Here is a 72,089-nt window from a genome sequence, read left to right as displayed (position 1 = left end):
TCAGTATAAGAGAAGTTGTGTCTTTGGGTGAAAACACTGCCATGGTGAAATGATTGAGAAAGCATTGCTTTGTTTGTAAAGAACTTAATTGCCCAGATCTCTGAGAACACAGTGATAATGAGTTTACAATATAAAAAATTAGGTATTTTTGCAGTTGCATGAATTTCCTACAGAATATGAGCTTTCCATTCATTCATTCAGTCAGTCAGTCATTTGTTACTTATTCAATTAATCAACCAGTATTTACTGAATGCCTATTTTATCGCTGGTATTGCACTATTAATGATATAAAAAATGAAACAACCTTGAAACAGAAACAAAACATATGGTCATGGAGCACACAGTTTATGGAATACAGACTAATACATAAATTTGGTACAAAAATATTAAAAATACATATTCATGGCTCTTCTCTCTCCCCTACCATCTAAGGGCCCTTAATTGGGCCAAGAAACATAAAGGTGTACTTGAAGTAATTTAGAAGCTTATCTTCATATGAAAGGGCTTGAACCATCTCTAAGAAAGAAATAAAAGAAGATAATGAGAAGGAGGAGATAGCGGAGTGAGGAGGAAATCAGATTTTGAAGATTGGAAGGAAAGATATTTAAATAGACATGGCAAAAATGGAATTAAAGAGAAAGAAAAAAATCACTAGAAAGAATTTTGGGAAAGCTCTGACGTTAGTTTTCTGTGGCCCTATCTCAGGGTGTCTTGATAATCACAGTAAAGATATACAATATGTTTTAAGAAATTTGATGACATATTCAGTTTCTTTTTCGGCACCACCATTATTATAACCCAGCCAGGCCCCTTGCCCATGGTCCAGCATGCTGAGACAGCAGATGTTGCAGCGAAAAAAGAGTTACTTCACAAGGTGCCAGGCAAGGAGAGGGGAGTAATTTCTCAAATCCATCTCCTTATGAATCTGGGGGTTAAGATTTTTAAAGGCAGTTTGGTGAGGGCTAGTGAATTGGGTCTGTTAATTGGCTGGGGATTAACTCATATGGTTGGGAAACAGAAATCATCTTATCAGTTGGGAGATTTCCTGGGAATAGGGGTTTGAGGCTTGTTGAATCCATTCCTATTCCTGGCCCCAGGTCTGGTTGAGTCTGCCAGTGCAGAGTCTGAAAAAATATCTCAAAAATCAATCTTAGGCTTATCATAGCAATGTTACCTATAGAAGAAGTTGAGGAAGTCACAAATCTTTCACCTGTCAGCAAGGATACAAGCCATTAAGAAGTAAGCAGGTACAGTAGTGAGGAAGTTGGAGAACAATGGGCTTATTAACTTCTGGCTTTATCTGTACTTTTATAGAAATAAGACTTTTATTACTATTTTTATCTAATAGCTTTACATTATTTTAATATAGGCAGTTCCCCCATGCTGAGACTGGTCATAAGATGAGAGTAACTTAGGTGGGTCACAGTGTTAAGTGGGTCACAATTACGATGAAGCATGTTAAGTGCTCTTACCTGCCACTCAAGAACTTAATATGAGAGGCAAGTATTAGTGAAGGAAAAGTGGTTAATTCCAGGGCCAATAGCCAGAGGAGATGGTGGGTTATTTACTGAAAGACCATTTCATTTCTTCTGCTGAGCAACTATAAATGGAAGGGGGAAAAGGGGAAAGAGGTTGGTGGCAGAAAGCAAACATTGTACAGGTCATCATGGCTTGCTTAATGGTTATCAGCAAACACTATGTTGTTTGGAGAATCTTGTTATCAGTGGTATGCACCTGGTCTCTTGACCTGTTTTTCCTCAAGGTCATTTGCTGATCTTGTGCCCAGCAGCTGTGTAAGCAAGCAGCCAGTTAATTATAAACTTTTAATACAGAACAAGCCAAAAACATAGTAGAGGCAAAATGGCTTCCCTTTAAATAGCCTAGCATTATAGTGTGAATGACCCTCCCTTACTGGTATTATGAGCAAGAATTCTCCAGACAGAAAACATCACGTGGCAAGATATGGAATACCATTAAAAGATTAGAAGAGTTGGAACTTAGGTTGTTTGTTCTTAGTTTAGTGTTGGAGGAGAAGATTGGAAAGGTAATTTGGAGCCTAATAATGGGAGTTTCAGATACTAAGAAGTCAGTGTCTCTATAGGTTGAGATTATCACACTCTGTTCCTTGGAGCCCAGGTGGGAAGATCAGGGCTACCACACACAAGAAGAAATTATAAGAAGATAATAATATGACTTATGATGCTCCTAATCTCTTATCTGGCTCTACTTTTGTCTGTTTTATGTGCCCTGAGATTCCATATAACACTTGGAAAAAAAGTATTCTATTGTTAGGAAAAGTCTTAAAACTGCTGCAGTGGACAATAGAATCCACTTAGACTTATAAGAAAAAGGCTAATGTTTTTGGATTGGTGCTTTAGAAAGCTCTCTTTGGTAAAAAGACAGTTGGTCTTGATAGTGAAATAGTAACTCATAGGGTTTTTGTTCATTTTTTTTTTTTTTTTTAAGTAACGGCTAAAAACCAGTCTTTCTCTCTTCTCTTTTTCCCTCTACCGGGCAGGCAGGTTGTGGAGTTCTGTTTTCACAGCAACTGAAAAAAGCAGACAGAAAGGAAATGTAAATCTTTCTCTTTACATCTACCAGATCATTGCTTTTCAGAATCTGTTTCTATAGCCTCGAAGAGTTTCTGAAAATCTTCTGGACAGACAGCAGGGGGAGACAAGCGTCAGGCCTCAGACCTTGCCCCAAATCATGTCTCAAGGGCAAAATCACCAAGTGGATCAAAAGCACCTGTGATAAGTTTGCCTCCAATGGCCAGACAGGTGCTTATCATCATGCTGCTAATAATTTGGCTTCAATCACTATAATTCTCCTTTCTCTTTGTTCACATGAACTCAACTAGCCACTTGGTCTCAATGCAGTCATGCTCCTCTCTTTCTCTGGGATGCAATGCTGTCACCTGCTGTCTTCTCCCTCTCTTTCTCCACTCTCTTTTATTCTCTCACTCCCTCTCTCCTTCTACGAAGATACAATAAATTTTATACTTTTATATCCTGATATTCATCTGGATAAATCTTTCTCCCCCATTCCATTAGGACCTACTGAGCTTTCACCTGAGCACTAGGGATAATAAGGTGACCAGCCTCTTGCTGATAAAGTCTCATGGCTGTTTCACATTTTTTGATCATCCATAGACGTAGAACTTACCTTGTCTTCTTTCTTGTGGGGTTAAGTGTGTGTCCTTATTCAATTCCTTGGAGTTTCTATACCCTTACTGAATGTGGAATAGATTTGAATTTCTTAAATAAAATTTCTAACTCTTTGCTTTAATACTTTTACTTTAATTAATTGCAGAAACAGAGAAGAAAAATAAAATAACATAAATGGGAAAATTATATAGGTTCAAGATCCACCCACGTTACTATCCTTATTAGAGGCAGGCTTTGTACAAGAGAAAAAAGAGTATCGTGGGCAGTATGAATGTGTTACTATAAAATCAGAATTCTTTTAAATTTCTCTGGATAGTTTTGATGTTTTCTTTTTTTTTATTAAATCATAGCTGTGTACATTAGTGCAATCATGGGGTACAGTGTGGGATTTTCATATACAATTTGAAATATTTTCATCAAACTGGTTAATTTAGCCTTCATGTCATTTTCTTAGTTATTATGTTAAGACATTTATATTCTACTTTCAGAAAGATTCACTTGTACCCTTGTGAGATAAACCGTAGAGGTGATCCCTTCAATCACCTTCCCTCCACCCATCCACTCCCCTCTCCTCCCCTTCCCCTCCCCACCCCCTATATTCTTAGGCTATAATTAGGTTATAGCTTTCATGGATGTTTTCATTTAGAAGCAATCAGTTTGGACCCAAACTGCAAACTTGATCTTTTTGTTCTCAGTACATATCTCAGTTCCTGATATCTATCTCTGTTTCTATCTCTATCATCTCTACAGTCAGCTGCATTTACATATTTGGTGAATAGTGCCATCACAAATATTTGGAAAAAATCTCAATAAAATAACAATATTACACAAGTAAAAATATAGCATAATAATCATTTACATAGCATTTACATTATACTAGGCATTATAAGTAATCTAGAGACAATTTAAAGTATGTAGAAGCATATGCATAGGTTATATGCAAATACTATGCCATTTCATATGACTTGAGCATCCCTGGATTTTGGTATCTGCAGGGGCCATGAAGTTAATCCTCCATAGATACCGAGGTATGACTGTGTGTAATATATAATAATCTTTAGGTAGGTTGTGCATACATGGTGCAGGTATCAGTAAGAGAAATGGGACAAGGTTTCACACAGAATTTAATGTTTTTTCTTCTGGCTTTCTGCTTTCTGGAATTCCCCCCTTACTCTACAGAGGCTGTTTTCCCAGAAAACAGGCTACTTTATGATCACAGTTTGCACTACCTGATGCTGTACCTAATTTAGCTGATAGTCACAAAAATGAGAAACTCACACTAAAATATTACTTGTGACATATTTACACAAAGTTTATAGTTGTCTTCCTAGAGATGCTTGAGTATAGTAGGAGCTTATTCAGCCATAGTGAAATTAGCAGAAGTCAGAAGTCCCTTCCCACCTTTATGTTTTATGACTAGAATATTTGTGTCTCTTCCTTTTTCTATAATGGCCTTACTCATGGATTCATATACCTGACCTATGTGATTTTCTAATATGCCTCAAAAAAAAAAAAAAGTAGGCCAGTACTTGGAATGGAGAATATGCTATGGTGAACAAGGCATTTTATTTTATTTTATTTTATTTGAGGTTAATGTGAAGGTACAAATAACCACACGTTGTAATATTTGCATATATTAGGTAGAGTCCCTCTTGTTGTTGTGTCCCACACACAAAAGGTGTGCCAATACTCTTACATTGTGTCCATTAAGTGAGAGCACATCAATCCCTTCTACCCTATCTCACTCTCCCTTCCTCCAGCTTGAATTGAATTTTTCTCTTATGTGGGCATATATTAGATTGTCTACTGGCTTCATTTTAATATTGAGTACATTGGATATTTGGTTTTCCATTGTTGTGATACTTAACTAGGAAGATTGCATTGAATCTGTAGATTACTTTGGATAGTATATGCATTTTAACAGTTTAAACTCCATCCAGGTTAATACAAAATGTATAAAGTCTTCGTCTTCCTTATGGCTACATAATATTCCATGGTATACATATACCACAGTTTGTTAATCCATTCCTGAGTTGATGGGCATTTAGGTTGTTTCCATATCTTGGCGATTATAAATTGACTACAGTAAACAATCTAGTGACAATGTCCTTATGATAAAATGATTTTCTTCCATCTGGGTAGATGCCTCGTAATGGGATTGCAAGGACAAATGGGAGGTCTAATTTGAGTTTTTTTGAAGGTTCTCCATACTCCTTTCCAAAGATGTTGTATTAGTTTGCAGTCCCACCAACAGTGTAAAAGTGTTCTTCTTTCTCCACATCCATGCTAGCATCTGCAACTTTGAGACTTTGTGATGTGGGCCATTCTCACAGGGGGGTTTTGATTTGTCTTTTTCTGATGATTAGGGGTGATAAGCAAATGTGTTTCCATGTGTTTGTTAGTCATTCATCTGTCCTCCTTAGAGAAGGTTCTGTTCATATCTCTTGCCCAGTGATAGATGGGATTGTTTCCTTTTTTATTGATTAATTAGAGGCCTCTATAGGTCCTAGTTATCAAGCCTTTGTCAGATTCATAACTGGCAATATCTTTTGCCATTCATAAAGTTGTATATTTATTTTAATTGTTGTGTTCTTAGCTGTGCAGAAGGCTTTTAGTTTAAGTCTCCCTTGTTTATTTTTGTTGTTGTTGCAATTGCCACTTAAGTCTTCTCATAAAATCTTTCCCCAAGCTAACATACTCAAGAGTTTTGTTTACCCTTTCTTCTAGGATTTTTATCATTTCATATCTTAGATTTAAATCTTTTATACCTTTTGAGTCAATTTTTTTTAAGTGGTAAAAGGTGCAGGTCCAGTTTCAATCTTTATATGTGGTTATTGAGTTCTCCTAGCACCTTTTATTAAACAGGTATTCTTTCCCTCAGTGTATAGTTCTGTTTGATTTATCAAAGATCAGATGGCAAGTACAGACTAGTTTCATCTCTTGGATTTCTATTTGGGTCCATGTGTCTATGTCTCTATTTTTTGCCAATACCATGCTGCACTGATTACTGTACACTGTAATAAAACCTAAAGTCTGATAGACTGAGGTCTTCATCTTTGTTTTTATTACTAAGTATTGCCGTAGCTATTTGGTTTTTTTTTTCTGGTTCCCTATGAAATGAAGAACTATGTTTTTCCAGTTCTTCAAAGTATGATGTTGGTATTGTAATGGGGATTGCATTGAATCTGTAGATTACTTTGGATAGTATAGACATTTTAGCAATGTTGATTCTTCCCAGCCAAGAGCATGGTATGTTCTTCCATTTGTTAATGTTTTCTGCTATTTCTTTTCTTAGAGTTTCATAATTCTCTTTGTAGAGGTCCTCACCTCATTTGTTAGTTATATTCCTAGGTATTTCATTTCTTTGGGGCTACTATGAAGGGAATCCTATCTTTGATTAGCTTCCTGACTTGGCTGTTTGGGGCATGTATAAAGGCTACTGATTGTAGATATTGATTTTATACCCTGAGACATTACTGTATTTCTTGATCACTTCCAGGAGCCTTTTGGTTAAAGCTGTGGGGTTCTCTAAGTATAACATCATATTATTGGCAAAGAGAGAGAGAGTTTGACGTCCTCTGCACCCATTTGGATCTTTACATTCTTGCCTTGCCTGATCACATTGGCTAGAACTTCCAGCATTATGTTGAATAGTAGTGACAATAGAGAACATTCTTGTCTGGCTCCAGTTCTGAGTGGAAAAGCTTTCAATTTTTCTCTATTCAGTATGATATTAGCTGTGGGTTTGTCATAGATGGCTTTAATTGGTTTAAGGAATGTGCTACCTACATCTATATTCTTGAGTGTTCTTGTTAGAAAAGAATGCTGAATTTTATCAAATGGTTTTTCTCCATCTATTGAGAGGATTATATGGTCTTTTTTTTGCTTTTATTGATATGGTGAATTATATTTATGGATTTGCATATGTTAAACCTTTGTCCTTGGGATGAATCCTACTTGATTGTGATGTATAATTTTTTTTTAATGTGTAGCTGTCATCTATTAGCTAAGAGTTTATTGAGTATTTTTGCATCTATATTTATTAGTGAAATTGGTCTGCTCTCCTTTTTAGTTGGGTCTTTTCCACATTTTGGTTTCAGGATGATTTTTGCTTCATAGAACATGTTGGGGAAGGTTCCTTCTTTCTCAGTGTTTTGGAATAGTTTCTGCAGTATGGTTGCAAGCTCTTCTTTGAAGGTTTGATAGAATTCTGGTGTGAAGCCATCTGGTCCAGGGCTTTTTTTTTGCTAGAAATTTTTTATTGTTTGTTCAATCTCGGTGCTTAATATTAGTCTGTTTAAGAGATCTATTTCTTCCTGATTAAGTCTAGGGAGATGGTATGATTCCAGGTTAAATTCCTGGGAGTAACATTTCTTATAGGATTCAGAGATAATCTTTTGTATCTCTGTGGTATCTGTTGTTATTTTCAGTTTTGTTTTTTTTTCTGATTGAGGTTATTGGAGATTTTACTTTTCTGTTTCTAGTTAATCTGGCCAAAGTTTTATCAATTTTATCTTTTTGAAGAACTAATGTTTTGTTTCATTAATTTTCTGAATGATTCTTTTATTTTCAGTTTCATCTATTTCTAATTTAATTTTGGTTATGTCTTTTCTTCTGCTGGGTTTGGATTGGGTTTTTACATTTCCTTAAGATTATCCGTTAGGTTGTTGATGTACTCTCTTTCTGATTTTCCAATGTAGGCATCTAATGCAATAAATTTTCCTCATAGGACTGCTTTTGCAATATCCCACAGGTTTTGGTAGCTTGTAGCTTCATTCTTGGTATGTTCCAGGAATTTAATAATTTCCTCCTTTATCTCTTTCTTGATTCAACTATCTTTCAACATAAGGTTGTCTAATTTCCATACCTTTTTATGGGATGGTAATTTTTTTGGAGTTGATTTCTACCTTTATTGCATTGTAGTCTGAGGAGCTATATGGTATAATTTTAATTCTTTTAATTTTGTTGAGGTTTGATTTGTATCCTAAGATATGATCTATTTTGGAGTATGTTCCATGAGCTGATGGGAAGTGCGTATATTCCTTAGCTTTTGGATAGTGTGTTCTGTATATGTCTATTAAGTCCATTTGAACAAGGAATTTTAAATTCCCCCAAGGCCACAGTTGTACATATGGTAAGGCTTAAATAGGATGAAATAACTCAATAGTCGATCTGAATGTCTTATTAGCCCATTCAGGGTTAAATGAGGCATTATACGAAAGCAGATGGCTCATGAGAGTGTCTAATTTCATTTTATTTTCATCTTTTTTTTTTCCATCTGGCTTTTTAATCTCTTTCCACACTTAGTTGCCTAGTGGTCCATTTCTTCCTTAAAAAAACAAAATGAAAACTGACCTTCAGAGTTTGTCTCCTTTAGGATCCTCTTTGGTCAATCCCTGCTAGTGCTTCCTCTTCTCTGTGCCTTATTCAAACTATCTAGAAATCCATGATTAACTACTTTATTTTCCAGATGTAAGAGAATAAATGAGAAAGATAAGAGAAGGGATCAGAAGTAGTATTTAAACAATGCAAAACAAACGAACAAAACAATGTATACTATGTACAACAAAATGTTCTAGGTGACTAGGTACTTTGCATATGGTATCTTTCAAGTTCCTTTTTATTAGTTAATGATAGTGGAAAGTGTAACCTATGAGTGTCTTTCATTGCTTAATTCAGATACAGAGAGCCAGAATCGTTGCTTACTGTCCTTATTTTCAAGAACAAGAGAACAAATGAGGAAACCAATAGATGGATATTATTTAATTAATGCATAGTATATTATGAAACATACTAGCTGTCATATACAGATAACCTTTTAGAATTGTTTTCATTAATTAATGAAATTAAGATGTTGATATATGTGTTGCCTTCATTTTTGTGAATTACTTCTCTCATTTTTACTGTGTATGTTCCTGGTAGGGGCTGGGGAATCGACATGTTCCCTCTCCTCTTGGATTAGCGCCAGATGGCTCTGTGAGGTAGATTAGAAAATTTAGCCTTACGTAAAGGTCACAGAGATCACAAATGGCAGCCAGAATTTAGGACTATTGTCTGTCTATATTTCCTACATTAGTTCTAGAGTAAGTTTGATAAATAAGTTAAATGCAAAGAAAGATTTCAGGAAGACAAGATGAACTGAGGGAAATTCTTAAAAAGTTTCCAAAGAGGTCATTTTTCCTATTAATGATGGTGACATTTCTCTGAAGGAGAATTACCATTTTGATTCTGATTTTTGACTTCAAATCAGAGTCTTTCCATATGTGCTCCAAACTGAGTTTCTTCTGTGCTTTTGTTCTTGCCTTTGATCATTTGATTATTATATCTTTTGGGATATTCTTATTTGTATTGAATCTTCTTGGCATTCTTTGATCTTCTCATACTTGGCTATTCATATATTTCTCTAGGTTTGGAACGTTCTTATTATTAGATCTTTGAATATAGTTTCTACCTTCAATCTGCTTCTCTACATTTATTTTAAGGCTAATAATGCTTAGATTTGTCCTTTTGAGGCCATTATTATTGATCTTGCAAGTGTACTTCATTATTTTTAATTTTTTTGTTATCTATGACTGTATTTTTAAATAGCCTGCCTTTGAACTTACCAATTTCTCCTTCTATTTGATTAATTCTGCTATTGAGGCATTCTAATGGATTCTTTAGTTTGTCATTTGAATTTTTTAGTTGTAGGATTTTTATTTGATTTTTGCTTTATAATTTCAATGTCTTTGTTAAATTTCTCTGTAAGAATTTTCAAGTATTTATCTGTGTTATTGTTATCTTAAAGTTTGTTGAGCTTCTTTAAGGTAGCTATTTTAAATTCCTTTTCTGAGAAGTTATCTTGTGACTACAAGACTCCACTGTTGTCTTATTTGGTGAGGTTTTCATGGATGTTTTTGATGCTTATGGATATTTGTTGATATCTGCCCATTGAAGAATTTGATATTAATTTCCATCTTTATAATCTGGCCTTCTTTGTGCTCATTCTTTTTGAGAGGGCTTTCCAAGCATTGGAAAGGGACTGAGTATTGCCTTACCTAAGCCCGTAGTCACTGCACCAGTTTCATCAATAAGGGGCACCTGAAGCCCAGGTATACTGCAACTCTTATAGACTCCTGGATATACAGCCTTGAGGGACTTGGGAAAGATAGAGAATTCTCTGAGTTCACAGGCAATGTCCCTTACTTTCGCCTCTCTGCTTCTTCCAAGAGGAAGTAGTCTTTTCTGTTCCGGCATGCCTAGAATTGGAAGAGGGTTATTGTGGGCCTTCCTATTGCTGCTGCAGCTGGCACAACCTTGTATTACTTGAAGCCTAAAGATTTCCAGACTAGCACAGTGTTATGACTCACCCAAAGCCTATTGTTGTTACTGCTTAGCTATCAATGCTGTTTATTTAAGGCCCAAGGCTGCTTTACTTTAGTCAGCAGGTGGTAAATCCTGCCCGTACTTGATTGTCTCACCAGGGCAGCAGATTCTCTTCTGAGAATCTAAAAGATCATCTGGGAACACAGGCCTAGAATCAGGGGCATCAGAATTCTCCCCATTACTGTGGCTGAGCTGGTACTTGGTTGCAATATAAAGTTCCTAGTCCTCTTTCCTTTCTTTCTCCCTAGTGGAAGTAGTCTGCACTGCCCAAGTTAGAGAAGTAGTGGTGCAGGCACTTTTATGGTCCTCACAGCTGGCATTGCACTGAATTGTATGTTACAGATTATCTTTCCTACATATACTGCCTGTATTTGAGGGAGTGGTGGTGTAGGCAAGGTGATGCTGTCCTTCATATATAAGTTTAGAAATTCTTTCTTCTGATTGATATTGGTATAGTCTGCAGTTGAAGCTCTCCATCATATTTTTGTTTTGTTCATTGAATTTTTCCATGTTTAGGCTTATGTTTGGTTGTTAAGATAATACTTATATCTGTGTTGAATGTATCACTTAGATTATAAATCATCTTCCCGATTTTATTGAATTGAGTATCTATTTTTTTGTACCTCATTGAGTTTCCTTAAAAGTTTTATTTTGAATTTCTTTCAGATGTCTCATAAATTTCCATTTCTTTGGCGTTCAGTCACTGTAGATATATTGTTTTCTTTGGCTATATCATGTTTCATTCCTTTTAAAAATGTTTCTTGTGCACTTGTGTTGATATCTGTGTATCTTTTAGAATACTTACCTCTTCCAATTTTGTAGAGTGGCTTTCCTAGGAAATTACTTTCTCTTGAAGAGAATTCTAGGGTATAGATTGGGTAGGATGTGTTGCTTCTGTTTCTGAGATGGGCAGAGAAGTATAGTTTCTATGCAACTTCTTCAGCTATAATCAACATCAGTGGTGAGTATAAGTGCTTCAAAGTCCTAGGCTTCAGGAGCCTGTGGCAGTTGTGTTTGCAAGGTAGTTTATTTTCTCACTGGCAAAGGCTTTAGACATCTTTCTGTTTTTATTTATCCTATAGGGGGGAAACCTATTGAGGGGATCCCACTTGATGATGTGTCTATGACTGGCCACCAAGCCACAAGGCTGAATTTCACTGTGAGGATATTTAGAGCTGGCTATGAATTGGGGTCCCGACTTGGTGTCTTGCTGAACTACTGTGGCACATGTGGTGCTGGGGCAGAGTTATTATCTTTGTCATGAGTGAACATACCTCTCTCATCAAACCAAAAATTATAACTCTGAGGCACTACCCAGTAGCTTGGCTCCAACCCTGGGCACTCCCCAGGGATGGACTTGTGACTGACCCTTGGGGTCAGAGCATAGCACTGGCATGGTTATAGGATAAAGGAGTATTCTAGAGGCTTTGGCCCTGGGAGTGCAGGACACCTACTTAATTTTACTTTTGGAGCCAACAAGGCATAGTGACAACTTGGCACCAGCAAAAGGGTAACACATAGTGAGAAATTTGGAGCCTGGAATGGTGGGATAAGCTGTATGAGGCCCCATGTTTTTGGTAGCAAGAAATGGTAGGAGGTGATTGTGATTTGGACTTCAGGCGTGGGGAACAGTCCAAAGTTGGCTTTATTTTATAAGGAGGTAGTGTATTTCAGCCCCTCAGACTCTGGATCTGGTCCTGATACAGTGAGTCAGGGAACTGTGGGTGTTTTGGACCTGAGGCAGGGTGATACAGATCAGCTATGGCTATGTTTCCCTATAGGGCCACCCCTGAGCACCAGTGTAGCAGCTTTTTCCCTGGGCCAAAGGTCCATTTTCCTGGGGCTGTGACACTGTGATGGTTCAAGTACTGAGGAAGCCTGACTTCTCTGCCAGCTTGAGTATTGGTTCTCTGCTGGGCTGGAGTGCCTAGTTCCTGAAGAGCAGGATGCCGCATGGATTCAGGCACTAGGGTCTCAGCTGCTCCTCTGGGCTAAAGCTCTAGTTCTGGGGCTGAGGCACTGTGCTGGTTTGGGCACCAAGGCTAAGTTGGTGCTCTAGTGGCTTGGGTGTATTTTCCCTGGGAATGGGATACTAGGCTGCTTTATGACTTGAGGGGATATGGCTATGTTACTTGGGTACTGCTTTCCTGGAGTGTGGGGTTCTGGGCCTAGGTTTTGAGTAGTCAGGGGTGATGTGCAACAGTGACTGGGATAGGAAAGATGGAAGCACATGCGAGGCAGCTTATTTTCAGGGTGTAAGACACCATTCCAAAGGTGTTCCACTGTGTGTGAGCATGGTACAGTGATGGCAGAGCTCTAGGATGGAGAGGTACAGTGGTTATTGGTGTAGAGAGCAGGATGCTCTTTAGCAATGACTTCCATTTCAAGATAACAAGTGCAATAGCATCTTGGGTCACAGGGGTGGGCTTGGGTGGGTACAAAATTGGCTCCGAGTCTAAAGTAATGAACTCCATGTAGCTCCCTATAATGGGTTCAAGGCCTGGGAAGACTGCAGTATTCTGTAGCAGCAAAGACTGTAGTGGTATTTTTGACCACTGGGGTCTCCTTATCCCAGCAGGGAAGACTTAGTTTTGAGCTAATCTTGTTTGGGGAGGTAGGCTGGCAGAGGCAGGGCTTTTGTCACTTACTTGATATAATCCAGCACTCTCTTTTAGTTACTCTTGTTGAAATCTAGTTGTTTATTCATTGTTTTGGTCCTCTTGGGGATGAGCACTGGGAATCTCTAGTTGGCCATCTTACTGACATCACCCCTCCCCATTCACTTTTATTACTTTGTGTTAAATATGTTTCTTGGACTTTTTATTATTCTTTTTATTTTTCTTTCATATGTTAATTTATTAACTTTCTATTTTTATTTTATTTGGCATTGGGTATACATCTCTGTCTCTATATCTATCTATCTAATCCGTCATCTACCTATCATCATCATCTATCTCTCTATAAAACATAGAACCATGTTTTCTACCATTGGAAAGCTTTCAGAAGGTTTCAAACAATTATCATGCAATAGGAAAAGTGCTGCAGCAGGGGAAAGTGTCAAGGACAGCATTGAGGAGGGCATGATTTACTCGGGGGCAGTTTTGGAAGATTCCCTAGAGAGTAAGACATTTTATCAGAGAAGAAGAAATGTGACAACTCAGAGAGTGTAACATATGCCATGGTTCTAAGGTGTGGAAGAACAGTAAATAACAGTTTGATTAGTGATTGTCAGCCTGGCTCTAATTAGAATCATCTGGGAAGCTCTTTAAAAACGTACTGGTTCTGAAGTCTTAATTTCTAGAGATTCTTATTTAACTGCTGTAATTGGGACTAGGCATTTCTTTTTCAGTATCATTTAAGAGAATGCATATCATAAAATGTACAAGGTTATGTATATATGTTATACATATGTTTATATGTTATGTTTATATTATATGTGTTATTTAAGCAATTTTTTATTAATTATGGTGGATAGTATGACAAATAACGGTCTTCATTTTTGTTGGTTAAATATTTGTCTTATTCATTCAACATTGGAGATGTGCCTGGTTGTTTGTTAATACTGGAAATTAAATTCTGGATGTGACACCGTCCCTGTCCTCAAGGATTGGTTTGAGAGAACTCCGTAATGAGTATTATTACTGCCATTTTACATATGAGCAGTTCTAGGCTCAGTGAAGTGACTTTGCTAAAGCCACACAGGTAATAAGGGGCTGCAGGATTTAAAACCATTTCTGTCTACACTAAATTTACTGCAAATTTAAGGAATAACAGTACTTCTTTCAAGAGATATTGCAGGAGGACAAGCAAGCAGGAAAGAAAAATGTTGTGAAGTTTAGGAACAATTGTTTTGCCTGCTATTTAAGCTGATATTTTTAAAAAAGAGAATTAGTATTTTGATTCTGATTTCAGGTTTTTACAATTGTTCTTAAAGCTAAATTTCCTCTGATATAAAGAAAAAAATTACTCCAAAGTGTTTTACCAATATCCTCTAAAAACCATCATCCAATATTTGGAGTCACTTTAAAATTTGTTCTTAAATTGAATATGAGTTTGTAGTACAGAATTGAGCAAACATACAGAACAAGAGTGATGCTATCTTTGACAACATTACTATGTAATCATCTTACTATCCTCAAGGGTGACATTTTTCTGAAAGGAAAATATTTAGAATAAAATTACTTATTGTTTCTGAAGCAGAGAGAAATGATGAGTGTTCTTTCAGGGAAGTTTAGTTATTTACCATATTTTCTTGTCAATAGATTATCACAGAATAATGGCCCTGATAGGCCTTTTCTTTTAACCAGGACAAATTGCTTCTTCACTATATTTTACTTGTCAGTATTTTCTGCCTTCCCTGAATTTCCCTATGTTAAAGATTATCTTTTATTTTACCGAAGTGTTTGAAATTGTGATTTGGGAGGTGAAATAATGTGTAAAGTTTATTTCTTTTATTTCAAATACTTGGACTTGTATTTTCACTATTCCTTTTCAATTTTAATTAATTAGTTTATTCAACACTTAATTGCCACCTACTATTTTAAATTAATGTGACAGACATTGGACCTCATACAGAGAATAGTGAGTCATAGTTCTGCCATTGAGAAGACTTGGAATTGTTTTACCATGAAAGGAAAACCACTGTAAGTAGAGATAAAGTTCAGGGTAGAACTCAAGGCAAGTATTGGAAGGCTTTGCAGAGGATGTGACAGCCTTCCTATCTCTTCTAATATTGCTAAGGTTTCATCAGAGAAAAAGGAGAAATGTGACAATGTACAGGAAATATCAGTTTCTCATTATTTCCTCCCACACTAGTCCCTACTTAACAATTTTCTTTCTGTAGCCACAAGCACCTTAATATTCCTCAGGCTGTAGATAATAAGACTGAGCCTGGGAGTACATAGAACAGGTCAATCAGTTCATCTGAAGTAGTGTCTTTGGATGTTGGTTTTATGTATTTGAAGTACATGTAGATAGTTTTCCCATAAATAACAATTACTACTATCATGTGGGCTGAGCAGGTAGAAAAGATCTTTTTTCTTCCTTTTGAGGAGTTAATTTCAGCATAACATAGTTGAAGAAAATATAAGAAACAGAAATTAGCAGTAATGGAGGAAATGAAAATTTCCCAACATTGCCCAACATTATACTCTGATTCAGGAAAATATCTACATAGGCCACCTTCATTAAGGATAATATTTCACAAAAAATGATCACTGACATGTCTTCCACAAAGGGGCATTCACAATGTGAATACATTTTGTGCCTATCTGCTGAGAAAGCCTAATCCATAAGAAACAGCTGCCACCCAAACACAAATCACCATATTTCTGAGGATCGGGTATTTCAGATATTTGCTGATGGCTACCTAATGGTAATTCTGTGACTGCCAGAAGCCAAACTCTGTGGATCCCATGGAATAGAAGAGACACATTTGTACAATACAACCTAAGAAAGAGAGAGTTTTTTCTTCTGATAGATTTATCCATATTGGGGGGCTGTGTGGAAGATGATGTAAGTCAATATTCAGTCAGGAGGGGTTACAAAGCAGTGAATGCATGGGCATGTGGAGGCAGGAAGTCATCTATTCTGTTCCCCAGGAGGATAACAGACATATCATTCAACACAGAACAAAAAGGCATCTTTGTCAACTCATGGGTTCTCAGAAAGACCTCTCAGAATGATCATCTCAGGTGTTTAATTGGTCCTTTCCCTTTACTTTTTCATACATAGAGTAACCCAGAAAAGGAAACAGCATGTGAATTAAGTGAATGGCCCCATATTAAGTGAAGTAAAGGTAATTGAAGTTGGAGGTTCAGTAACTATGGTAACATTAGCTGGCAGTGGTAACAGCAGTGAGATTAGTTTATGTGATTCCTCTTTAAGCTCAAAAAGCAATTGAACTACTTTGGTAGCTCATTAAATATGCAAACTTCTGTACTCTCTTTACTGAGATTGATGCATGAGGTCTGAGGAAGGGAAGAACAATTTGCATTTTTAATAAGTATCTGGTGTTATAGATATGGTTGATCTACAAACTCCACTTTGAACAAGCAATATTTTGGAGAGAACATGCTTTAGTCTGATCAACAAAGGTTTATTTGATTTTATAACATGACAATCATTACTGATTCCATTGGTTTAGGGTTTTATAATTTGCAAATGTGTTCATACACATTATCATTTTAGCATCATAATGATTAATTGAGGAAAATGAAAGCTAGAGATGAAATTTGTGTAAAATTATAGTAAATGTGAGTGAAATATTCAAATCTGGTTTTTCTGAATTTAAATCTCATGTATTATTTTTTTGATACTTTGTCATCATCCAAAAATTACACAACTTGGTTAAGGGTGGGATTCAGGCATCTTTTTTATAATGCTGTCCAGGTGTTTCTAATGTGTGACCAAGGATGATAGCCACTACTTTAGTAATATGCTTCTCCAAGTTTAGTATTCCCAGGAATCACCTGGGGAATCCTTGCAAAGGATTCTGATTCAATGGGTCTTAGTTGGGTTTTGAGATCTGTATTTGTTAATATATTCTCAGGTGATCCTTATGCTCCTTGTCTACAGAACACACCTGAGTAGCAAGGGATCTCTGACTCTCTCCAGTGCCTTAGAGAGCACCATTGGTACATCAGTTGTGTGTAGGGGAGTAAGTAGATAGTAGCTGGTGTGAAACAACATTCTAGTGAGACTTGGGGGTAAGACTTTTGTGTGTTCTTTTACAGTTTTGTGTTCCTTAGATTTTAGATATACAAGCAACTAAATTGCACACAGGACAGCCTGCCTTTTATTAGTGTCCATATAAAAGTGATTTTCTTCCGCTGAATTTGTATTTAGGGTCAATAATTTCCTAATGAAATAATTTTGGATCAGCTCATGCATCTGAGATGTGCACTAAAGATCATGCAACAAATGTCTTTTATGTTTAAAAAAGTTTAGCAAGTAATTATTGCAGGTTGCCTTCTTGTTTGTAGTACATGACAAACTATCTTCTTTAAAATGCCTCTGACCAAAAAAAAAAAAAAAAAAAAAAAAATGCCTCTGACGCTACATGATATTCTACCTTAGCTGCAAAATATATCCCTAGTTAAATAAATTAATTGGCCCAAAGGTTAAGTTACCACTTAGTGTTTTCAAACAACAATTCTGGTTACCGTATGGGATTTGCCTGGAGATTTGCTAACAGGTTGTGTTGCTCCCTGATCAGACAATGGTTAACATAGAAGAGAGTTTCTAATCCTATCAGCTTTGGAAAGGAGGACTCTCATCTAATTCAAGCTTTTCTAAGTGTGCAGGTCTACAAATAGAGCAAGAAAGAGGGGCTAGGCCAAAATATACTCCCATTTGGTCTTGTTTATGAGTGAAATTTGATTTGACTATAAGAACACAATTGACCTATTCTTAGTTGGCCAGTAAAATTCTGATAGAGACAATTTTATGACATAAAAGACCTTATTATTTATTGCATAACTGAGAGCAAGAGCTCCATTTTCACATCAGTTCCTTTTGTCCACTCCATAACCTTTTGGGAAAAGCAAGGAGGTCTGGGTAGGCACTGCATGTGAGAAACATTTTTGTCTCAGCTGACCAAACTGATGGAGACTTTGAATGAATGTTACTAGTCCGGGTTTTGTACTAAGTCTGTTTCAGGAAGGTATGAATCAAGTGAAATGCCATTTGTTCACTTTAATGTTTCTAAAATACTTATTCCCATTTGGAAACTATTTTCAGAAAACAAATACTATTTTATGCTGTGAATAAGGCAGTACATTTAGAACTCTAACATCCTCAAGATGGTTATTCTCAAAAGATTTTAGTTGTAAACATTCCTTATGGGCTCTATTCATCTCTTTTGATGCTTAGAAAAAAGATGATAGTATAAAGGCCATTGTTTATATTTCTCTTGTAATGCTATAGTAACTTCTTAAAAAACAATTGATAAAATCCAAATGTTTGATCCTTCAAAGAGCATTGTGTTTAATACTTTTATGCTAGAAACTTTTCTTGAATTTATGCTTGCTTATCTAAGGTGAAGTCTTATAATCTAGGCAAAGATAATAAAAAATTAAGACTTTGAGTAGAACCTAACAAATTATTTCCCATGGGACTTGGAGTATTAGATAATTTTGTTATCATTGCATGCTACCTTTTGAAAAAGTTTTTTATGCTTATCTAGTTTGATGAAGAGGAATTATGAAATCATAGTACATTCATTTAGTGAATTATTTGTAACTATTAAATGATATGTTTGAAGAATTTGCATTAAAAGTACTTATGTTAACATAGTTAAATAAAAGAAAAACAAAAATAGTGTTCATCATTGTTTGTAAAAGCAAATCTTAAACCAAGAAAACTTATGCAAAATAAAGGCTGCAAAGAAATATTAAGAAACTTAATCTTGCTATCTTTTCTGAAATTTCCAGATTTCTAAAATAAATATGGACAAAAGAAAAAGGCAATCAAATAAGAAAAAAGAATAGAAGCAAGTACCCTAATTATGTTAGAAATATTAACTCAGTAAAAATGTCAGATCTCCTTAAGTTTAAATAAGCAATTTCTTTAGATACCTGGAAATTATGCACTGAGACCGTATACCGATTAGGATGTTTTCCACATCCTAGGTTATAACAGTAGAGATAACTGTAATGTTTTTTTGGGGGGGGGTTAATATTGGGAGTACTAATCTGAAAAGAGTAGGTCAACAACTATAGGCCCATGTGAGGGATTATATATAATTTAAAAAATTATTTAATGGAGGAATTTCATGAACAGTTTATTTTTATAATATTATAATCTATGTCCCAGCTTCAGTGAGATAGGTTGAAAAAAATAACTAAAACGTTTGACAAGAAAAAGTAAATGAACAATCTTATTAGCCTGATACTCTTTTCTGATGATACGGATTTGCTTTATTTAAGTGATGTTGGATATAAGATTTAGGAGGTCCCTTGTGACTTGGAATAAGGGTAAGGGAGAGAAATGTGTAAAGCGTTCTGTTCCCAGAGCTCACATTTTTAATTTTTTAAAAATAAAATACATAGTTAGAAAACAAAAGAAACTCGAAAACTACTTTGTTCTTTGGCCACCTAGTGGCAGATCAGGACTTGAGTAGATGGCTAGGAAGTAATTTCTTGTGGTAAAGGGTAGTCAATGAACTTCAGAAACAGAGATTTTGAACACTCAGTTTCAACTTGTTGTCTCTTCAGTGTTGTACTTTTGTCTGTTATCTTCAGACCTTAATAAAGTCTGTTTTGCCTGGGTTAGTAGGTATATGGTTAACAAATTTTGCTCATTAGTGGGTGAAGCATTTCAAGGAAAGCAGAACTTTGAGAGTAGTGATAAGATGTAGGTGAGGAATATATATATATATATTTGCCAAATACACACACACACACATATATGTATATGTGTGCATATATATATATATATCCTAGATAGATATATACGGTTCATGACAAAAAATGTATATACATTGTAAGAAAGGGAAATTTGTAATATTCAATTCAAGTTTGACTTTTGTTATTACGTGAGGTGTTCAATGTAACTTGTATTATCTTTCGTTATTAGTGTATACTGATTGTTACAATTTTAATATAGTTTTTTCTTTTTTAAAAGTATATATACAATTTTGGCACCTTCTCTGTGTATATGTGTACTAACTTTATTTATTAATTGGCATAGAAGTATTACCTAACTTGATACAATCAACCCCTAATAGTATAAAGTAGGTAATACTTTCATGCTAATTAATCTTGGTGATATATCTGTTTAGGTGAATTCTTTGGAAATGCCTACAGTATGGAATAGGATAAAATTACAAACTAGCTTACAGAGTTACAAAAAGAAACTAGATAACTTGATATTTTCCACATATTTAATTTATGGTTTATAATTTTATGAATTTGTTGTGAATCTCACAATGCCACCTACATTTAAAACAGTTTTTTCTCTACTTACTAATTTAATAAAAGTGAATTAAATAACTTACTATGTATAAAATCTTTATTAAAATGCTTGGAAATTTGTATACTATTATTATTATTGTTAATAACTAAGAATTAACATAGCCTGATTTCTTTCTACTTTATTACAACAAGACATGATAGAGTGAAAAAAGGTCTGGACAAAATCTTTACAAAATACTTGGAATAAGGATTTTGACACTATATAAATAGTAGATTGAGAATGAGATAAAACATATCTTCAAGACTTCTGATTGCTTATTTAAAGTACAGTAATGGGTCTAGTATAATTAAGTCTTTAGGGCATTATTCTTAAAGTTTCCAAAAGTTTTGAGTATCTTTAAGCAGTTTAGTGGTATGGCCTAGAAAACTGCAGACATCCCCAAGAGCAAAGAATATTTACATTGTCTTCCTGAGTATATAGAAGATTCTTCAGAGAATTTCCTGGGCCTTCACAATGCAACAGTGTTACCACCAGGGCTTCAAGGCAAATGAAATGTGCCAGATTCTCAAGTTGAACTGTCCAGTATTATTCATCTTCTTATTTGTAAACTAGCACAACCAAAATACAAGCCTCTTGTTAATGTATTGGACTGCAATGAATGGTAAGTTTTGAAACATTTAAAAATGGTACTTTTGTCATCTATGTTTTTCAGATAATACATCCTGTGATATGGCTTCCCTTCCTCAGAAATTTATCAGCCTTCTGGAATCTTTTGCTGAACAGCCTAAAATAGAAGATAACAAGGCAAAACAATTCTCCGTGTGTTGCTACCCAGGAGGTGAGTCAACCTTTTATATATACATTTAAATTGCTGAAAATATAACCAATGATGAAAATCCAAGAGGTAGTCAATTTAATGAATTGAGTTAAAATAAGCAATGTGTCTTGGGAATGTGAAATTTCTTATTAGAGTGTATAGGGAACAAATTTAAGGAGGTATAAAAAATTTAGGAGGATTATTTTAGATATAATTAGAAAATTGTTAACAAATGAAAAAATATGACCAAAAGAGTAGTTGCAAATCCAAAGTAATTTGAACATCCAAAATAGAGGATGCTTAGTCTGTAATTTCTAATAGGGAATAAAGATTGATCTGATCAAAATATGGTTTCCTGGTCCTGCTTCATCACAAGTATCTGTACATGTAGCAGTATCATTTCTCTCTGGTCTGAAGAGGGTGCTGCACAGTGGGCAGCAGATCTGCACTCTTGATCCAGAATGCAAAGCAGGCTGGTGTTGCCAAAGTCCTGATTCTGCAGCAGTTTACCTCAGAGTACCAAGTCAGTTTTATTTGGTTCAGTTTAGTAAATGTTTGTCCAGTGCTAATCATCAGTGAACAATGTTATAGGATGGTCCCTGTCCTTGCATTACTAACTAGGAATACAATTTTGGAACACGTTATTACTTGATATTGAATACATCTTTGAATTTGTAAAAAATAGAAGTGAAAAGGAACAATAAATCTTTAGCTAATTGGAAGAACTTTGACTTATGTTTATGTTTGCATGAGTATTTTGTGGGTTGTTTTGAATATTTATTTTTTGTAGGTGGTAATGCATTTGCATGGTGACTTCAGATGTAATATTTGGGAGATACACACATGTGTTTAGATTTTAGATGAATGAACTGAAATATTCCTTATTTTATAATGTTTACCTCTGAGTTAACTTGTTTTAAATGCAGTGGCTATTTGTTGACTTTAGTATAATGTGCATCCATCTCATATCTCAGATGTGATATTAAAGTTAGGTTGAGTTGCATAAAAGGAGACCAGATACTGATGTCTGACTAATGATATTGTTAAGGATGCTTTGTGGGAAGGTGATATTGGGGACACAAATCTGAAACAATTTGAGGGAAGAACAGGTCAATAAAAGATAGAAGGAAACAAAAATAGTGCTTACCACATGCAGTGTGTTTTGTATGCATTACCTCATTTATTCTTCCAAGAGCCCTATAAGGAGGCTATTGCGATTTCCTTTTTATATGGGAGGATACTGAAACTCAGAAGTTAAATAAATTGCCCAAGGTCATAAAGCTAGTAACTGGCCAAGATAGGCTTTATTTATTTATTTATATTTTGGATTACTATGAGGATACATTTGATTGGTCTACATTATTCGCATTCTTAAGGTGCAATCTGAGTTGCAGTTGAGTCCTCACCCAAGTAGTGAGCTATATACCCTTAGCCTTGTACCCTTTAGGTCCAAGATAGTGATACTGGAATTTCATCTTCAGTGAGTTGTTGGTCTCGGTGATTCAAAGAATGAATCCGTGGACCACAGATCAGTGATAAGACAAGATTTATTTACAGAAAAGAATACAAAAACACCAAAGCTCCTGGCAGAGAGAAAACCCACCTTGAGAGAGAAAAGTGTTCTCTCTCTCTCCTCTCTGTCTTTCTCTGGACTCTTTGTCCAGGGGTATATATAGGCACACGGGTTTCTTATATATGAGGCCAGGAAATGAATGGATACAATTCTTTCTGCTGTGAATGAGTGCATTAATGAATGCATACAGTCCCTTCATTGGGGCAGAGCGAATGAATGTATCAATGAATGGACACAGTCCCTTCTTCTGGGTCAAGGTGAATGATAGTATCAATGAATGGACACAGTCCCTTTCCCTGGGTCAAGGTAAATGATAGTATCAATGAATGGACACAGTCCCTTCCACTGGATCAAGGTGAATGATAGTATTAATGAATGGACACAGTCCATTCATGGAATTGAGGCCTAGGAAACTTACCTAAAATTGACCTAGGCATAGGAAATGGGAGTTGTCTGTGCAGTCTTAAGCGCAAGGAGAAGGAGACAGCAAAGCACCAGTGTCTCTCCTGCAGTTGTTTGGCTTCTTCTGGTTACTAGAGCTCCAGAGGGAAGTGTGGGGGTTCCCCCAGGGCATGGGAGTCCCCCCTTGCCTACCCTCTGGCCCACTGGTTCCTCTGCTGGTTGCCATTGCACCAACATTACTGGGGTGGAGGCCACGGGTCCTCCAGCTCAGCTGGCTGGAAGCCACCTGTCCTGTATCAGTAGGATTTAAATGCATGTTCTTTGTATTAGACAAAGTGAATTTGGCATGATAATAACTGTATAGTGGTATTGATTAGAAGAACGAGTCTCTCAGGGAGACTGCTTTTTAGTTATCATTTACCACAGAATTGATTTGGGTAGGTTATTTATAATAGCATTAAAAAAGTGAATCTGGGATGCAGATGAAAAAAGGAAGCATGCTTCTTTAGAGTGTAAAAGAATACCTAAGTACAAAGGGTAGAATTGATGGAAATAAGGGTGAAATAGGATGAAAGGAGAAGTATTAACTACAACCAGTAGTGGGGATGGCTAGTTAGAAGCTGGTTGACATAAGTTCAAAGGACTCAATTCAGACCTTAAATGTGTACTAAGTTTTTTCAGTGAGAAGTGGCTTTTGTTTTAAATGGCTGTTTGCAGAAATTACATAATTACTTTTAATAGATTCTATGTCCACAGACAAGGATACTAACTAATGTATGTCCGGGAGGTGAGGGGTGGGGAGGGCAGAATATTCCTGGGGAAAAATGAAAAGAGATGGCTTGAGACTTTCTGAGGCAGGGCTTTTGGAGGCAAAATTTACTGTTCTGATTCCTGGGTGATGGCAGTAGGTATTTCCCTGAGGAATCACACAAAGTGAGAATTGCGAGAAAATTTTCCATTAGAAGATGTTCTTTAGTCATAGGCTTCTTTTTGGGTCCTCTTTAATTAGAGTTAGGAAGCAATCAATTCAAGTGGCAATTAAAAGGTACTTCTATTTAGAGAATGAGAATATAAGCCATTGACTGAAAGATAATGCATGTAAATAACATAAAATGAAGGACTTATATCCAGAATACAAAGGACTCTCAAATCTCAACAAGAAAGCAAAAAACCAATTAATATTTTTTTTCCAGGACAGGGTCTCACTCTGTTGCCGAGGCTAGAATGCAGTGGCACTGTCATAGCTCACTATAATTTCAAACTCCTGGGCTCAAGAGATTCTCTTGCCTCACCCTCCTGACTAGCTGGAACTAAAGGCACTTGCTACCATGCTTGGCTAATTTTTCTTCCTTTTTTTCTTTTTCTTGTAGTTGAGATGGGGGAGAGTAACCCATGGAGCTCAGGGTTATCTTGAACTCCTGGCCTCAGTGATCCTCCCACTTCAGCCTCCCAGCCAAATTTATAGCTGCTCTATTTATAATTGCCAAAAAAAAAAAAACCAAACAAACAAACCCAAGATGTCCTTCAAAAGGTGAATAGATAAGGCAAAATGGACATCCAACCTATGGAATATTATTCAACAATAACAACCTGAACGATCTCAGAATTTCTGTGCAAAATGAAAGGAGCCCAACTCCATGGCTCATGTGACTCCATTTAGATGACATTCTGGTAAAGGTTACAGTATAGGTACAGAACATGTATTAGTGGCTGCTAGGATTTATGGGTAGGTGGAAGAGATTACTAAAACATAGCAGGAAGGAGTGTTTCGGGTGATAGTTTTATGTATTCTGGTTAATGTGGTAGGTATATAAATCTATAGATGTTTTAAAATTCATAGAACTGTATACTAAAAAATAAAAAATCAGTTTACAACATATTTAATTGTTAATTTTAAAAAGCAAAATTTAAAAATAGTTATTCTTTCCTCCACTAAAAGAAAGGTGTTTATATTTTAACAAGAATATTTCAGATTATTGAGCTTTACATGAACTGGACATGTTTTTGGATAATCAAGAACTCAATAAATGCTTATTGGCTTCTTTTCTGATTATTCTCCCTTCAGATTGACACGTTTCTTTCAGTGTCTGAATGCACGTAGGTTACTGCTGATTTTTCCTGACCTGGGAGCTTGACCTTTTGAAAGGTAGCTCAAATTATACATTTTGCATTGCTTTTATAATTCATAAAAAAAGAAGCAACCTCAGTCAAGTATGGACCACAAACATGCAGGCTTGAGTTTCAGCCTAAGCTGTGATGTATATTAGTTCTGAATTTAGGCTAAACTCTTACTTTAGGTTTCCTTATCTTTAAAATGATAATATTGTGGGGTTTAAATGAGATAATGTATGGGGAAAAAAATCACAAAGTTCCTGGTCCAGAATGAGTAATCAATACAATAGCTTTTCCCTGATACTTCTCTTTTTATATTGTTTACCTTTTTTTTTCCTTTCCCTTTTCCCCATTCCTCCCTTCCTTACTTTCTTTCTTCTGTCACCTTAGCAGGTTGATGGCAGACTTTTATATTGGTGCTTTGGTAAACTTGAACTTACCGTAGTACAGAGATGATGTGTTTTATTTTTAACTTTTTAATTCTTGACTTCTTGCAGACAAAGTATAACAGTAAAATGGAATGGGAAAACCAAACCACTCTGGTGGAATTTTTTCTGAAAGGGCTTTCTGGTTACCCAAGGCTTGAGTTACTCTTTTTTGTGCTGATCCTAGCAATGTATGTGGTCATCCTTCTGGGTAATGGTACCCTCATCTTAATCAGCATCTTGGACTCTCACCTTCACACCCCTATGTACTTCTTCCTGGGCAACCTCTCCTTCTTGGACATCTGCTACACCACCACCTCCATTCCCTCTACTCTGGTCAGCTTCCTCTCAGAGAGAAAGACCATTTCCTTCTCTGGCTGTGCAGTGCAGATGTTCCTTGGCTTGGCTATGGGGACAACAGAGTGTGTGCTCCTGGGTATGATGGCCTTTGACCGCTATGTGGCCATCTGTAGCCCTCTGAGATATCCCACCATCATGAGCAAGGATTCCTATGTGCCCATGGCAGCTGGGTCCTGGTTTGCAGGTGTTGTCAACTCTGCTGTACAAACTGCATTTGTGGTACAATTGCCTTTCTGTAGGAATAGTGTCATTAATCATTTCTCCTGTGAAATTCTGGCTGTCATGAAGATGGCCTGTGCTGACATCTCAGACAATGAGTTCATCATGCTCGTGGCTACCACATTGTTCACATTGATGCCATTGCTCTTGATTGTCATCTCTTACTCATTAATCATCGCCAGCATCCTCAAGATCCGCTCTTCTGAGGGGAGAAGCAAAGCCTTCTCTACCTGCTCAGCCCATCTGACTGTAGTTATAATATTCTATGGGACCATCCTGTTCATGTACATGAAGCCCAAGTCTAAAGAGACGCTTAATGTAGATGACTTGAATGCTACTGACAAACTTATATCCATGTTCTATGGGGTGATGACTCCCATGATGAATCCTTTAATTTATAGCCTCAGAAACAAGGATGTGAAAGAGGCAGTAAAACATCTACTGAACAGAAGTTTCTTTAGGAAGTGAGTGGAAAATATATTGGATTATGAACACATTGGACATTATTGAAACTTGAGACTTATACACATACTGGAATTTTGGTTACTTTCACTGTTTTCAACAGCTTCATATATTACATTAAAATTTTTATAATGATATGGAGTATTTCAAAATTATTGCATATTTACTGAGACTATGCGAGATATAGGACAACAGGATGAAGAAGAGGGAGAGATTACCTGTTACTCTAATACTGGGAGATGACCACTTTATAACATTTTGAACAGTATATTTCATATTCTGTATTTTCTTTATTTTTGTCTGTTTTTTTTTTTTTTTTTTTTTGAGACAGAGTCTTACTTTGTCATGCTCCATAGAGTGCCATGGCATCATAGTGCGTACCAAACTCAAACCCTTGGCTCAAGTGATTCTCTTGCTTCAACCTCCCAAGTAGCTAAGACTATAAGCACTCACCACAACACTGGCTATTTTTTTTTTTTTTTTTTTTAGAGATGAGATCTTGCTGTTGCTCAGGCTGGTCTCAAACTCCTGAGCTCAAGCAATCCACCTGCCTTGGTCTCCCAAGTGCTGGGATTATAGGCATGAACCATCATGCCCAGCCTATATTCTGTATTTTCTCTTACCATATTGGAATTGGGACTAATGTTCTTTTTTAATGTTCACTTTTTAACATTATATTATTTCATAGGCAACATTTCATTAAATTTTAAAATAAATAAAGCCTTCTGTTGAAAAAAAAGAAAAAGCAAAATGGAAAACTCTCTAAAATACTGCATCCACACCGTCCAGTGTGAGAACTTTGTGTTGTAGTTTCACATTAAATTCCATGTCTTGAGTCATTAAATTCTATTTTCTTGCTCAGTATTTAAATGTTTTTTCTGTAGAGCTTTAAAAATGCTGCACACTTTGGACTATTGAAGAAGTAGAGTTTAATGGTGAAGCCTATGCAATCAATCAGGATATTCTAGCTTTATCTCCTTTCTTTGCTTCAGCTTATATGTTAGCTTTAGCATGAAGAATGCTTTGTAAGATTAAAAATGGGTTTGAAAATTAGTCTACTGTTCCAGATAACAACATGGGTACATTTTGGGTAGGGTGGAGTGTCCTATTGGTACCTGTTTAGAAGAAGCCAATTTTCTTTGCTATTCTGAGAGAATTCCAATCCTATTCTAAATCTTAGAAGAATATCTAAGCTCTTTATTTTTAGTGTGAATATCTGTATTCATAGCTTATCTCTGTTACTAATTAGCCTTTTGATTTAAGGAAACAGAGAACTGGAGGATGTTAGATAGGAGGTGAAATTATATTGGTTTTTTCCTTAACTTGTACTCTATCTGAAGAACACTTTTAATTTACAGCCCAAGATCAAGCAGAAAGTTTTTTCAGGAATTAACTACATTCTCGGAAATCCATTTGACTGAAGAAATTATAGAGGGTGTCCATAAAGTTTGTATGCTTGGGATACCCTGTATATATGAATTAGTGAATTTAGAAGATATTGGACATAAACATATTTTACATAAGACAAATAAGTGAAATGTTTGTGGAATCTTTGGGTAAAGTCATTCACTTTATCTTTCAAGGTTCACTTTTTAATCTTAGTAGGAGCAGTATTAACCAGTCATAAACTATATTTAATTATATATAGCTTTTATAACGGTTTTTTACAGATGGAATATGATGGCAAGGGTTGAGACCATTGATGTGTCAAACTTACATCCTAATGAAATAGGCTTTAAGAATGTGTTAGTTTCCAAATACCAGCTCATATTCATTCTTAGGGTGAAAAATATTTTTCACCCTAAGAATTCTAGGTATGTGAAAAACCCTGAAATCTGAATTTTATTTATGACATGTAGGCCATCTTGATACTCAGATGCTAATTTTGGTTTTCTTCATAGCTTAAGTCCAACCAGTCTGATAAACTCTCTGCAATGACTGATTTATTTCCCAGTTTCATATCAGATTTATAAATTTTTGATGAAAAATTAATTAAAGCAAATAGAAGTTTTAAGGACATATTTCTCCTCACAGGCAAGGACAAGGTTTTCTCCCTCACAGGGTTGTAGAATTAAGGTCTGAAGAAAAGCATATCACCTGTCTTGATGCATTCATGTGCTCACATTTTCTGGGCATATACACAAAATCATTATAATGCTGATATGATGCCTTATTTTAATACTTGAGACTCCAGAGAATTTTTTATTTAGAAAATTTATTTTGAAATTTTATGGAGGACAATTTTGTTGTTGTTCACAATTATTTTTTTTTCTGCCTTGAGAACAAAGATAAATGGTGCATCAGGTATGTATCTCTCTCTGTGTGTGGTATATATATATGTAGTGTGTGTTCCTGTGTGACTTTTCTATTAGATTGCAAAACCTCCAAAGGTGAAGATTTCTCTCTATCCCACCTCATCTCTTCTACTAGTGCATTCAACTTACAACATGATGTATAGAATATGATTCGATATACATTTTAAATCCATGAGAAGGAAAACTGCATCAAGGTAGATACAACAGAAGAGAAGCACGTACTTTCTTATTTTACTAAATTCCCCAAACAGGTTCAAGGTTAGGAATTAAGAGCAGAAGTATGGCAAAAGAGCCAAAATTACATTTCTTTTTACCCAGTAAATTACTTCATTTTTAAAGCATAGTTTTATGCCTGCCCAATTTCAAAATACTCTAAAGCTTGAGATAATATTAGCTTTTTATTGTCCTGGGGGGGCTTTTGAAATGAACACTTACAGTAAAAATGTGGTAGTATATTGATTATCAGCTAATTCACATACATCATCTCACTAAAATTCTGTAATGTGGGCAGTGGTGTCACTATCTCACAGATGAGGCTATGAAGCTCCGGAGAGTTCATGTACCTCACCCAGGTATCACAGCATGCAAGTTTAGAGAATTACACAACCTCTGCTATTCTTTCTTGAGTCATTTAGTCTTTTTACTAGAGCATATTGCTTATCCAGGTTCCTAGTCATGACATCTAACACCAGTATCTCTCAGCAGCATATCTAAAATGATCAAAGAAACTATTATCTACGTCTAAACTTTCAACATAGTATTTTAAATGTTTTGAAAATCACAAATAATTTATTTCCTCATAAAAGAGCCTTGTAAATATCTCATATTGTGTTCCAAAAGTGATGCTTGATCACAACTGATAGGAATTAAGTCTTAAATTAGGGAGGAAGACCTGAAGTTAATTGGGATATGAGGAAATGATGAATTTGACATTAGCCGTAATATTCTAGATAAGACTGTAAGAAAGTAGAAAGATTTTTCTTGTTGTTTCAGAAAATATAATATTTACCTTACAAAAATGGTTATGTTCCTAATTTATGGTATTATAAGTAACATTTTATCTTTGAAATTATAAAATATTCTTTAGCATTTTATGTTTTTTGTGGATGCTGACTATCTTTAATTTGTCTGAAACTGAAATAATATGTGCTTATCATAAAATTGTCAAGTACTACAAAATGTGCAAAGCAAAATTAAAATATGGATATACTTATATATAATTTGTATAGTATAATCAACACTTGGTGAATATATGTAAATATATTTTTAGAGCATATGTGATTTAATGCATATTTTAAACTATTATATAGACAATATTCACTTTTTACAGCTGGATTTTTCACTCAAAACATACACTTTTTCTAAGATATTTATGTATATATATAAATTGTTTTTAAGACATGCTTAGTACATCACTATTTGGATGTAGCAAAGCATATAACTGATCCCTTTACAAGTCTATTTGTAGTAATTTCTCTTATTTCAAAATTGCAAGCAGCAATGCTATATTATAAAGCATTTTATTTTCATATACTAATTTCCTTATTGACTATGTTTAAACGTTTAGTTTCTTTAACAGATCTATAATTGTATCTGTCAGAAAAATAATATGATATGAAATAAATTTAATATTTGTTTTTCTTTTCCAGCATTTATACTTAATTTTTATAGGTTGTCTTGATATTCATTTTCAGTGCATGGTTTAATAATGGCTATAATTAATAGCCTTTTCTTTCACTAATTTGACTGAAAATGATTCTAGTATTTAAAAATAATAGATATTGGTTTCTTTTAAATATATTTTATATAATACTACATAATATTAACAAAATAAAGAATTTTATTAAAAATTTTTTTTTCACATGGAATATGTAATTTTACCAATTTATTATCATAGTTAAATTTGTAAATAGATTTTGGCCTTGACCATACTTTGTTATGATGAATCAATCCTTTAGGAGTCTTGTGGATTCTGCCAATATTTTATTTAGAATTTTTGGATCTACATGTAAAATACAATTATACTTTTAATCATGGATATAACAGTGACAGATCAATAAAGGTATAGAAGACTTGAAAAACACTGAAATTCAAGTTGACCTAGTAGACATTTATAAAGTACTCAACCAAACAACACACTTCAATATATTGAAAAGGATGAACATTAAGCAATGTATATTCTCTGACCAAAATGGAATTAAATTAGAAATCAATAGAAGGAAAAGAAGGAACTTTGGTAAATTCATAAATATTTAAAAATTAAACTACACAGTTAAATAACTAATGTATCAAAGAAGAAATCACAGTAGAAATAATTCATGATAAACAACATTAACATACAATATATTATGATGATATAACCCAACATATTATGAAATGTGGCTAAAGCAATACTTACAGGGAAATATAGAGATGTAAAAGATGTAAAAACCAGTATTTAAAAAAAGATTTCAAATGAACAACTTCAATTTCCACATTAAAAAACTAGTAAAGCTCAACTAAGTAAAAGAAGGAAATAATAAACATAAAAGTGGAAATAAGCAAAAGAGACAGGAAAATAATAGGGAAAATCGAAGACCCCAAAGTTGGTTTTCTGAAAATATCAACAAAATTAACAAAACTTTAATTAGACTAACCAAGATAGAGGATGCTCATATTATAAAAATCAGAAATGAAAGCGGGGACAGTACTGTAGACCTTACAGAAATAAAAACAGAATTATAAGGGAATAGCATGAACTATAAATTTAGATAAATAGAGAAAATGAAAATAATCCTAGAAAGACACAAACTATTGAAACTGATTGAAAAGACATAGAAAATACAAGTAGACTTGTAAGTAGTAAAATATTGAATTAATAATTTATACAAACTTCTCACAATGAAAAATTTAGACCCAGATTATTACTTTAATGATAAATTCTACTCCATATTTAAGGAAGAATTAATATGAACCTTTCACAAAATCTTCCAAAAAATAGAAGAGAATTGTTTCTAGCTCATTCCATGAGGCTAATAATGAGTTTTGATGTTAAGATAGATATCAAAACCAGGTAATCATAAAAAAAAACTACATACAAATATATCTTCTGAATATATATACAAAATTTTGTACTTGGCAGATGACAAAATTTTGTATAAAAAAATTACAAAGAAAAATAAAAAGAAAATTATAAGGAACCAAATACAAACTGTAAGATCTAATATGTAAGTTCAGCAAAGTTGCAAAATACATAAACTGTAGAATTACATTTCTAGACATTAGCAATAAGCAATACAAAAATAAAATTAAGAAAACACTTTAGTAATCCAAAAGAAATTATGAAAACAATAAACATCAAAAAATGATAAGATATTTAGGAATAAATCTAAGAAAAGTAATAGACTTATATGCTAAAAACTATAAACCATTGTTAAATAAAATTGAATAATATCTAAGTAGACAGCAAAACATCCTATGTTTGTGGATTGGGAGAATTAATATTATCATGATGGCGTTATTCTGCAGTTGATCTATCAATCTGTATCAAGATCCAAAATGCTTTTTTTTGCAGAAATTACAAAAAATTTGCTCTCTCAAGCAAATGCTGAAATTCACATGCAAATTTTAGGATTCTGGAATAGCAAAAATCATCTTAAAATAAAATATAAAATTTGGAGATCTCACACTTTCAAACTTAAAAAAACAATACAAAACTAAGTTATCAAGATAGTGTGATACTGGCCTAAAGATAGACATGTAAGTCCACGGAATAGAATGGAGAATCCAAAAATTAAATTCCTATGTTTATGATCAATTGATCTTTTTTTGACAAGGGTGTCAAGGATATCAAATTCAATGGAAAAGAAAATCTTTACCATAAATGGTGCTTCATATACCAAAGAAGTGAAGATGGAGCTCTACCTCACGTTGTATCAAAAAATCAATACAAAAGAAGCAAATAGAAATTTTAGAAATTAAAAGTATACTGAACTTTACTTAACAAATGCAAAATGTGGTCTAATCACTTTTACCCTCATGATATCTGAAATTAAAAAAAGAAATAAAAAATACAATAATTTGAATAAAAATGCCAGTGAATGATTTCAGTAGCAGAGCAGAGGGTTTATAGGAAAGAATTAGAAGGTAGAACAATAGATATTACCCAGTCTGAATGACAGAGAGAAAATTGGCACAAAAATATATAAACAGAGCCTCAGGGACTGGTGGTAATATAACAAAGGCCCAACATGTATGTGTCTGAGTACCAGGAGGAAAAGGAAGAAGACCGATCTGAAAAAAATACTTGAAGAAATGCTGGCTGAAATTTTCAGAAAACTGAGGAAAATATAAACCTACATGTTTAGAAAGTAGAGTGAATACAAAATAGGCACACGATGACATATACTGGTTAACACTGTGACACTAAAGACCAAAAAAAACAATATCAAAATCAGTAATAGAAGAATGTCATCTTGCCTACAGGGGAAAAATTAATTTAAATAGCAGTGAATTGAGAACATCCATAAAGGCATAGAAACTGCAGTTGCCCAAAGGAAAATGGCACCTTTTTCCAGGGCTGAAGGAAAACATGTTAACTTAGAATCCTGTGTCTAATGAAAATATGCTTCTAGGATGAACAGTAAATCAAGACATTTTCAGATGAAGCCAACTAAGAGTTTTTTTGTTGTTGTTTTTCTGCCAGCAGACTCACCCTTAAAGGATGACTAAAGAAGGTTCTCTAATCAGAAAGGAAATATTAGGAGAAAGAACCTTGGAATATCAAGAAAGAAAAGAAAAAAATATGGAAAGCTAAAATATGGGCAAATGCAACTAACCTTCCTTCTCTGCTTAATTTTTTAAAATTGTGTTTTATGGTGGAAAACAAAGATTAAACAATAAAAACCCTAAACGGCCTAATTAGAAATTAGGAAAAGGAGTAGAAGAGACATTTTACTGGCCAGGATAGACATATGCTAGCACTCAGGGTTAGGATGTGCTTCCTTGTGAAATAGTATTTGTCTTCACTCGCTGCTACCTGCTTGCTTATTGAGTAGAACACCGCCTTCCTGTGTGGTAGCAGAGAAAACCTTAGGCTATTCAGCATCTGTCTCACATATTAACTGTAGCCTTGAAGAGGGGGAAAGCAGAGATTTTGTGCTGTGAAGAAGTAATGTGTCTAGATAGGAGTTTCTAAACAGGGAAAATATTTGTTAGCATTTCTGTTCAATGAGGAGGACACAATTTTTTGTCTCAAAATGTTTTGAAGGCAAAGTAATGATTTGCCTTCATGGAAAAGATACCTTCAAAAACTCACTGTAGCCTAAAAATCTCTTTTAAAAAGCATTCACTTGACAATTTTAGCATTAAAAGAAATAATGACAGTAGTGAATTACAGTCCATTCACGAAAATAAGAATCTATGACTCAATACTGACACAAATAAATGAATAAATATAGAGAAAAGAAGCTTTTTCTTACAGTAGAATGCCAACTAACGCAAACTAACAAATGTTGAAGTAATGATTAAGAAAATCATAATTTCACAACTATGACAGTAATAACTGATTCAAGAAAGAGTTATCACTGGATGCTAGTACTGAATGACAAAAGTTTGCTAAAGATCAGGCTGTTTATAGTCTCATGTTACCGCTTCACAAATTTATATATAATTATATGTAATTGAATTCTAGGTGAAGGATTGAAGGGGGCTTTTGTAACTTTTCTGTAACTTTGACACTATATAAAAATAAATATCACAGAAGAGGATATATAGATGATAGATAATGACTTAGTAGTTGCCATTGTGGAAATGCAAACCAAAACCACAGTGGATACACCCCTTCACATCAACTGGAATGGCTGTAATAAAAATAATAAATAATAACATAATAAGTAGACAAGATGGGGAGAAATTTAAACCCTCATACCTTGGTGGTAAGAATAAAAATAGTGTGGTTGTTTGAAAATTTTTTTTACTTCTCCAAAAGTTAGACATACTTACTGTATAACCCCCAAATTTTACTCCCAAGAGGTGTGAAAACATGCACACACATGTGTTCATAGCAACATTATTCCTAATAGTCAAAAAAATGGAAACAATCCCAATATCTATCAACTGATTAATGGGTAAACAAAATTGGGTATATCCCTATGATAGAATATTATTTGGCAATAAACAGGAATGAAGTACTGATACATGTGACAACTTAGCTGAACCTTGAATATTATATATTTTTTAGACATAGAGAGTAAATTAGTTGTTTCCTAGGTCTGAAAAAGGGGGGATAATGGGGAATGATAGCTAATGGGTATAATGTTTCTTTCCAGGATGATGAAAATGTCCTAATATTGGCAGTTATAATATTTGCACTAGTCTGTGAACTAGTGAAGTGGGCTCAGTGCCCATAGCTCAGTGGCTAAGGAGCCAGCCACATAAATCGGAAGTGGCATGTTTGAATCCAGCCCAGGCCTGCCAAACACCAATGACAACTACAACAAACAAATAGCCAGGCATTGTGGCTGGTGCCTGTAGTCCCAACTACTTGGGAGGCTGAGGCAGAGAATCACTTATGCCCAAGAGTTCAAGGTTGCTATGAGCGGAGAAGCCACAGCACTCTACCAAGGGCAACATAGTGAGACTCTGTCTCAGAAAAAACAAACACACAAACAAAAAAACTAGTGAAGTATACAGTTTAAGTGTATACATTTTATGGTATATAATTGTATTTTCATAAAGTGGTTTATGTAAGTGTTATTAGCATACAGTTTTTCTTTTATTTAATACCTATATCAAGTTTTGATATTAGAATAATGCTAGCTTTAGAAGAGAGAAAGCTATTTTTCTTCCCTTATGTTGTAGAAAAAAATCTTTAAAATGAAAGAAGTGATTTCTTCTTTGAAATTCTGAAATGTTGAAGTTTTGAGATGTCACTTCTTAAATGATGAAATTATTTTTTGTGAGGGGATTTATCTTTGAGAAAATTTTAACTTTCTTCCATGCTTCCATGCTTATTTTGACCTATTTCAGTTCTTATTTTATCTTAAGACAATTTTAAAAATTTATATATTATTTGAAAATATCATGTTTCAAATTTGTTTGCAAATTTATTGGCATAGAATTATAAAAGAAATTTTCTTGTATTTATCGTTCTTTTGTCTCTATCTCTCAATGTTTTCCTTTGGGTTTCTAAATTTTGTTTGTACTTTTTCATGGTAAATTTTAGTGGATTTTAAAAGAACCATGTTTGAATTTATTAATCAATTATGCTAGTTCACTACTAGCTTCTTTTATTACTTGCTTGTTACATTATTAGTAATTGCCTCTTGCTTTCCTTTGATGTTTTGCTATTTGTATTTAAATGTCTTAACCTGAATCAGTCTATCTGACTGTCTATCTATCTATCTATCTGTAAACTTTAGATGCATCACATTATTTTGGATCTGTAATATTTTAATTTGTTATTATTTATTATCAATTATAATTTTAGTTTTTTAAAATTTTCCTGAAAGATAGCTTATAAAAGGATTCATAAATATCTAAGCAGTGGTGTTTTATACAGATCAAGACAAATTTAGCATTTCTCTTAACTTTACTAAACTTTAGGCATGATTTTCTTGACTCTAGGTCCCTGGTCCCCCTTTTCTTTCAGTACTTATTTTAGAAAACTTGTGAATTGTCCTTCTGCTCCTTTGCTACCTAACTCTCTTTGAAAACCTTTTACAAGTTTTACTACCCAGAAAGGTCTTTCTCAAGGACTTGGGAGCCATCCCTTTGGAAGGTACTAATTCAGCAAGATAGTGCCCATATCTCCTCGCCCTTGTGGGAGGGTAGGAGCTTAACTTCAGTGGGCACCCTGTTCCAAGTTGTAAAACATTCCTCTTATGAAGACAGGAGGAAGTTTACTTTTCCTTTAGGTGATGCCAATTAGCTTTTAAAAACTATCTAGCACCTATCAGCAAAGTAGAGATCAAAGGGCATTCTGGCCTTTCTTCCTTATTATAACAGCCTTAACTATAGCCTTACTTACTGTTTAGCTTTGGTGCAATTTTTGCTTTCACAATGCTTTTTTGATGTTTTTCATATTTTGGTATATAATTTTTTCTTTCTCATAAGTTTGAAGACATGCAATATGTTTTAATGGAATGAGTAACATCTTTATAACTTCCCATGTCCTTTTAAATTCAAAACTTTAGAAATGAAATAGTAAGTATTGACTCTGCCTCTGAAAAGTAAAAGGATGTATTCTGTTAGGGAATTATTTTAACTATTTCTTTCTGTGTAGTTTTTGGTATTATTATAGTCAAATTTTAATTTTATGTAAGTTTTCTTTCAAGATTTATAATAATTATATTCTTGGTTGCAATTTTCCAGTTATTTCTGAGTTTAGCTATATTCCAATGTTATTATTGCTCTTTTGATATCATAATTTCCCCACCTGAGGGTTCTTATTTTATTCATCTCGTTGCTCTTTGGTTTTGTGTTTGGCACACACAGTACCAAAAAATGTATACACATTTTAAGAAAAGAAAAACTGTATTAAAATTCTAATACTTAATATTATACTGATAACATTTTTCTTTTTTGGTAGCGACAGAGTCTCACTTTATCACCCTCAGTAGAGTACCATGGCATCACACAGCTCACAGCTACCTCCAGCTCCTTATCTTGTATATTATATCTTGTATCTCTTGTAATTTCAGAAGTCAAGTATGATTTGAGTATTATAATTTTAATACAGTTTTTTCCTCCCTTAAAATGTGTATGTATATTATTTGAATTCCTATGGATATATATTCTGAGGATCACTTGAGAAACACTTGCTGTCACATTGAAAAATTCTAAGCCTGGCATAGAATTCTTGAGTGATGTCTCTTTCTGGCTTCCTATCCCCAGTCGACAACTCCTTCACGAAGGCATCCAGTACTACTAAAATGAGGTCTAATGTCATCTTAATGTTTTTTATTCTTTGGTAAATATTTTTTCTTTTGATATGGGTTCTTCTGGGTGGATATTGGATAGTTTCCTTTTTTATCCTGGTGTTTAATTCATTTATCAAGATATGCCTTAATTTTTGTTATATTCTGTTATTTCCTCCTGGAACATGCTGTACTATTTTTATTGAGTTCTATTTAAGTCAACAAATATTTATTGAACAGCCTCCAGCTGCTTAGGATAATTATTTCATTAATGAATGAAATACAGATTCTTGCCTCTGTGGAGCATACATTCTTGTAGGGGAGATGGCCAATAAGCAATAACATAATGATAATTGAGTAAGTAATAATTTGGTAAGTTAGAAAGCACTAGAACCCATGGAAAAAGGAAACTGGAGCAAGATAAAGGAGGTTGAAATTGCTGGATGTGGGAAGATAAAAGTTGCTGTATTAAAAATATAGTCAGCATAGACCTCATTTTGAAGGTGACATTTGAGCAAAGCCTTTAATAAAAGAAGAATTTAGGTATAAGGATTTGTGAGGAGAGTGTTCCAGGCAGAAAGAAAGCTCATGCCAAGGTTCTATAAAAGGATTGACCCTGATGTACTTGAGGACTTCCAAAAAGGTCAAAATTGTCAAAGCTGGGAGAAAAAGGGGCATAGTTGAAATCAGAGAGGAGACAGGACTGGACGGACTGTGTATGGAGCCAGATCAACTACATTCAGGTCTTTTCATGATATTTTCTTGAACAAATTCTTTGAATTTTTCCTATATATATATATTTTTATAACTCTATTAACTATGTTAGATAGCCATTATTCTTCATATCAATGTTTCCTAAAGTCACTCTAATCTTTTTGATTTTTTATGATATATTCTGTGTGATTTTCTCCAGTCTAATTTACACACTGAGATCACAGGGAGATAATCCAGATAACATTGAATCCTAATATATATGTTGAATCCTCAATAAATCAACATTAGAAAAACTGAAATTTAGCTTTCATAAAATACAAAAGCTTTGGGGGTATACAGTCTCTTTGTTCTTGTGATAAAAGCAAAAGTGAATGAAGCTTTTTGTTTGTAATTATAAAATAAGCAAGTGCTCCTTGTTTTAGAAAAAGATGAATGCTGTGAAATGTATTTGAGCATAACTTCACAAGGCAGCAGCAGTGGTGGTTTCATTATCAGCCTAGATTCCCTAGTGCAGTTTTGGACTTTTTTACTAAATATTAGCCTGTCTCTTTGCCCAGTCCTTATTATTTTCAAAGTCCCAACAAATATTAATCTTTAGGATCAGCGAAAAATAAATTAGAATTCCAATGAATTCTTGAATATTCCTCCAATCATAAATCATTTATAATTCTTAAAATACTTCTAAAAACAACAGCAATGTCAAAACTTCCAAAATTCTTTCTGTATTTTAGTCATTATGGTAGAGAGACTCTGTGAGCCCCCAAGATTCCTGCTTCCTGCTGTACATGCCCTGTATAATTCTCTTATTATGAGTGTGAGCAGGGCTCGTCAATATGATGGGCTATCACTCTCCTGATCATACATTTATATATTATATGGCAGAAGGGATTTTCCAGGTATAGTTAAGATCCCTAATAAGTTGGCTTTGAGTTAATCAAAACAGAGATTGTGTTGGGTGGACTGGCCCAATCAAGTGAACTCTTAAAAAAAAGCCATAGAGATTATAACTGAGAGCGTCTTTTGCTGAAGAAGTGAGCTGCTAGGATGTGAGAGTGCCATTTGGTTGGAACTTGAGGGTGAGCTCCTACAAGGTGAGCATAACCTTTGGCTCATAGCTAGTAAGAAAATCAGAGGAATGCAAATCAAAACCACTTTGAGATATCACCTAATTCAAGTAAGATTGAATCCCCAAATTGCAGATATTGGTGTGGCTGTGGAGAGAAAGGAACACTTCTACACTGCTGGTGGGACTGCAAACTAATACAGTTTTTTGGGAAAGAAGTTTGGAGAATTCTCAAGGAACTAAAAGTTGACATACCACTCAGTCCTGCAATTCCTTTACTAGGTATCTACCTAGATGATCAAAAATCATTTTACAACAAAGACATTTGCACCAGAATGTTTATTGCAGCCCAATTAATAATTGCCAAGTCATGGAAGCAGCCCAAATTCCCATCAAGCTATAAACGGATTAACAAATTGTGGTATATGTATACCATAGAATACTATGCAGTCATAAAAAGGATGGAGACTTTACATCTTTTATGTTTACCTGGATGGAATTGAAACACATTATTTTTATCAAAGTATCTCCAGAATGGAAAGAAAAGTATCCAATGTACTCAATACTATTATGAAATCAATATATCATCACCTACACATCCATATGAGTGAGAAAACAGAGCTATAGTCCAGAAAGATGGAGGGGAAAAGAGGGAGAGAGGAGAGGAGGGTGAGGTACAGGAAGAAGGAGGATATGTGGTGGGACCTCACCTATTGTTCATAATGCAATGGTATATTCTAAAACTACTAAGAGTATAGTATAAATATCTTACTACAACAAATACATAAGCCAGATGATGGTTATCTTAACCAGTCTGATTTAAGCATTCCACATTGTATATCAAATAAGCACCTGTACCCCATAATTGTATACAGTTTTGATTTAATAAAAAAGGAAAAGAAATACCATAAAAAATGGGGACATTAGTTCCACAACTGCAAAGAACTGAATTCTTTGAAAAATTTGAATGAATTTAGAAGATGACCCCAGGCTTTAGGTGAGAACACAGTATAACCAACACTTTGATTTCACCCTTGTATGATCCTGATCAGAGGACCCATCTACTTTTACATGGATTTCTGACCCGTGAAAATTGTGTGATCGTATATTTATATTTTTTTATCTGACTAAATTTCTCATAGAAAATTAATATAGTCAACATTATGAGTATCTAAAAAGTAGTTTAATCACTAAAAGTATTAATTTCAATAGTATTTATAAAGAACTGTAGTCTGCACTGAATATTCAAGCACTGGAAAATGCTCAAATAATGTTAATATTTTGGTCTAGTTGGTTAGCATACTGTATAGATTACATGTAAAAGTCTCTTATTTAAAGGTTTATTTTAATCTCCAAATTATTTCTTAAATTTTTTTTTCTTTTTTATTTTCTGGGATTTATTGAGGTACAAAGAGTTAGGTTACACTGATTGCATTTATTAGGTAAAATCCCTCTTATGATTGTATCCCACCCCAAAGCAACTTTTTTTGTTGTTAAGTGAAGCTGGTGCTCTAACCACTTAGCTGTAGGTGCCCAGTTTTAAAACTTTGTTCATTAGGATTTGCAAGAATACACTATAAATATAAGCTTATTACTGTTTAATATCCATCCAGGAATAGCTCACTATTAGCAGTAGCCAGGTTCATGACCATGGTAACAACTTAAACATGAACCAGGGGTGTCCAACCGCAGCCTGGCCCATGGGCAGCAAGCGAATTTTTTTTGAGGACTGTTTTGTTTATCTGTGGTGTTGGTTATCTGGATGTCCGATATTGAGAAAAGTATGCGTGGACTTCTTGTTTTGCTCATCAGCTATTGATAGTGTTTGTGTATTTAATGTGTGGCCCGAGGCAACTCTTATTCTTCCATTTTGCTGCAGAGAAAAAAAAAGGTTGAATGCTCCTGAACTACACCTGGTGTCAGTTTTCTCCTTTTGCTTTCAATTTCACATCAGTGGATTTTTTCAAACCACTGTTGTAACTTAACAGTGTAGACCTTTTGACTTTTTCAATTTCTCAGTTTTTCTTGAGATACATGATTTGGAAAACAAATTTCTTGAGAATGCTGGGAAGGAATTCCTGCATGGGAACATTCCCATACTGTTAGATGAATTTTCTTTCTGCTTAAATCATCCAAAATGTATGCTGTTGTTTGCGACCAATAGCAAATAGTATATGAGGCCCTCCTTGCTTTGCCTTCTGTTTGTTTTATCTTCCACCAACCCTCATCTGCATCATTTTCATTTATGTTCCCATGATGCTGAGTTATTTCTATTTTCTGTCTTCATCCTGCCATTTGTTGTCTTACACCATTTATGTTTCCTTCCCTGGAATGTTCTTCCCTGTATTACTTGCCTCTCAAATTCTCATTTACAATATAAGAATCAGTTCAGATATCACCTTTCCTGGAAATTATTGCTTGATTCTAAGTTACTTGGCACTTACAGAACACCAAGTCATCATTTATATTACAGCATTTACCACTTTTTATTGAAATCATTTGATTACATGGATTTTTTTTTTTCTCACTACCTATAAGATTCTTCGAGGTGTGGACTGTGTCCTAGGCATTTTTATATTCATGTAGGTTCTTGCTATGTGTTAACAGAGTAGGTGTACAGTAAATTTCATGTAAACAGAAGTGATTTAAATATAAAACCCCCAGTAGAAAATAAGTTGAGGGCATTAGAATATAATGTGCAATACGCAGAAAGTGAAATATTTCTAGAAATTAAAAATGCTATTTAAAGTAATGAGGTGGCATTAAGAAGTTCTTTATATTAGATAAAAAATCTAAACTTTTGACAACTATATTAATAAGAACAAAATAAATTAGCAACACCATAACAATTGTGGGACCATAAATTAGTGTTATCCTTTCAAAATTCATTAATTTTAATCCACTCATTTCATTTCTAGAATTCCACCCTAATAAAATAATTAGAAATTCTTTTGGTAAAAATAAATTTTAAAAAATGAAGAAAAAAAAGTATTCAGTAATGTCCAGCCTTAAAGTCCCTTAGTTTGGACATAGGAGTAAGGGGCAAATGATTTTAACCCAAGTTACAGTTTTGTAACTAAGATCAGGCTCCTTTATGAGCTTCAGTTTTCACTAGGCTATTCAAATATAATTTATTTTTGGCTTTGTTTTTTATACCTTTATGTATTACTCAAGGATATCTTTATTTTCTCACCTTATCTTTTCCCCTTCTTTCTGTCTCTACTTCTCTCTCTTCCCTCCCTTTCTTCCATTCTTTGTTTCTTTTTCTTTACAGTATGTATTAGTGTCAGAATTAGTGAAAATATAGATACTCCTCAACTCATGAGGGGATTATGTCCCAATAAACTTATTGTTAGTTGAAAATGTATTTAATATACCTGACTTGTGAACATCATAGCTTAGCCTTGCTTACTTTAAATGTGCTCAGAAGACTTAATGTTAGCCTTTAGTTGGGCAAAATCATGTAACTCAAAGCCTATAAGAAAGTGCTGAGCAGCCCATGTAATTTATTGACTATTGTACTGAAAGTGAAAATTGGAGTGGTTGTGTGGGCGCTTGAAGTACGATTTCATTTTCACTGCATTGTAAGGACCACCTGTAAATACATGTTTACTCTAAAAGTCAACTTTCACTATAAGCTAAATCTATAAAGTAAATGGAAAACATATTTGTTGAGTAAATAGTTATACTTTCAAAAAGGGGTGTGTGTGTGTGTGTGTGTGTGTGTGTGTATGCATGTGAGAGATAAAAATTCAGCTGGGGAAATTTTGATGTGAACATAGGAGCTCCCTCTGATTTTGTTTATGAAGTAGAGTAATAGGTCTCCTGTAATTAGGTCTTCAGGGCTTTATTTCTGAAGTTTCATAAGTTTTATACATATTTTATCTCTGAGGCAATTTACAGTTGTGCATAGAGGTTTGGAGGAGTCCTTAAAAGCAGAATATGTAAATTGTTTCCTAAAGGCTGGAGCAGATTCTTTAGGAATTTGCGGGTCTCCACAATGGGGCAGTATTTCAACCTGGGCTTCAAGGTCACGTTTCATTTGCCCTATTCCTAAAATTCAATCCCAAGATATTGATTTTCTATCTATTTTTAAACCAGAGGAATTTAATGATATTTTATCTGAAGCGGAGAAATTTAATTTCTTATCCTAGTAATCACACCCATAACACCATGTTTCTATAAATGTCAACTAGTTGATGAATTCCTATGACAAAATGATTATAGACTTGTGGTGGCCTCTTTGGAGGTTCAGTTACTAATGAGGAGCTGTGAAGATAGGCTGTAAGAAGAAAAGTACATTAAAAATATCTGTTGCTATTATGACCTAGAAAGAGAGGCAACTTCTGGTTTGGAGGTAAGTTACTGAAAGAAAAAAAGAAACAAATTTTATACAAAATATATATAGGACTTGGACTGATGGGTTAAATCAGTTTGAAAATATTTCTTTTCACTCTGGAGAGACTTTGAGTATTGGAAAAGAAATTTAAGAGACTAGTCACTGAGATAGAGTGGGGGGGGGGAAGAGCTAAGAGACCAAAGAAGCAGTTCGCAAAGACAACTGTGCAACAAACTGAAAGGAATTTGTACAGCACATGCACATTACTTTTTGTCAGTGTGCAGGGTTTTAATGCATTACAAAGTACTGGAAACTGTGTCAACTACTGTAGCTAATTGATTAGGTAGCAAACTGTGTGTCCTTTAGTGTAGAAGTCATAATAAACAATAGTTTAGCTATCCTTCCCTAGCAATAACTCAGGTCTATCTGGTTCAGTCAACTGTGAACCAGTTGAACTGTATGCTAGGTACGGTGCTAGGGACTCAACCGAGAAACATGTGAAGAGAATACTGTGACCAATTTGGAAAATTTTAAACAACTCAATATGTGTATAATATAATCTCCTGAGATCTGGAAAAGATAATTTTCTAAAGTAATGCACAGACAAAAATAGACTAGCTTAGACATTATCCTTATATGTCTCCACATAAAATTGATGACTATTTTGAATATTTGCTTTTCTATCATGAGGTCATAATTAGGTAATAGTGAGTAATTCTTATGTAGAAAGGCTTTCTAAAGATGATAAAATAATCAAAAAATGTCAGCCAAGTATTTTAAATTTTGAAACATACTGGCACCTTATTAAATTTTTATTTTTTATGTAGTGAATTGAACTTTATAAAAGGCATATCTTTGAGATGATTTTTTTGTTCTGCCACCTGGTTCACTGGCATCCAAAGGATTGGAGTAAATATTTCCTCCCATTTTGTAGGAGGAATAGTCTTTTGATTACTTCTTTTGCAGTACAGAAACTTTTTAGTTAAGTACTATTTGTTTATTTTTGTTTTTGTTGCATTTTCTTTTGGAGCCTTAGTCATAAATTCTTTGCCTAGGCCAATGTCCAGAAGAGTTCATCCTGGTATCCTTTCCCCAGTGTATTTTTTTATTTGCTTTGTTGAAGATCAATTGTTTGTGGGTATATGACTTTATTTCTGTCTTCTCTTTTTTGTTCCATTGAGCTGTGTATTTATTTTTATGCCAGTGACATGCTGTTTTGGTTACTCTATCCCTATGGTGTAATATGTTTATAAGCAGTATACTTTAAAAAAAGTGAGAAAGAGAAGTTAAAAATAAAAAAAATGTACAAAGAGATAGCAGGCAAAATAAAGCAGAAGTGTAACATCAATATCATAAAAGTAGAATTAAACTTTAAAATGCCGGATAGGATAAAAATATATCAATTAATGATAACACTTAAAATTTATGAATAAGATGTATTAACCAAATACCGGCATAAACTAAATAACACAGATGCTAAACATATAATACAAAATGACCCTAGATATACAAGAAGAATTTGATTACAAATATTTAATATAGAGTTGATCTAATCAAGTTGGAAAAAAATAAGTAATTATTTCAAATATTTGTAATACATTTATAAACTTGATTGTATGTATACTGTGTGCCTGTTTTGTGTGGGCATATGAAACTATATAGTTTTTTGAAGAAGAAATCACATTTTTGTTAACATTTATACTATGTATCATGTAATTGGCTATCCAAAAGTCCATAACTAGAGAATTATGGGTCATGTTATCATAATAAAATAAAATTTGGAAATAAATAATGAAATTGGAACAAAAATATCTAATAACTAAATTAGATATTTAGGAAGAAACACACACCTAGTAACTTTAGATGAAAGAAGAAATTAAAAGGTAAACAAAAAATTGTCTAGATACTAATGAAAAGAACATTTCTCTTCAAAATCTAAATCTATAATAAAACAAAATAAGCGGAAGTACCTTAATTAGAGCTATGTAAAGGAGAAAGATGAAATATTAAGAATTAAAAATAATGAATTTTTCTCCTAAGTTTGTGAAATTAAAAAAAATACAAATATGCTAAAGAAAGTTATGAATACAAAAACAATTTAATGAAACACAAAAAAAGGAAAGAGAATAAATCTATCCTAAACTCTTCTTGTTGCTTTTTAAAAAAGACCCATAATATAAGAAAAGGCCTTTAATATTTGACTTGTTTGCCAAATAGAGAAAAAAATTAGACAGGAAGAGTAATAGAAAATAAGAGAACTTATCATATGTACATATAAGGGAGGACGTAAGAATATAAGGATTAAATGAAATTTTATGACAAAACATTTTTTGCTGTAGATATTAATAATGTTCTAGCAAAATATAAAGTATCAAAATCAACTGCTCTCAAATCACTACATTAAAATCTGGCTTCTTTCTAATTAATCACATTTTTTTGAAGTGTTAGTTTCATCAATCAGATTATAAGGTAATCTAGCCTATGAACTAAATACTCTCTGTAGAATGAATGTTAGGGACTTGAATTCTGCAGTTATACTGTTTTGGGTTAAGTCCTGGCTCTATCATTTATTTAAGTATATGAAATTGACTTTAAGCAAATTATGTAACTTTTCCATGGCTGTTTCCCCCCCTCTATATAAGAGGAATGGTGACATAAATAAAAACAGTAATTACCTCATATAGTTGCTTTTTAGACTAAATTAGGTAAGGTACAAAGAAAACAATTAGTAGAGGATTGTCACAGAGTAAGAAATGTTAGTAAATATTTTGTCTTTGATTTTTACTCTTTAATCCAGCAAATGTTTTTGCACACCTGCTTCTGTGCCCACTCTAGTCTAGCTCTTGGAAGTGTAAAAATAAACAAGAGTAAGTATCCACCCTTATGAAGTTTGCATTCTACTGGGCAAGACAGGCAATAAACATAGCAATAAAATTTCAAGGTGTGACAAGAGCATTGGTCTATTGTGTAGTGATTTATAGCCAATAAAAATGGTATATTATTCAGTTACACATAATGTAATTCTCATTTTTATTAGAATCTCTAATTTATGTATGTGATTACAATATGACAAAAAGCTTAGGCATCAGCAAGGAAGGTTTAGTTTTATGTGCCATTCCCTATACACACACACACACACACACACACTATCTATTTTTGGTCAAATATACTAAAGATTTCTGCTTTGATTTATTCATCTGAAATATGTGGATAATAATAGCCCTTGCCCAGAACTGTGATAAGATTAAATGAATTAAATGGCATATTGAGCATTTCATGAAACATGTTAATTTCTTCTTCCCTTCCTTCTCTCCATTCATACTTTCCTCTCTTCCTCTTTTTTGTCTTCTTTGCTGCCTTCTTTTTTTTTTTGTTTGGTCTTGCCCTTTCTTTATTTTATTTTTTTCTCTGGAAGTATGGTACTTGTGTATTGGTACATGTTTGAAAGTAATCATAGTAAAATAAATATTTGTCTTAATATGCCTTGCCTTACAGATAGAAAAGAGATGGTAAAATGGAACAGGAAAACCAGACAATCCTGGTAGAATTTTTTCTGAAAGGGCTTTCTGGTTACCCAAGGCTTGAGTTACTCTTTTTTGTGCTGATCCTAGCAATGTATGTGGTCATCCTTCTGGGTAATGGTACCCTCATCTTAATCAGCATCTTGGACTCTCACCTTCACACCCCTATGTACTTCTTCCTGGGCAACCTCTCCTTCTTGGACATCTGCTACACCACCACCTCCATTCCCTCTACTCTGGTGAGCTTCCTCTCAGAGAGAAAGACCATTTCCTTCTCTGGCTGTGCAGTGCAGATGTTCCTTGGCTTGGCTATGGGGACAACAGAGTGTGTGCTCCTGGGTATGATGGCTTTTGACCGCTATGTGGCCATCTGTAGCCCTCTGAGATATCCTACCATCATGAGCAAGCATTCCTATGTGCCCATGGCAGCTGGGTCCTGGATCATAGGAATAGTTAACTCTGCAGTACAAACAGTATTTGTAATACAATTGCCTTTCTGCCAGAATAACGTCATAAATCATTTCTCCTGTGAAATTCTGGCTGTCATGAAATTGGCCTGTGCTGACATCTCAGGCAATGAGTTCATCATGCTTGTGGCCACAACATTATTCATATTGACTCCTTTATTATTAATCATTATCTCTTACACATTAATCATCACCAGCATCCTCAAGATCCGCTCTTCTGAGGGGAGAAGCAAAGCCTTCTCTACCTGCTCAGCCCATCTGACTGTGGTTATAATATTCTATGGGACCATCCTGTTCATGTACATGAAGCCCAAGTCTAAAGAGACGCTTAATTTAGATGAATTGGATGCTACTGACAAACTTATATCCATGTTCTATGGTGTGATAACTCCCATGATGAATCCTTTAATCTATAGCCTCAGAAACAAGGATGTGAAAGAAGCAGTAAAATACCTACTGAGAAGAAAAGTTTTTAACAAGTAAATTATAAGGGGTCAAGGAATAGTATAATCACAAGGTGGAAATCAATTAGAAAACTAAAACAAATAGTTCTCGCTGCTGTTTCAAATTCCTCTCTCAAAGCTCTAAAGCTCCAACATATTCTGATACAGTACCAATGAAAATAAGTAAATAAATAAATTTAAGTGTTTTAAGAATCAATGACTTTTTGTTGTTGTTTGTTTTCTCTTCTTATTGCTTTTGTTTTTGAAGAGCTCGACTGAGGGCGAGTGGAGGGATGGCATAATACGGAGATTTCCAGACAAGTTAATATCTTTTTTTCCCCCTTGATTTTTGATAAAATTATTTTCAAAACCAGTTTCTTTCTTTTTAAAAAAAATTACTTATTTTTTGAGACAGAGTCTCACTGTTGCCCAAGGCTAGAGTGCTGTGGCATCAGCCTAGCTCATGGCAACCTCAAACTCCTGGGCTCACAGGATTCTCCTGTCTCAGCCTCCTAAGTAATTGAGACTACAGGCACCTGCCACAACATGTGGCTGTTTTTTCCCCTATTTTTAGTAGAGATAGGGTCTCACTCTTTCTCGTCATGATCTGGAACTTTTGAGCTCAAGTGATCTTCCCACCTTGGCCTCCAAGAGTGCTAGGGTTACAGGTGTGAGCTACCATACCTGGCCTCAAAACTGATTTCTTTTTTTTTTTTTTTTGCTGTTTTTGGCTGGGGCTGGGTTTGAACCAGCCACCTGTGGCATATGGGGCCAGTGCCCTACCCCTTTGAGCCACAGGTGCTGCCCCCAAAACTGATTTCATAGTTCTTTACTTTCTTTAAAAGACAGAATTAAATTAAGTTTGAGATTTTTTTTAGGCAGAGTCTCACTATGTCACCATCGGTAGAGTGCTGTGGCATCACAGCTCACAGCAACCTCAAATTCTTGGGCTCAAATGATTCTCTTGACTCAGCCTCCCAAGTATCTGGGATGACAGACACCCGCCATAATGCCCAGCCATTTTTCTCTTGCAGTTGTCATTGTCACTTAGCTGGCCTTGGCTAGGTTTGAACCCACCAGCCTCGGTGTATGTGGCTGGCACCGTAACCACTGTGCTACGGGTGCCGAGCCAAGTTTGAGATTTTTTTATAACTCAGAATTCTGGTTTTCCAATATTATGATTACTAAAATAATTTAACTATGTATACTATGTATAGTTAAACTATGTATAGTGGACTGTTAAACTATGTATAGTGGACTGTTAAACGTTAAACTATGTATAGTGGACTGTTAAACGTTAAACTATGTATAGTGGACTGTTCTCTGTATAGGTAGCTTTATACTCCTAAACTTTTTAATTCTGGAGCAGTGTCATTTTTATAACTTTTTGTTCTTCTCTCACTATGAGGCTTTATATTATTATTCTGAGTTCAGCAGTCTTCTTTCCAAGGACCTTATTATACATGGGCTTTATACATGGGATTTAACTGCCTTAGACTTGGAATCAAATAACTATTTTTTAATGCTCTTTGAAAATTAAATGTAAATAACTTCCAAGTCAAATCATTCATTGATGAAAGTAAAGCTGCTGTTTTTCCTCTGTCCCATTGGTTCCCTATTTATGACATGTATTGCCGATCCAATAAGAGTTTCTTACTGGGGAATGCTGGGCCTACATTTTAGGTGGTTTTAACTTGTAATATTTTTCTGTTATTTACCTTATTTCTTCAGTTATTGTAGCCCCCAGCTTTTAAAGTTATTTTTGTAACTTTTCTAATTATATTTTTCTTGATCATATTTTCAAGCTTCATGTTTTCATCCATTATGTGTTAATTTTTATTTTAATGTTGCATTTATTTTGGGGGTATTACCTGCTATCACATTTGCTTCAGGATTTCTATTTTGTATTTTGTCTTGTTTACATTATTTCTGACAGGTGTTTAGAGGGGCATCTTTAGAGGCTCTGGATTATATCTGATCAATTTTTTTTCGAAGCAGCTTTTTAGGCTTCGCTGCTAATCATTTCTGCCTGTTCTTCAGTGTTTTAAATGTTGATGTAATTCTTTGTCCAGTTTGTTTCCTCTGATACACAGATTTGCCCTTTATTTCCTGAAGTACAGCTAGCTCTAAGAGTCTACTTACTAACTGAAGATTTGAGTAAGATATAAAGTAATGATAATGCAGAAAAGGAAAAAAAAACTCTAAATATACTCTAATTAGACATCAGATCTCAGTATTCCTAAAGTTCACCATAACCTTTCACGAAGATTCCTTATCATCCGTTTCTATCCTTAGCCCACAATTCCATTATGTTAATGGGATTCACTGTGCCTCAAATTAGAAATATATTATCAGCTTGAATTCCAGGACAGGAATTCCAGGGATTGTTGCCTGACTTCATGAACCTAGGTCTAAGTTCTTGAAAATAATCAGATGCAGGGAAGACATTAAATAGTTACTGTGAGCCAGGACCCACAGTTTTTGGGTGCTGATGACAAAGTATAATGTCCACTTTTTTTAAAAAAACACTTTGTGGCTTTGGAATATGACAACACTAAGGGAATCAACCATGAAATGGTAACCATATATTTTTCTATTTGCCCATAACATTCCAGTTAACACTCGTTGCCCTGGTGTAATTGTTAAAATTGTATTTCATTATCAAAATTGACTTGGTTTGGATGATCTAATACGTGGTCACCCTAGAGAGTAGTGCTGCCGCAGCATCATATTCCAAGGAAATGGCAGGAATGGCAGATCATAGCTTGTGGTGTCCTAAGGGGGCCAGAGCGGCACATAATATTCAGTTCACGTGAGATATTTTTAAGGGCCCTTCAAAATGAGGGGATGAATAATCAAATTTGGAGATGCTTCATTAAAAAACATGCTACAAATTAGATTTTAAGTTACCTCTTCAAAAATTGTGTAATACCTTGTCAGAATGATGGCTTCATATGAATTTGTAGACTTTCTTTCAGATAATAGTTCACGAATGTGGTTAGTTATTTCCAGTAGCTCCTTAACTTGGGATAATAAAACTGTATCATAAATTTAAGAAGCATTGTTTATCCTTTAAAAAAATTTATTTATATGTTTTTAATTAGCAAATAATAATTGTGTATATTTGTGGGGTATAATGTGATGTTTTGATCTATGTATACATCATAGAAAGAGTCACTCAAGCTAATTAACATACCCATCACCTTATTTTTGGTCAGATTTAATTTTTTTGGCTGTGAGAACATTAAAATTTTATTCTTTTGGAAATTTTGAAATGCACCATACTTTATTATTATTATTAATGGTGGTCACTATGCAGCGTAATAGATCACTAAAACTTTCTCCTAAACTCTAATTGAAATGTTGTATACTTTGATCAAAATCTTTCCTTTTCCTGTCCTTTTCTCACCCCAATTCTCCATTAACCACCTTTCTACTATTAATTTCTATGAGATTGACTTGTTTAGATCCACATATATGTGAGATCAGACAGTATTTGTCTTTCTTTTTTTTTTTTTAGTTTTTATTAAATCATAACAGTATACATTAATACTATCATGGGGTACAGTGTACTGTTTCTATATACAATTTGAAATACTTTCATCCAACTGGTTAACATAGCCTTCATGTCTTTTCTTAGTTATTGTGTTAAGACATTTATACTCTACATTTAGAAAGATTCACACATACCCTTATAGGATGAACCATAGGCGTGATCCCAGCAATCACCTTCCCTCCACCCACCCTTCCCCCACCCCTCCCCTTCCCTCTCCCCTCCCTCTCTCCTCTCCCCATATTCCTGGGCTAAAATTGGGAGTATTTGTCTTTCTGTGTCTGCCTTATTTCACTTAGGGTGATGTTCTCTAGTTCTATCCATGTTATTGTAAATGACAGAGTTTTCTTTTTTAAGGCTGTATTTGTATTCCATTTTTTTTGTGTGTGTGTGTGTTATATACACACCACATTTTCTTTATCTGTCCATTCATACGGATATCTTGCCTTTTGTGAATAGTGCAGCAATGAACATGGAGTACCTATGCCTCTTTGAGATACTGGTTTCATTTCCTTTGAATGTATGAGGGCTGTTCAGAAGGTATCCAGTCATGTGATATGAAAAATAGAGATATGCATGGCAGGATGCTTTCTGGACAGCCCTTATACATTCAGCAGTGGGATTTCTGGATCATATGGTAATTCTGTTTTTAGTGTTTTGAGGAACCTCAGTGCTATTTTCCAGAATGGCTGTAGTAATTTACTTTCCCTACAATAATGTCCAAGGCTTTTCTTTTCTTCACATTCTTGTTATCATTCATCTTTTTGATATTAGACATTTTAGCAAATTTGAGATGATATCTTGTTATGGTTTTAATTTGATGATTAGAGATTTTGAAGACTTTTTCATATGTCTGTTGGGCAGTTTTCTGTCTTCTTCTTATGTGTGTGTTTATGTGATATGTCTGTTCAAATCCTTTGCTCATTTTTAAAATCAGGTTATTTATTTTCTTGCTATTTAGTTGTGTGAGTTACTTATATATTTTGGATATTAGCCCCTTATTAGATGTATGATTTGCAAATATTTTGTCCTAATTGATAAGTTGTCTCTTTACTCTGTTAATTATTTTTTTGCTTTGCAGAAGCTTTCTAGTTTGAGGCAAACTCATCTGTCTATTTTTGCTTTTGTTGCCTGTGCTCTGAGTGTTCTAGCCAAGAAATCATTGCTCAGACCAGCATTGTAGAACATTCCCCTTATGTTTACTTCCAGTACTTTATGGTTCCAGATCTTAGGTGTAAATCTTTTTTTTCACACTTTGAGTTGACTTTCACATATGGTGTGACAGAAAGGTCTAATTTTATCCTACTTGAAGATATTCTGTTTTTCCAAGCCATCTGTTGCATAGATTGCTGTTTCTCCATCATGTATTCTTGTTACCTTTGTGAAAAATCTATCGACCATAAATACTATATTGGGGTTTATTTCTGAGATTTCTGTTTTGTTCCATTTGTTGATATGTCTGTTTTTATGTCAGTACCAAATTGTTTTGAAATCAGGGAGTGTGATGCCTCTAGATTTGTTGTTGTGTTTTGAAGGATAATGCTTCCCAGGTTTTTTTCAGCAATTTCTCATTAGAGAATAATATACACTATGGTTTTGTCTTACTCAGCCCAAGTAATCTCTTCAGTTTATTCAATATTTGTCTTCCCTTATTTTTCCCTGATTTAAATAATTAGCTGTTATTTTGCCAAAATATTTTATAATTGTCACTTGGTAAATGAAATTATACATAAATTCTAGTTCTTTTATCTCCCTGTATTAAATCATATACTTGGACCAATATTTACTATCCTTTTGAATTTTTATCAATTGATTCAATAGTAAATAACTGCCAACTGTTTGTAATTAACTTGATGTTAGATTTTATACAGAGAACAGTGTGCCACTGAAAAGATTTCAGAAGCTAACAAATGATTATAATATAAAAGGAAAATTGCTATAGTGGAGGTAAAGGTCAAAGCAGCACAGAGGGAATAACTAGCTTGGGGAAAATTTTGGATGGTGTTGTGGAGGATGTAACCTTGACCTGTCTTTATGAAATTGTTAGAATTTTACCAGAAAAGAAAGAAATGTGAAAATGCAGATGAGATAGCATATGCTGTTGTCATTAGGTATGAAATAAAATGATATAAGTAGTTAATGACATAGTAATTGGAACACAGCATATGCAAAGGGCTTGGAGAAAGGGGAAGTAAAGAAGACGAAGTATGTAGTTGGGTACAGAGGTTGGAGCCAGATCAAATCCCTGGATAAAAGGAAAAGCAAGAATAAAACAACAACAATAAAAAAACTATGAAATAGTTTTCTAAAAGACATGGCTAAAAATGTGTTTTAATTGTTAAACAGACATACAGGCTATATTTTCTTATAAGGGCTTAATTTTTTTCTTATTTATAAAATTTACTTTCACTTTTTAGACTACATATCTGTATATGTTTATGAGTCATTTCCATAAAGTGAAATAAACTATTCATATTCAAATTTCTTTCTAACTCTGAAATTCTGTGACTCCATATATATGACCTTCAGTTCTTTTGCTCTATTTATCTTTAAAATTCTTCCCCTCAAATTCATAAACTTATTTTCTACAGAAAGTCGAAATTGTCAGTGTGTCACTATTTCCCCCAGAACCTGCGTCTACTTGTTAATTTTCTCATTGCTCCCTGTACTTCCGTATTCCTTAGGCTATAGATAATAGGATTGAGCATGGGGGTGACCACACCATAGAACAGGGCAATAAGCTTATCAAAAGCAGAATCTTTAGATTTTGGTTTCATGTACATGAAGAGGATTGTCCCATAAAACACAATCACCACTGTCATGTGGGCTGAGCAAGTGGAAAAAGCCTTTTTCCTTCCTTCAGCTGAATTGATTCTTAGTACAGTAGAAAGGATGAAAACATAAGAGATACAAATCAGCAGTAATGGAGAAAACAAAAATATTACATTGCCCAACATTATAATAATCTCATTCAAGGCAATATCCGTGCAAGCCAGCTTGACAAAGGCCAATATTTCACAAACAAAATGATTAATGACATTTTTTCCACAGAAGGGCAACCGTATTGCAAGAACTGTTTCTGTCAATGAGTTGAGAAAGCCCAATCCCCAGGAGACAGCTGCCATCTGAACACAAAGGGCTTTGTTCATGATGATGGGGTATCTCAGAGGGTTGCAGATGGCCACATAACGGTCATATGCCATTACTGCTAGGAGCACACACTCTGTGGATCCCATAGTGTAAGAGACAGACATTTGAACAACACATCTAGTAAAGGAGATGATTTTTTTTTCTGATAGGAAGTGTATCAGCATTGAGGGGATAAAAGAGGATGTGTAGCAAATGTCTAGAAAAGAAAGATTACCAAGGAAGAAGTACATGGGAGTGTGGAGGCGGGCATCCAGGAGAGTCAGGATGATCAAAGTGCTGTTCCCCAGGAGGATGACCAGGTACATCACCAAGCACATCACAAAAAGAAGTTTTTCAGCCTCTGGGTACTCAGAAAGTCCTTGCAGTATGAAATCAATCTCTGTCCAGTTGGTCCTTTCCATTTCACTTTTTCATATCTGGGTTTTAATGAGTCTGTACAATATTATCATATGAAGTGAGAGTTAATTGGGGCAAGAGTGTCAGGACTCGTCAGAGTGGTGGTGACAGAGGTGAGTTTAGATTTTGGTAGCTTATTAAGAAGGCAGGTTTCTGTATTCTGTTTCCTGAGATTGTGATGCACAAGATCTGAGGCAAACATTTGCATATTTTAACAAGCACTTGTTATTTCTAAAGAAGTTGACCCACCGACCCCACTTTGAAAATCAGTATTTTGGAGAAAGCATGCATTAATCTGTTGAATAAAGATTTACTTCTTTCATACCATACTGATCATTAACAATCTCACTGGCTTAGGGTTTTGTAGTTTACAAATATGTTCACACATATTAAATTTTATCATCAGTATAATTCTGTGATTCTAATTCAGTAGATCTGAAGTGGGTTCTGAAATCCACATTTAATAACATTTCTCAGGTAATGCTTACAGTGCTTATCTGCAGAACACACATGAGTAGTAAGACCTTTCAGACCATCTGTCTCCAATACCATTGGAGAGTATTGGTGACTCAAATAGCCATTGGACAGTAGACAATGCCAAAGTGAACACTGGTGAAACTTTGGAGTAAAATGTTATGTAGTTTATTGCAATCAGTTTCACGTTCTTTAGATTTTAGATATATTAATATTAGCAACTAAATTGCAAAGAATCTGCCTTTCATTTCTGTCCACATGATAATCACTCCTTATCTACTTGTTGAATTTGCAGCTAGGGCTAATATTTTACCTATAAAAGGAATTTTGTTTCAGTTCAGTTCCCTGAGTTGTGCAACAAGACTATGAGTTAAATGATTTTAATCTGAGAAAATTTAAAGCATAGATATTCTTTATAGTAAATAAATCACAGAATATCATTTGAAGATACCTTTTTATCCTCATGGTTTTCTACCTAACTTTAAAATATAATCCTAAAGAAAAATTATCTATTGTGCCAATTTCTGCTTAGTGTTTTCTGTTTCTGGAATTTCTCTCAGTGATAGCCATTTGACAACAGATTATTCTACTCTCTGTGAAAACTCCAATTTACAGTAGTCAGCCAATTTAACGATTATAAAGGAATGTTCATATTTCTATTGCCTATAGAAGCAAGCCCTCTCATCCAAGTCAAGCTGTACCCAACTTTGCAGACATACATTACAAAGAATAGACCAGCATATACCCTTTATTAGTATTATTATTGGAATTTGACTGTAACTTCATGTATCAACCTACTATGAATCTGCCAATGAAATTCCAATAGAGACTTTGAAGGTCTGTGCTGTGGATTTTGCAGGGAAGATAAGAATCAGGTAGAATTCTTATGCTTTTCTATGAATATCTGCTAAACATTGATTCCTAATTGAAATTAATTTCAGAAAATCATTATGACATACATTTGGTATACTAACAACTCTGATATGGTTGCTGCCATAAAAATTTCACTTGTAAATATTTATAAGAGAAACCACCTTTGAGAAATCATAAAACCTCTTTCATGCTTTCAAATGAAAAAAGGATAGTAAAAAATACAGAGTAAATTATTTGCATTACTTTCGCAATGCTAGTGTAAACGTTTAAGGAGCAGTCAACAAACACTTTACTGAACAGCGTTGAGCCTAAAAGTTTTTCTGTATTGAGCTTTATGTCCTTAACTGGTTACCAGAATCTCCTTAGGATCAGGGAATAAAGATTTATAAGACTCTGAATAGTTCTAATATATCACTTTCCATGGGACTTACAGTATCAACTAATTTCATCTTTGTCATTATTGGGTATTATCTTTTCAAACAGCCTTTTATTCTTGCCTAATATAAGGGGCATTGTTAAATAAGTATAGTACATATACTGATAGGCCATTATTGCTGCTACTAATATAGTATTTTTGGAGAATTAGTATGTACACAAAAATGATGTTTATATTTAAAATAATCTAGTGAAAGCCGAAACAAAATAACAGTATACAGTGTTGTTTGCAAAACCAAAATCTAAACCAAGATAATTCAGAATAAAAAGGCTGGAAAGAAATATGCAAAATGTTAATGATTATTTTAGATAGCTTTTTTTCTACTTTCCTGAGTTATCTAAAGTTCTAAAATAAATATACATGAAATAATTAAATCAAAAATACTGAAGCATATGTTTATAATTCTGGTAGATGATAAACTTAGGGTAAAAATTATTAAAGCAATTTAAGTAGTACAGGATTGCTGCCAAAGTCTAGAGAAGACACACTCTGGCTCAGTTGCCCTTACAGTGATCCCCTGGAACGCATTATTTCCTTGATTGGACCTAGAGCATTTATAATCCCAGTACTCAAAACCCTTGCTTCTGAAAAGTTACATGAGCATTGCAAGAATAATGAAAGATATTATCCACATTCAAACTTTTTCAGGTAGTGGTCTTTTCAGCAGGTACATCAAGATAAAGAATCTGTGTTCCTGACTTAATCATATGATCTCAAAACAGATGGCAGAGTATAGATGTCTAGAACAGAACAGTCAGTAGAAGGTGAAATTCATACTTGGAAAGGCTCTAAACCAGCCTAAATCCTAGCCATCTGCTAATCTTTCTCTCACAGCTCCTTGGTTTTATAAGAAATAGCCACTCTGTTTCACTGCTCTGGGGCTTCATCTGGGCACTGTGTTGGTGTCATAGAGCAAAATTTGTGACTTTTTAATTCAAGTCATAAGTCAAGCTCTCTAACTTTTAAAAAATATCTAGCTTTCTAGAAGTTATTTTGTTTTGCTTTGCTTTATTAACTTAGCTACTTGAAAGTGTGATAAAGTACTAAGCTTTTTTCACTGAAAGACATGAAATGTCTGTACTCTAAATACTCAATAGGGGAAACAGTCCTGTAATCTTCTCCAGCTCTTATAAAGGGATCAAGACCACTGATGTTGAGCAAAGTTTGGTCGACATGCCAACTCTCAATTTATAGATTTTGTAAATTCTAATCCTTAATTAACATACCAGTCTGAAAGACATGTTATTTTAGCTCACAAAAGTAAGGATAATTGACAACAGGTGAAGTCTTACTAGGTATTTGGTACTTCATATAATTTCTATCTTTTAATTTTCAAAGGAACCTAATTACTACTATGGCTTGTGTACAGATAAGAAAATTAATTTGAGATTTAGAGTTTAAGGAAAAATTTCAGTATCTCATACTGGGGTGGTGAGTGCTGGAACTATAGTGTAAACGCTTATCTTTATAATTCCCAAGTCTCCATTATTTTCACTACTATACTGTAATATTTACTTATTTGTAGGATGTAAAAATTTTGTAAAACTACAATTTAATGAGATGCATTGAACTTCCAACCACAGTCCATGTGATAATTACACACATAAAGGATACATTTGCCTCTTTTGAAAACCACTTATAAAGCTATCCCCAATAATGAATTCAAATTAAAACCTACCCAAAATTCCTTTCAGGTCTATTTGGGGAATTAAGTTCTAGTATAGGGGAATTTGACTTATTATATTCTTGGAAACGAAAAAAAATCTTAATAGGTTTTCTTCTGCCTTGATTGCCTGGGGTTTAAACTAACACTTATAATTACTTCTCCTTTCTCTCTCATATTATTTGTTTCAAATCTTATTTTTGTCATAAACACCTTTAACTTTATGTTTTCTCAAACCCTTACTGGACATATTTTATATATGAATAATATGTAAATAACCATGTAATAATCTAGTTGACTAGTCCTTGATACTAGTGGAATCAAATACTTGAAGTTAATAGCCATTAGCCTACTATTTATAAGAGTTTATTATATTGCAAGCAACTTTCTTTTCCTTGTATGATTTAATCATGTGATCTCAAAAGAGACTGCAGACCATTGGATTATATTGAAATTAAAAAGAAAAAATTAAATAAAATATACTACTTTAGCATGTGGTGCCTGGGCTTTTCTATTTTTTATTCACAAATATATTCATATTTTAAAAGCATAGGCAATGACCACATTAACCCAGAAATCTTTAATAATATATGTTGATAGGATGTTTCCATTTTGAAAAAATTATGATAAAATCTTTTCTATCTTACCTTCTGACTGGATTTTAAAATCATTCACACCATTCCATGCTATTAAGTAATAGGAAATAGTCCCAGGAATTTGAATTTCATTTACATTTTTCAGATGAGATCAGAAGCTTCTTTGAAAGATAGTGGCTACTCTTTCCTAAAAAATATCTGAGAAAGGATGGCCACAATCAGGCTATTTGTCTGTACATGTATCTTTCTTGAGAGGGTGTCTAAGAAATAAAACATATTAAGCATAACAATTAATGATGCAACTCTAGTTTTTCCATAATTTATCCTTAAGTTGACACTTACTCAAAGGAGACTCAACTTCTTTTAAAGTAGGTAAATTCAGCACTTATTTTTACAAACCTCATCAGTCCCTAAGGTTGTAAGTCAAAAACTTAGGATTCCCTAGGGATAAAGTCCCTGATTCTGCGTATTCAAGAGACCCAATTATCCTGGCCTGAGGACTACCTCCCCCAATCATACATTTCTTAGAGAATTTGTTGAATATATCCAATTGCCTTATAAACAGGAGCTGGAGTCATAGTATCCAAACGTTCTTCCCTCAATTTTTTCTCTTTTTACTGCATAAATAATACTAGGTTAATGCCATAGAATCCCAAATTATACCTCTTTAAACTCTTTGCTTTTCTTCTTTTTGTTAATTTTAGACCATATACAAACATTTTTATTTATATTATTATAATTGAAGCAAAGCTGAATTTTAATTAGAAAATGATACCAATAATATTCTGTGATTTTAATGGTCTTCAAAATATTCTTTCTAAATATTTAGGTATTTCATTAAGTGAAATTGCTATAATATGGCCTACAATTTTCATATTGGACATTTCAATTTGTTTTTAATTTTTTGAGTTTTTATATAATGACCCTTCACATCTATGTAATCTGTTTTACCTTCCACTAGAAGTACCTTAAGTTAAATTTCCAGACATAAGACTATTGAAGGAAAAGATGTGAATTATTAGAGCTTTCCTAGTACACTTGCAAAATTATTTTTCCCAAATTAAATACTTTATATTGCTCCTGGAATATTTGTACAACTGTTTTTAGTACATTTTCTAGAATCATAAAGCTATTATTCTTTTCTGTTAGTATAAACATTAATTTGTTTCACCTTTCATTTCTTGTTGCTGGTTGTATTGAATACTTCCTCTATGTTTATTTATTATTTATATTTTCTCTTATTTGTCCACATCGTCTGCTTAACTATATCTTGAAATTTTAATAGTTTTCTCTTAATTTGAATAAGCTCCTAATATACTATATGATTAACACTTAGATCTTCAAATTTTCTGCAAGTATTTTCCAGGTTGTGTCTTGCTTTCTTATATTTATTTTTGCAGTTTTTGGCTGGGGCTGGGTTTGAACCTGCCACCTCTGGTATATGGGGCCGGCACCCTACGCCTTAGAGACACAGGTGCTGCCCTACTTTCTTCTTTTTAATAAGATTTTTCAAAAGTATGGTAAGATTTAGATATAATCCTTGAAAAAATATAATTTTTCTATGATAATCTTTTTATGATGACTATTTTCATTTATGTCTAAAGCATAGAACAGATTGATATTATTAAAATGTTAATTAATTTTTCAAAATTTTTTATTAAAGATATGTTATTACATTTATTATTATTAATTCACCAAATATTTATTGAATATCTCAGATAGGGTAGGCATTGTACTCCTACTGATAAACCTTGAGATGAATTTGACATAGTTGGTAGAAAAAAATAGGTTAATAAATTTTAAAGTTAAACTTTAGAAACATATTCTATAGGTTATTTCTATGTTTATCTGTAATTTACATCCTTTATGCTTAATATTATATCTTAAGTGGTTTTTTACATATCATCAAATAACAGGAAATGTATGATTTATAATGGTCACATAATATTCTATTATACAGTATTTATGTCTCCAGATTTATTTAGCCTATTATAAAAGAATGGATGCTTGTTTTCATTTTTTGCATATTATGAATTATATAATGTGTAATATTTTATATATCATAATGCCATGATAATAATTACATATTATTCATTAAGAGCAATACTTCCATTTATTTTTGGAATAATCTTAATCATTTTAATCACAAATTATGAAAATGGTGATAAAAATAATTAAATGAATACTCATATATAATCTTATTCCAGTGAAATTGTCAAATTCTACATGATTGGATTTTAGATGTGGAAGTCATCTTAAAAAATAAATAGTCCTAATCCTTATGAGATGACAGAGACACATCTATGGTATGGTCAATGATCACCTTACTTCTTCCCTCAGACCCAGGGATAATTAGGATACTTTCTGAGGTCGCACAAGTTATTTTTGTATAATTCTTAGAAAGTTTTTTTATAGGTAAATCTTAGAAAGTTTTTTGTACATAATGGTCTGTATGCAAGACCATTTGTTGTTCATTCCCTGTGGAACAGAAAAAAATCTTTTTTTGATATATCTTTTTGGCATAATTTATTCTCTTTTGGGTATTTCAGGAGTGAATGGTAGATCTGCATTTAGTTCTTTGAGAAATATCCATACTGATTTCCATAGAGGGTATACTAATTTATATTCCTGCCAACAATGTGCATGTGTTCCCTTTTCATTGTGTCCTTGACAAAATCTATTGTTTTTTTGACTTTTTAATAATAGCCATTCTATTAATCAAAGATGACATCTCACTGTGGTTTTAATTTGCATTTCCCTGATACTTAGGCATGTTGAGCATGTTTCATGCTGTTTGTCCATCATTATGTTTTCTTTTGAAATATGCCTATTCATCTCATTTACCCATTTTTAAAGGGGTTGTTTGTTTTTTTCTTGCTGGTTGTTTGAGTTCCTTGTAAATTCTGAGTATTAGTCTTTTATCTGATACATTGTGTATATTTTCTCCAAATTTATAGGTTGTCTACTTCTTCGATTATTTTATTTGCTAGGTAGAAGTTAAATAAGTCTTATTTGTTTTGCATTTGCTTTTGGTGTCTAAGCCTAAAATTCTTTGCCTAAGCCAATGTCCGGAAGAGTTTGTCCTAGGTTTTCTTCTACAATTTTTATGGTTTCATATGTTACATTTAAGTCTTTAGTTTATCTCATAGTAATTTTTCTATATGATGAGAGATAGGGATCCAGTTTTATTCTTCCACATATAACTGTCCATTTTCCTAGTATCAGTTATTCATTGGGGTGTCCTTTCTTCACTGTATGTTTTCACATTCTTTGTTGAAGATCAGTTGTAGGTATATGGTTTTATTTAAGGTTTCTCTTTCTGATCCCTTGATACGTGTGTCCTCTTTTATGGTAATACCAAGCTGTTTTGCTTATGATCGTCTTATAATAGGATTTGAAAGTGGACAGTTTTATTCTGTTTAGAATTTCTTTGGGCATTCAGGCTACATTTGATTCCATATGAATTTTTGGGATTGTTTCTTCTAATTCTGTGAAAACCGATGTTGGCAGTTTGATAGGAATGGCATTGATTCTGTAGATGACTTTGGGCAATATGGTCACTTTAACAATATTAATCATCCAATCCTTGAGCATGGGATGTTTTTCTGTTTGGTATCTTCTACAATTTCTTTCATCAGCAACTTGTAGTTTTCCTTGTACAGATCCTTCTCTTCCTTGGTTAAATATATTCCTAGGTTTTTTTATTTTTTGAAGCCATTATAATAGAATTGTGTTCTTGATTTGGTTCTCAGCTTGGTTGATGGTGGTATGTAGAAATGTTATTGATTTTTATATAATGGTATAACCCAAGCCTTTCCTGAATTCATTCATCAAATCTAAGAGTCCTTTGGAGGTGTCCTCAGGGTTTTCTAGGTAAGTGAGCATACCATCTACAAACAGAGATAATTTGACTTCCTCTTTTCTAATTTAGATGCCCTTTATTTATTTCTGTTTCTTGAATGCTGTGGCTAGTACTTCCTGTACTGTATTGAATAGAAGTGTGACAATGGACATGCTTGTCTTGTTCCAGTTTTAGGGGAAATGCTTTCAACTCTTCACCATTCAGTATGATATTGCTGTGTGTTTGTCATATTTGGCTTTTATTATTTTGAAATATGTTCCTTATATGCTGAGTTTTTTGGTTTTCTTTTAATGTGGGATTTTCTCCAATGCTTTTTTTGAATCAGTTGAGATGATCATATGGTTTTTGTTTGTAGTTCTGTTTATGAGGTGAATTTTATTTGATTTGCACATATTGAACCATTCTTGTAACCCTGGAATAAACTCCACTTGATTGTGGCAAACTATGGTTTGCTAGTATTTTTTTGAGGATTTTTGCTTCTCCATTCATCAGACATTTTGCCTCTGGTTTTATTTTTTCTTTTGCATAATTTTCTGGCTTTGACATCAGAGTGATACTGTTTTTTTTTTACAGCACATTAGGGAGGATTTCTTTTTTCTTTTGGGACATTTTTTAGTAAGATTGGAACCAATTCTTCCTTGTACATTTGGTAGAATTCAACTGTGCATCTGATAGAATTCAGTTGTGACGCCATCTTGTCCTGAGCCTTTTGAATTGGGAGTTTTTAAATTACTCATTCAATCTCACTACTCATTATTCATCTATTCAGGATTTCTGCTTCTTCCTGGTTCAATCTCAAGAGGTTTTATGTTTTCAGGAATTTATCTAGGTTTTCTAGTTTGTGAGCATACCGTTGTTAGTAATAATCTCTGATGATTTTTATCTTTTTATGGAATCAGCTCTGATGTCTCCTTTATTTCTGATTGAGTTTATTTGGATCTTCTGGTATGGATGTTCTTTTCTAGTTAATCTACTTAGTGGTTTGTCAATTTTGTTTATCTTTTTGATGAACCAACTTTTGTTTTGTCAATTCTTTGTACGTGCATTGTTTTCTTGGATTCTATGTCATTTAGCTCTTCTCTGATCTTTATTATTTCTTTTCTTCTGCTACCTTTGGGTCATTTTGTTTTTTCTAGTTTCTTGATGTTCAATGGTAAGTTAATTTTTGATGTTTCTACTTTTCTGATGAAAGGAGAGAGTGTTATAATATTCCCTCTTTGTGGTATCCCACAGGTTTTGGTATGTTGTGTTTTCATTTTCATTCATTTCAAAGAAGTTTTTATATTTTTGTTTTTATTTCTTTTTAGGCACAGTGATCATTCGGGAGCATGTTTAATTTGTAGGTGTTTGTATAGTTCTTGACATTCATCTTTGCTCTGATTTCTGATGTTCTTTTTTATTCTAAGAAAATACTTAACATGATTTCAGTTCCTAAAAATTTGTTAATACTAATTTTGTTGCCTAAAATACAGTTTATCTTGGAGAATATTCTATGTGTTGATGAAAAGAGCGTATATTCTGTAGTTGTTGGATGGAATGTTCTATAAATTTCTGTTAAATACATTTCGTCTAAAGTCCAACTTAAGCCCAGTATTTTTTTAAATCTAGTACTGTGAGTGGGGTATCAAAGTACTCCACTATTATCGTGTTGCTCCCTATCTCTTCTTTTAGACATAGTAATACTTCTTTTGTAAGTCTAAATGTTTTAATGTTTTTTTCTGTGTTTTTTATTTGTGGTCCCTATGTCCAGTGTCTTTTCATTGATACCTGCACATCTGATGTAGCACTCACTTGTTCTAATTTTGGAATTTGCTTTCAAAGTCGAGAATTTTTTCCTGAAGATAGTATACGTCTTGTTGTTTCAGTAGGACTTTTTGCCTTTGATTTTGGTTTCTTGTGGAGGTGTGATGTTTGTATCATTTCTTAGTCAATGTACCTGGTCAGTAGTATCTGTGCTTTCCTTAGTGGCTTAGTGAACAGTTATTAGTTGAGTCTGTTGTAAAGATAAGCTGAGGACTTGAAGGCCAGCAGAGCTAGTCTTCAGGGCTTGGTGATGAAAGCCGTGGGCTAAGAGTACCTAATTTTAGGCCCCAGAGAGGCTTATATTGGCATTGGTATTAGTGTGTCCTGGGGAGCAATTCTAGGGTCTTCAGGTGGCTTCATTAGAAGGTAGTAGAGCAGAGGCTTGATGTGAGAGGGATGTGAGAGTGTTCTTGGTCCCTTGAGAAGCTGTTGTGATGTGGAAGGCAGCAGTAGTGGTGGTGGAGCCATCCACTAGCACTGAAGTGGTCTTTGTTGGTGTCATGGATAGCTACAGTGGATTGGGCAGAGCCCAGTCCAATGACTAGTCCCCAGTCCTACGATTGCCTGTTGGTCATGGATACAGTCCTAAATGTACTTAGGAGAGCTTACCATTCCTGTTCCTTTCCATGGAGGAGGCACACACTACCTATTTCTAATTGGCCACTTTCATTTGAAGACCTGCACCTGGCTTCTATAGAAATAGAGTGGCTTTGGAGTCGGAAACAAAGATTAGGTCTCTAGTTTCCTGACTTGTGGTTTAGTGACATCTAGTAAGCTATTTAAGGTATGAAATCAGTAGTGTAACCATTTTGCAAGACTTATGTTATGAAGTTTAAAGTGTGATTATTGTGACTCTTGGCATTTAATTGAAACTATATAAAAGAGAGTTAATATTATAATATTTGATTATAAATCGTGAATCTGGGTATAGTTTATCTAGTGTTGATGCCATAAATAATCACTTTCAATTAGTTTTGGTAAATTAAAGAGGTGTGAAATCATTTTATTTCAGTATGAAGCTGTGTAAATTAGTAGAAAGAGTATCAAAATGAATCACTCATCAAGAAAAGGAATCTCTTTCTTGATGAGTTGGGAAAAGTATGGATTGTTTCTATGAGACAAAATTATAAGCCTTATTGACTTGATTGCACAAAGTCTTAGCAAGTCTTTTAAGATAGAATCTAAATTAGAAGAGGCTCATTTTTTTAGAAAAAAAGAAAATGTAAAGAAGGGGCTAATATTTTTGTTAAGTGTATTCAAGTCAGTTTAGTTCAGTGGGTCTATTAATAGACAGAAAAATGATTAATGTACAGCTCTGACAAGTTCTGTGTCACTTATTAATATTCCACTATTGCCAAATTCATAGAAGTAGAAGGTAAAATGGTATTTGCCAGGGGGCTGGGAGGTAGGGAAAATGAGAAAAGAGTGGTCAAATGGTACAAATTCTCAGTTAAAAGATGAATAAGTTCTGGATATCCAAAGTGCAACATGGGTAGTGATGGATGTATTAATTCGATTATGCTAATCATTATACAATGTATTTGCATATCAAAACATCACACTGTATAACTTGAATACATTAAGTCTTTGACAGTTAAATATTTAAAAATATAAAGCACAATAAAATAAGAGGACCTCTTTGCAACAGCTTCCTAATTGGTCTCTCTGTGTCCAATATTTATACTGAACTGGGAAATGGCCACACTTAGATATCTTGTGAAGACTCTCTTCTAGACAGTAAAATTTATCTCCTATTGTGGAAAATACTACACTATGACTGCATGTTTAAGATTTTCCTGTATGGCACAAGTTGCTACAGCACAAAGTATAAAATATTTAGGAAAAGCAAGCCTCATGATTTCAGGGATCAGCGCTATCTTTCCAGCAACGTTCCCTAGTATGTCCTTGAGCCTCAGCTTCCCAAAGACATGAGCTCTTTCAAACCACTCCCATTCTTGTCTTTGGGTGTTTCTCTGCAGCTAGAGCTGTGTGTGGAGTAAGGCAGGAGAGGAGCTCGGTATGTATAAACAATGGACTTGGTACGTCAGCGTGACCCAGTTCTCTTCTCATTACATATGGCTATGTCCAGTGCTACAGATGACAAGGAGATAGATATATTTTCAGTGGTGCTTGAATAATGTTGAAAATGATATGTTTATCTCAGATAATCAAATTAGAATTCTCAAATGACATCACAAATTTGAGCAATCATGAAAATATCCTACAAAAGGCAAAGCAACTTGATTAATCCAGGTGCCCTTACTCACATTTATGCTATAATCAGTGGATTATCTCCTGGGTCGCTAATCACATCTCTGCTGTTAGAAAGTTTGGACATCCCATCCTAAAATTTCTGTAATAGATGCTCATATTTCTAGATTCAAATGAACAGTTTATTGTTTGGGGGTGGTCATGATTATTCCACAGTGATTCTGAATCATCATGATGGAGAGTCATATTAGATCGCTCTGATTAGTACGATCATTTATTTACCATACTTTGTTTATTTGCCATTCATCATCTTACTGGCCTTGAGCTCTTTAAATGCTGTCTTTAAATGTCATTGTGGATTCTATAAATCAGAATTATGAAAAAAATCTTAATACTTAATGACTCCTACCCCAGTTGCTGTGGGGTTGTCCTTATAGTGTCCTGTCCCATGATTGTCCTGGACTTGTGTGAACATTGAGGGAGAAAGAAATATCCACTCCCAAAGTTGGATCCATTCCATTTCCAAACAACTGTAATTCTTTTTTAATTATGTAGACCCTGAACAAATTTCCAGGATGAAAATGAATTACTTGCATAATTTAATGTATTCTAGGGGTCACAAACTCAGATATCTTCACTGCTATGCAGGTAATGTCATTTTAGTAAAATAGACTGAATATGAAGTAGTGTGGAAGGATAAGGACTATAGCAAATCTCTAATTCCATGTGGCTGAACAAAATGCATATGCTATCATAGTCCTTTTCTTACAAATATCTCTCAGACTTCCTATGTTTTTATTGGAATATGTCTTCTTTACCCTGATTACATTTTCTGAAAGACTTGGTGATGGCAGTACATAGAAGACTACTTCATTTTCCCAGCATAAAGTGATTATATGTGTAGAATTTTCCACATAATGATCTCATACTTTTTTTTTTTCTGTTCAGTTGTAACTAAGAAGGAGAAATCAGTCTCTTATGAACAGTCTCCTGATTCCCTCCAGAAAACTTGTGGAGGGAAGAGTGTTGTTAAAAAGTTACAAGTTTACTTTAACAAGCTCAGCTTTAGACTGTTAGCAGCCGTGTGGGATCCCATCTCTAAGTAACTATTTGTACCTTGGTCTCCAAGAGAAGTAGGTCAGTCAACTTTTAATGATGTCCTTTGAGATATAGTTCCCTGCTCAGGTGTAAATATTGGACCATGTTTTATATTCCCGTGGGGGGAGATTACCAAAGTATGAGATAACAACTAGAAAAGAAAAGATGTCTTCCTATATTGGTTGGCCTCTTTGGAAGCACCATGTTTAACATGGTTAAAGGTCATAGGAGTGAAAATTGTCATGATGTACTTGCTAAAGAGATGGATATTGAGGTCTTGGCAGATCTTTTAGCAGTCAAAAAAAAAAAAAAAACAAAACAAAACAAAGGAGTTATTTAGTGGGATAATGGAAAGTACGTGAATATTTGAGTCTATTTAGTTGTGCTTCAATCCCTATCTTGCCACTTCATAGCTATGTTCCTAGGGCAATTTATACAACTTTTTAGACTCCACATTTCTTATTCTATAAAATCATTGTATCTTTAAGTTTTTTTTTATTAACTTAAGTTTATTAACTTAAGTTTTTTTTTATTAACTATGTACTATGTACATAACTATGTACATTAATGCAGTTCTGGGGGTACAGTGTCTTGTTTTCACATACAATTTGAAATATTTTCATCAAACTGGTTAACATAGCCTTCATGTCATTTTCTTAGTTATTGTGTTAAGATGTTCATATTCTACTCTTAGAAAGATTCACTTGTACCCTTATAAGATAAACCTCAGAAGTGATCCCTCCAATCACCCTCCCTCCACCCCTCTCCTTCACCCCTCCCCATATTCTTTAGATGTTTTTAGATTATAGATTTCATATGAAAGCTATAAATTAATTTCATAATAGGGCTGTGTACATTGGATACTTTTTCTTCCATTCCTGTGACACTTTGTTAAGAAGAACACTTTCCAGCTCCATGCATGTGAACATGAAGGAGCTAAAGTCTCCATCTTTCTTAATGGCTGCATAGTATTCCATGGTGTACATATACCACAGTTTGTTGATCCATTCGTGGATCGATGGGCACTTGGGCTCCTTCCATGACCTGGCAATTATGAATTGGGCTGCAATAAACATTCTCATACAAATATTTTTGTTGTAATGTGATTTTTCGTCTTCTGGGCATATACCTAATAAAGGAATTGCAGAATCAAATAGCAAGTCTGTTTTTAGTTCTCTAACTGTTCTCCAGATGTCTTTCCAAAAGGAACGTATTAGTTTACATTCCCAGCAGCAGTGTAAAAGTGTACCCTTTTCTCCACATCCACACCAGCATCTCTGGTTTTGGGATTTTGTGATATGGGCTAATCTTACTGGAGTGAGGTGATATCTCAAAGTAGTTTTGATTTGCATTTCTCTGATGATTAAGGATGGTGAGTGTTTTTTCATATATCTGTAGGCCATGTACTGATCTTCTTTGTAGAAATTTCTCTTCAAGTCCCTTGCCCACCCTGAGATGGGATCACTCATTCTCTTCTTGCTAATATGTTTGAGTTCTCTGTGGAGTCTGGTTATTAAACCTTTGTCAGAGACATAACCTGCAAAAATCTTCTCCCATTCTGAGGACTGTCTGCTTGCCTTACTTACTGTGTTCTTGGCTGTGCAGAAAGTCTTTAGTTTGTTCAGGTCCCAATAGTGTATTTTTGATGTTGCTTCAATTGCCTGGGGTGTCCTCTTCATAAAAATTCACCCAGGTTGATTTCTTCAAGTGTTTTCCCTACACTTTGTATCTTCAAGTTTTTATGAGGATTAAATGTATCTGTGGCATAAGTGATATTTAATGTGTTTTCTTCCCTGAGATACAGAAAACATTAGCAACTGAAGTGGTTGCTTCATTTTCCATTAATTTGCAAGAAGTTAAAGGTTTCTTCCTTCCTTTTCCAACTTCTGTGAAAACTTCATGGATGTTATCCAGAGTTAATAAAAAAAAATTCCTGTCTGGGTTCAGAAAAAGAATTATTCTTTTGCCTTTGTTTATAGTTCCACTGATGCCATGTCAACTTTGGATTTACCACTGGTGAGTCACCAATCTGCCCTAGAGAAGAGGTTCTTGAACTTATTGAATGAAATATTACTTCTGCATAGTAATATCTCTGATATCTTTGATGTCAGTGTCTTCAATGCCCTTTCTTGGAGTTATGATATTCCTTTTTTAGGCTTTTTGAAGCTCTTTTGTGATCTCTCTGAAGGCACAGCCATGCCTTTTTTTCCTACTCTTTCTAGAGCCTATTCACCTCTCTTTTTAGTGGTTTTACTTTTTTCTTTCCTACAAAGTTGATTGAGGTTAATAATGCTTGCTGGGCTTTTCTTGTATACTGCAAAGATCTTAACCATAATATTTGCATCAAAAATCACACCATTTATAGCATCAGTTGGAATTTTCATCATTAGTTTTCCAATTTACATCTTCATATACTGGTTAGATTCCATCAACTTAGTGATTTACTATCCCCCTAAACAAACTTACTTACAATTAAACTCTCCCAATTCCTGTAGCTCCTTGGTTCATTGAAATAAGTACCTTTTCTCTAAAGTGAGAGGGGTGCCATAAATGTGGATGAGTGGGCTAGTACATTTAATCCTTACTACAAATAAAAATGCCTGATGTTTAATCACTTGCATAGCCTATGCATTAGTAAGGTAGATGTGGAGGGGAGAGTCCAATCAAAATAGTTTGACTGCATATCAGCTTTTTAACCATTAAGATTTTTGCCACCTTTAATAACTACAAATTCTTGAACTCATGTATCTTCTCCTAAAGTGGATCATACTGACATGTGGTTTGTGCAGCAGGATGTTAGGTTTATTAAGCAATTTTTTGTTTGGTTAAAACCCTTGGTCCTAGTGCTCATTATCAGTTCTATGTGACAACAGGGGTATCCATTAATTTCTCAGGAAGATGATGCAACCAGTCAGAATAGATGTTCATTATAAACAACCAATACAGCTGTTCAGTGGCTATGATTTCATGCCTGGTTTTAATATTTTCATTGTAATTTTAATTTTTTTCTCTGACTTGTAAGTGAGGGCTGATACTTAGCTGGCACATGATAATTACTATCACCACACTGGTTATTTATAGCAGAAATTCACTCTTATTTATTAGAACACTTGCCACAGAATTTAAATATTTTTAATATTACTGATAGTCATTAGGATTGTGTTTTAATTGTCCCAGGGTACAGGGGTTTATAATTAATTAATTTCTTTAACTTAATTTCTTTATTGGAAAGAGCATGTGGACTGATTAATATTGTTTCTTTGAAATTTGCCAATTCTTGCTTTAACCTGACATAATATCAATTTTTGTATATATTCCAATGTATGCTTTAGAAGAAAGCATATTCCTTGATAGTTGGGTTGTTAAGCTTATTAATGTTTTTGTTAAGTCTTTTTCAT

The 72,089-nt window shown here is 34.1% G+C and overlaps 3 protein-coding genes across 3 annotated transcripts; 2 read left to right on the top strand and 1 right to left on the bottom strand.

Annotated features, from left to right (window-relative positions):
• Positions 1–25,864: 25,864 nt before the first annotated feature.
• LOC100963164 (olfactory receptor 13C9) lies at positions 25,865–26,845 on the top strand. Its single transcript, XM_003785192.2, has one exon. The coding sequence runs from the start codon at positions 25,867–25,869 to the stop codon at positions 26,821–26,823; it is 957 nt and encodes a 318-aa protein (XP_003785240.1). The 5' UTR covers positions 25,865–25,866; the 3' UTR covers positions 26,824–26,845.
• A 20,724-nt stretch (positions 26,846–47,569) lies between these two features.
• On the top strand, positions 47,570–48,693 carry LOC100962843 (olfactory receptor 13C2-like). Its single transcript, XM_003785191.2, has one exon. The coding sequence runs from the start codon at positions 47,660–47,662 to the stop codon at positions 48,614–48,616; it is 957 nt and encodes a 318-aa protein (XP_003785239.1). The 5' UTR covers positions 47,570–47,659; the 3' UTR covers positions 48,617–48,693.
• A 6,047-nt stretch (positions 48,694–54,740) lies between these two features.
• On the bottom strand, positions 54,741–55,680 carry LOC100944798 (olfactory receptor 13D1-like). Its single transcript, XM_003785372.2, has one exon. The coding sequence runs from the start codon at positions 55,678–55,680 to the stop codon at positions 54,745–54,747; it is 936 nt and encodes a 311-aa protein (XP_003785420.1). The 3' UTR covers positions 54,741–54,744.
• Between the last annotated feature and the right edge of the window lie 16,409 nt (positions 55,681–72,089).

This window comes from Otolemur garnettii, unplaced genomic scaffold (assembly GCF_000181295.1).
Source record: "Otolemur garnettii isolate 467f Iridium unplaced genomic scaffold, OtoGar3 scaffold00014, whole genome shotgun sequence".
Lineage (NCBI taxonomy): Eukaryota > Metazoa > Chordata > Mammalia > Primates > Galagidae > Otolemur > Otolemur garnettii.
This window is presented reverse-complemented; position numbering and strand designations above follow the sequence as displayed.

Excerpts from the sequence above, each read along its gene's own strand:
- LOC100962843 (XM_003785191.2), top strand. The coding sequence starts at position 47,660 with ATGGAACAGGAAAACCAGACAATCCTGGTAGAATTTTTTCTGAAAGGG.
- LOC100944798 (XM_003785372.2), bottom strand. The coding sequence starts at position 55,680 with ATGGAAAGGACCAACTGGACAGAGATTGATTTCATACTGCAAGGACTT.
- LOC100963164 (XM_003785192.2), top strand. The coding sequence starts at position 25,867 with ATGGAATGGGAAAACCAAACCACTCTGGTGGAATTTTTTCTGAAAGGG.